The sequence below is a fragment of the Triticum aestivum genome, chromosome 3D (assembly GCF_018294505.1).
Source record: "Triticum aestivum cultivar Chinese Spring chromosome 3D, IWGSC CS RefSeq v2.1, whole genome shotgun sequence".
NCBI classification, from domain to species: Eukaryota; Viridiplantae; Streptophyta; class Magnoliopsida; order Poales; family Poaceae; genus Triticum; species Triticum aestivum.
Window position 1 is genome coordinate 122,523,117 of NC_057802.1, and position 72,089 is coordinate 122,595,205.

At 41.2% G+C, this 72,089-nt stretch overlaps 2 protein-coding genes and 1 pseudogene across 2 annotated transcripts in view; all 3 read right to left on the reverse strand.

Moving 5' to 3' along the window:
- Positions 1–1,763, reverse strand: part of LOC123077803 (uncharacterized) — a 6,344-nt gene extending 4,581 nt beyond the window's left edge. Inside the window, exons 1-2 of the mRNA XM_044500131.1 lie at positions 1,516–1,763; positions 1–132 (exon numbers count right to left, since the gene is read on the reverse strand). The exon at positions 1–132 is cut by the window's left edge and continues 24 nt beyond it. The gene's annotated coding sequence lies outside the window, so the exon portion shown is untranslated. The remainder of the gene's footprint in view (positions 133–1,515) is intronic.
- Positions 1,764–13,241: 11,478 nt separating this feature from the next.
- On the reverse strand, positions 13,242–18,954 carry LOC123076190 (uncharacterized; annotated as a pseudogene).
- A 12,163-nt stretch (positions 18,955–31,117) lies between these two features.
- On the reverse strand, positions 31,118–42,539 carry LOC123077804 (uncharacterized). The gene is made up of 6 exons (XM_044500132.1): positions 42,199–42,539; positions 37,752–38,093; positions 35,655–35,810; positions 32,778–33,082; positions 32,140–32,686; positions 31,118–31,814 (listed from the first exon to the last, which is right to left on the reverse strand). Exons 2-6 carry the CDS (start codon positions 38,008–38,010, stop codon positions 31,303–31,305), a joined length of 1,779 nt encoding a protein of 592 aa, XP_044356067.1. The 5' UTR covers positions 38,011–38,093; positions 42,199–42,539; the 3' UTR covers positions 31,118–31,302.
- Positions 42,540–72,089: the final 29,550 nt, after the last annotated feature.

Consider the following 72,089-nt stretch of genomic DNA (forward strand, 5'->3'; position numbering starts at 1 on the left):
TGGAATCATGATTTCCTAAACCAGACTTTAATGTGAAACAATCATATTTAGATCTGACACCAGACCTAGCATTCTTCTTGTCAATTCTCTTCGCATCAGAAATGCGCCTCTGCTTTAGCAACCCAGATTTTTCTGCATAACATTAAGGTAAGGGCAAAAGCAATTGCTGTTAGAATATCAAACTAGATAGAAGCATTGACGCTAACTAGAGCAAACAAACGACTGCGCGCACAAGGTAGAGCTATATCAGATGTTGTATGAAAGCAGAGAATGGCACATTGTACAGCAACTTGTCATCCATAATGAATCATCAGACAGAGAAAAACCATTAACCGCATGTATATGTATACGGCAGCGCTAAAGCGAGCATGAGCGTAAAATGCTAATCCTGCACTCCAGCCAGGTCGCAAGTGCTGCTCAGCTAAAAAATCAACTTTCCTCCCCCCTACTAGTACTAGTAAAACATACTCCAGAAATGGTAACAGAATTAAAAGCATTACACACTGCACGCACTGATCCCCGCGCTACCTAGTAAAACAGTGGCAAAAAACTAACATAAATAAAATGGTTACGCTGGACGCACCGGTCCCTGCCCCACCAAATCAGGCCACCCTTTGGAGGACACCGACATGGTAATCAACCATTGTAAGAGAACAAAAGGGTTATCAATCCATGGACTAGTTTTTTTACAGTGGGCCTGTGGACTAGTCAGGCTAATTAAACATAGGCGTAACTAGATAACCAACAGGGGTCGCGCGCTCGTGGTACCGCATCTCCACAATCACTGTCCTACGGCTGCCCCTCCTCCCAGTCTCCAGCATCATAACTTTTAAATTTCAAAATACGGTCATGGCTCCGCACTTCAAATCTTGCATTGGTGCACACATGCCCAGTTACGGAGGTGCAGTATTGCCTGTTTACTTAAGTTTTCTCTCTGCAGTGCTGCGAGTGCAGTTGTTGTTGTATACTATATGCTAATCCAATACAACTGCAATCATTTTTTTGGTTCCATGGCAGATTAAAAGGTATTATTACCTGAATCAGGAACTGTAAAAGGCTGAGAAATAACCACCGCTGAGTCGCTGACAATATTTATCATGGGGAAAGACTAAACCAAGAAAATAAACAACTCCCAAAAATTAGCAGAAGAATGAAAACATCCATTACAGCACAAGTATCATTCCAGAAGTAATTTGTGCAACACGTTCCTTTTTATTCTTTATTTTTTTGCTCAGTCAAAAACTGAAATTTAAGGGTCGGCCTTCAGGTTTATATATACCTGCTAATATAACGTGAATAGGAAGACCACTAAAATTACTACTTTGCGGTCAGTTGGTCGTTATGGGGCTATCCCTGACTTTGCAGTCAGCTGGTCGTTAGGGCGAGGGTCCTTATTCCCGCTACTCTGTACCTTTCCTTCAACAATAACAACAGCAACAAAGCCTTTCAGTCCCAAAGAGGTTGGGGTAGGCTAGAGTTGAAACCCAAAAGATCTCAAAACCAAGTTCCACACACCTCTGCGGCTAGTTATTTGTGATATTCCAGTCCTTCAGGTCTCTCTTTACGGACTCCTTCCAGTGTCAAGTTTGGTCTACTCCGACCTCTCGACATTATCACGCTTTAACCGTCCGCTATGCACTGCCGCTTCTGGAGGCCTGTGTTGTATATGCCCGAACAATCCCAGGCGATGTTGGACAAGCTTCTCTTCAATCAGCACTACCCCAACTCTTATCACGTATATCATCTTAACGAAATGATACACAGCTCTCCTCTGTACCTTTCCTTCATCTTAGTGAAATGATATGCAGCTCTCCTGCGTGTTCTACGAAAACTACTTTGCGGTCATGTACAGAGGTCCGAAGAACATAAAAACTGTAATAGAGAAATAAGTGCAATGGAAGCATGGTATTGATTCAAATGATGGTAACAAACATTTAGCCAAAAGATAAGATATGAAGCTCTGACAGGAAGGTCCATAATGAATCCATTAACATATGCAGAGTCATTTGGTGAGTAGTTCTGTTATGTAAAATTAGACACCCAAATAGCGGAAGTAACAAGGTTGTGGATTCCCATCAACACCAACGGCAAAGTTGAGTGTAGAAATCGTAACCCTAACGTAACACTTACTCGTCGTAAGAATCCTGCAACATGAAACGTTGCAGCCCGAAAATGGGTCAGCACATGGAATATGCTGGCAATGTAACACATAGAGAATAATGAACAATAATAATGGTATACTACATGCATATATGGCTGGTGAAAAGCTCTACGGTTAAGTTTTTGCGAAAAGCCAATTTTTCCCTACTTCAAAGGAATAAATTTTATTTAACTATCATGGTGGTTGTGAAACATTGAGATGGTTGACAGCATCTCAATCCCAATTAAGAACGTGATTAAACCCAAATCAAATTTAAATTAAGTAACATGATGAGATCAACGGGATAATCCAAGAACTAGATACTCAAGATGTCCATAACCGGGGACACGGCTAATCATGATTAGTTTGTACACTCTGCAGAGGTTTGCGCACTTTTCCCCACAAGACTCGATCGCCTCCGCTTGATTCTCGCACTGCATGATGTTTGAGAAATGGATGACCGAGACACGGTCTTTCAGAAACAATCACTCTTTACTCCGGGTGGACCGGTACACCTACTTTCCCCTACATCTGCTAGCCCACCTCTTCAAGAGATCATGTAACCTACTCAACTATGCTAGAGCCCATAATAGCTTGTGGCTGCACACGGAAGTTTCTAGCATGAATGATCTTATGATCCCTTTGAGCCTGGGTGGCGGTCCTTATACAAACAGACAACACTGGATTCTCCAGGTGCCTCAATCCACCCAGATGTGAGTTTTAGTTGCCACCTTAGATAAACCATTATTAACAATCTCACATCTGTCATGAATATCTCTCAAACCCAATCCACGTCTACGAGCATAGCATGGCAATATAATAGCAACGTAGAAGTAACTCCCAAGGGTTTGATTGTAAACAGGGCAATAGGTACTACCTCATCAACTACTTCCCAATACCCACATGTTAATCAGATCCTAATCATGCAATTGTTCGAGGGTTGAATCTAATGCATAAAAAAACTGGGTATGAAAGGGGTATGATCAAAGTGTGAACTTGCCTGCAATGTTGATGAAGATGATTCGCACTCAAAACTCTTGATAGATCTACTCGTCACACTCCGGTCAATCTATCGTAAGCAAGCAATAGTAACCACACATAAGCAATCACTCAAAAGATCGAGAAGAACGAAGAAAACGATTCGGGAAACATCAAAACCAAGCAAATAACTCTTGCAACATAAAACAATTTCTAAAAGTACCAAAATTATATGAATTTGGCCTTATCAGAAAGTTTAGGTCAAGAGCTTCGATTTGCAAAAAGAATCAACTAAATCGGAGCTACGAAACTTAAGTTATGAACAAAAGAAGTTTGAATATGAATTTGAACAAATTTCAAAATTTGAAAATTTCAAAAAGTTGACGTGACAGGTTAACTGGATAGGTGACAACAAGACGAAACTATAGGCACTGGTTTCATCTAATTTGGATGAACGAGTAAAAAGTTATGGCTATTTGAAAAATCAAGGCCAAACTGTTTTGCAGAAGAAAAATAGCTACGGCTAAAAAAAATAGGTCTAACGCATAATTACAGAGAACGAATAAATATACCTAAAAGACGACTTCGGAGTGGGGAGACAACTTCCAAAGTCCCGCCGGAGAGGAGAAATATATTTTTAGCTAGTCAAACCAAAATATTGATTTAACCCGCAATGGATAATTTCTGGAGGCTCTATGGGTCTATATTTATAGGTGAAAAAGAGGTTTAGGGTTAAAGGCTAGGCAATGTGAGACTAAACGTAGACGAAAAGACAAAAAGGGAGCGCCTCGCATGGGCCTAAAGGCCTTAGCGGTTCGGCCGGCCGCGCGGCAGTTTCTTTTTTTAGCAATTGAAAAGAAAGAAAAAAAAACTATAGAAAAGAAATATGGGGAGGAATATGACCGGCTGGGCCTGGCCTATTTAACAGAAAAAACAATGGGGCGCCAAAAGCTACTATACTATACTGCGCATGAGGGCGACATATAGTCACAGAGTATGCGCATGTAGTTTTTTTTATAAATAGAGACAGGAAAGGGAAAACTGAATAAATAAAATAAAAATAAAACTTTATATAGGCATATTATATATCAGAATTTTTAGAAAAAGATTTCCTACAGCGTGAACATTTTTGTGAAGTCAAATAAAATCCACACAAATTTTAATAAATCAAACAGTGCTACTGCCTTAATAAAATCCAATAAAAATCATTTTAAAAATACCAAAATGATTTCAAATTCATTTTTCTCCAATTTTCTGATGTAGGGAATCATGTTACCCTATTTTCTGTATATTTTTATTTTGGAGGAAAATAATTTGAATAAAACTCGAATAAGTCCAATATTGGAAAATAATTTCAATGGGACTTTGAATTTAATCCTTTGAAACTCACAACTCCTATTTCATATGTTTTGAAGAAGTCATTTTATCTTCGCTCGTGAAAATCATTGAGTTGCATAAAGTTTCAAAATTGGAAATATTCTCAAATGAAATTCAAATATTTTCAACACCCCTTTTCATTTAAATAAATGGAAGAAGTCATGTCATCTTCTCTCCAGGGTTTTGTGGTGAAAAGAATTTGAATTCATGGAGATCATAAAAGTAAAATGAAAGTTTGGGAAAGTCCTTTTATTCCCTCTCATTTAACTTTCAAAAGATTTCGAAATCCACTCACTTTCAGTCAATCAATCAAACAATCAATCAAATCTATCTGTTTATTATAACATTCCAAAATTTAGAATTTTGGGATGTTACAAACCTACCACCCTTAAAATGAATCTCGTCCTCGAGATTCGGAGAGGCTAGAAAGAAATAGGTTAGGGTTTGGGGGTCTCCTCAAAATCCATCGATCATCTCAGGGGTCTGGGGTGCTACCACCCTTAGAAACATTGTTACGGTTCTACCAAAACTCGTATACTCCATCCTTGTTGTTGACAGTATCAGTCTTCTCAGATTCTCGGAAAAATTCCTTCTCTGGCTCTTTGGGTAGCGGCATAAGCTTTTCCTCAATTCTTCTGTCTTTCATCTTGGTAAGGTTATTCCGAGACTAGGTCTTCTTAGCTGACGGGTCAGGCGCCAATACTAAACAACTATCGATATCTCATGGTGGTCAACGATTTATGGTTTCTCCTGCAGGAAATGGGTCTGGGTTGATCCTCACCGTATAACCTACGATTGGCAACAACTGCCGTGTACAAGGGAAACATTCTTATACCATTCTAAGGTTCAAACAAGGTTTTGATCGTCGTCTCTCTACTATAGGTAAGTCACTCAGATTTACCATCCCATATAGCAAAGCGAACAATAAGAGTAAGTCGGTATAGTGATCAATCCATCCCGCACCCACAACTTGTATATGGTTTAGCGAATCTCGCATTCTAACACTCGGTCAACCTCGCAAGCATTGCAGAATTTCTCTTGTCAACGAACTAGGTTCGGATAAATCCATGGATTCTGCAAGCCAAACAAACATCTATCGTTCCTTCACAACTCTCAGGTTTTTGCGTTACTCCTATAAAATCGTCTGTCGATAAAATCGTAACTTCTTCCAGGGTTTTCATTCAACAAGAGTGTACTTGTTTCTTGGCAGGTCCTGGGGCCTGTGGGTTATGGCCCATCTCATCACTTGTAGTTCTTGAACTTATCATCGGGCAACTGATCCTTAATCCAACATCCAACTTCCTGGTATTCTTAAATCCATCCAATTGTATTGTCTTTCTTCCTTCTATTGGCACCAAACTAGGACATGATTACTCAGACTCATCATGGAATTTCCATTGACCCATATTTCCAACATCATACCTCCTTTATATCCAATAGTAATTTATCTCTTCATCCTCGGGGGATATCCCACATACCGAGATAAAAAAAACTTATACTATGAAGTCCATACTCCACTTCGTGGAACATCATTATCCCTTCCAGGGTCAAGCGTCCTTACAGGGGAATATTGGCCATCTCTGCATGGCACTTCTTCAACTGGGAAACATGAAACACATCATGAACTCCTGACAGTCCTTCGGGTGACTCCAGCTTGTTGGCCACTTCTCCCATACGCTCCAAAACTCGGTATGGCCCTACAAATCTCGGGGCTAACTTTCCCTTAACACCAAATAGTTTAACTCCTCGCAGAGGGAACACACGAGGACATGCTCTGTCTCCAATTTCATAGACTACCTCCTTTACATCCAATAATGCTCCATACCCTCATATTTTCTTGGGGTATACGACATATCGAGATAAAACTCATACTTATCTTGTTCGAAATCCACTTCGTGGAATATCATTACCTTTTTCCAAGGGTCAAGTTTTCCTCACAAGGTACTACCACCTTTAAAATGCACAATCTTACATAGACCGTATTTCTCATATCCTCGAAAATGGTCAAAATCTTTCTTCATAGAGTAACACTCATAGAATCCAAATCAATACCAATGATGCTAACTTTATTGATTCTCAAATTATTACAATCTCCTGCATTCCATTACATGCCTCAATCCGACACCTCACTAATAAAATAAATGTCCACACTACTACTACTATTTTTCTCGTTGCACTCAACTATTTATCACAAGTCTCCGTCTCCTTGGGGCATTCTCTGGCAAAGTGCCCTGCTTCATCACAACGGAAACATATTACTTCTGACATATCTCGGGGTTTCCTTGTGATTATATAGCCTCCTGGGGTCCTCACCTTCCCTTTTGGGCAATCATTGAAGTAGTGTCCTGAATTTTTGCACCTGAAACATGTGATATGACTCAGGTCTCTCTTTGTAGAAATTGGGTTGTTCCTGGGATCCAATCTACTTTTCTTCCTGGACTTTTCCGTTCCAATCAGGGCTTCTATTTCCTGTGGGTCATACTCTACTTCCTCTGTCGGAAATTCTACTAAATCCCCATTCAGACAATTTTGGGAGATGTGTCCTTCTTCTCCACATGAATAGCATGACTTGGTGCAGGGTTTATTTGGTTCTTCTTTGGGTGTGTCCTCCACCTCTTCCTTCATCACAGATTCCTCTAAACTTTCCATGAGGGCTCTTTTCGTTGCTTCTTTCTTCTGCTGGACGGTCCTTTGTACCATGGGGTAGATGTGACACTGAGCAGGGTAGTGGGTAGTCCCTTCACACAAGAAACAAGTGATCTGCCTAGTTGGGAATTCTTTAACTGGGTGACTTCCTTCACAATTTGGGCATTCATCCTTGTGTTCCTTATGGTTGTGTCCTATTTCTCCACAAGGCTTGTATGCACAAGGTTTCTTCATATCCTTTCCATAAGGCTTCAATTTCTGGGACACAAGACGAGATCTTTGTAGAGTCCACTTAAATTATTTCCAAGTGGTTACTCCTTGCCATCCATTGGTGGTTTGGTACATCCTCCACCAAGTGGCAGCACCTCTTTCAAAACATTGAAGAGCATGCCGGGTCATATCCTTTCCGACTATAGGGTTATTCTTCATGTGATCCTCCATGTTCTGAATCCATCGGTCCGTCTCCAATTGACTCATCGGTCCAGAAAATACAAGCTCATCTCCATTCATCCTCTATTGGTCCATGGGTTTGGGGTGAGATAAGAGAGGTCGAGAGGGATGCACACAATACAAACAATAGTTTTGAAGAGACAGGTTTTTATTGTGGCTGTCGAAAAAACAACAAACAAATGACAGCTCACAAACGTCGCATCTAACGTAGGTATAACAGGGGTTTGGTCTTCTAAAGGTCAATAAGTCTTCAACGTCGCCAAACTCTTCAAGTCTTGTTAATGTCTCCGATGGCTTCTTCCAATCATGCTTGTCCTTCTCAAGTTCTTTTGCCAGATCATCTCGGTTGACGCGAAGTCTCTCATGACATCCTTTAATATTTCTGGAGTTGCGCTCCAACTTCTGGGTCTCAACATCCTTGACATGAACCATGATCCTACTGTCCTTCAGTTCCTAACGAGTCTCTGTTATCTCGAGGTTTTGCTTTCCCAGCTTGGCTACTTTCAGTTTCTGGGTTCTGAGTCCTTCACGAAATGCTTCTTTGTCAAAAACTGCTTCCTGAAGGTTCATCTTTAAACTTCCTGATGTAATGTTCCAGATCCTGGTGATACATCGGTCTAAAGTTAAAACTTCATCTTGCTGATAGGCGCTCCATCAGCCTTCTACCATCCAATCCTTCCATGCATATGCATGCTTAACTCGGCACGGTGACAATAGCATAAGCGGACGATAACATCATGGATAGCCGTGTTTATGCCCATGTTACTGCCATGAGCTTTCATTCCATAACTGATATCTCCTGCCTTAGGGTTTTCTTTGACAAAAATTTTGAGTTTCTAACTCTCCATGTTTCGGTCTTTCTCCGATACACCTTGCTCTCGAGTATTGACAGCTTCCATAGTCTGCCAAGTTCCATAAGGGTAACCTTCCTAGGTCATACACATCTGGCAATTCTTCAGAGCCTTCAAATTCTCCCAGTCTTCGGAATCTTCAACCGTTGTAGTTTCCATTATCATAATGCACGGTAAAATCCTCTTCATTCCGAATGGTCTTAGTTGTCCGATATCCTGTACTTCTTGGAGTGGTCTCATCAGTCGAATCTTCGAGTGGTCAAAAGGGGAAAGGGGTATGGTCTCACTAAAAGGGAATATTTGAATAAGACTCAGAAAAGGAGAGAGGTAAAAGATCTTTTTGAAAAGGAAAGTTGTAGAGAAAAAAATTTCCTATGGGCTTGCCAGTTTCTAGGGTCACGTCCTACAGTCAACATGTGCTCTGATACCATCTTGTAGTGACCCGACCCGAATGGATCAAGTCTCTGTGCTTAAGTGTCATCCCTGGATCGGTATGCTGACACACACAGTACTCGAGGATTTATAACAGAGGTAAATCACATATATAAAATAACGTAAATACTATTACCTCAATCCAAATAGCGGAAGTAACAAGGTTGTGGATTCCCATCAACACCAACGGCAAAGTTGAGTGTAGAAATCATAACCTTAACGTAACACTTACTCGTCGTAAGAATCCTGCAACATGAAACGTTGCAGCCCGAAAACGGGTCAGCACATGGAATATGCTGGCAATGTAACACATAGAGAATAATGAACAATAATAATGCTATACTACATGCATATATGGCTGGTGGAAAGCTCTACGGTTAAGTTTTTGCGAAAAGCCAATTTTTCCCTACTTCAAAGGAATAAATTTTATTTAACTATCATGGTGGTTGTGAAACATCGAGATGGTTGACAGCATCTCAATCCCAATTAAGAACGTGATTAAACCCAAATCAAATTTAAATTAAGTAACATGATGAGATCAACGGGATAATCCAAGAACTAGATACTCAAGATGTCCATAACCGGGGACACGGCTAATCATGATTAGTTTGTACACTCTGCAGAGGTTTGCGCACTTTTCCCCACAAGACTCGATCGCCTCCGCTTGATTCTCGCACTGCATGATGTTTGAGAAACGGATGACCGAGACACAGTCTTTCAGGAACAATCACTCTTTACTCCGGGTGGACCGGTACACCTACTTTCCCCTACATCTGCTAGCCCACCTCTTCAAGAGATCATGTAACCTACTCAACTATGCTAGAGCCCATAATAGCTTGTGGCTGCACACGGAAGTTTCTAGCATGAATGATCTTATGATCCCTTTGAGCCTGGGTGGCGGTCCTTATACAAACAGACAACACTGGATTCTCCAGGTGCCTCAATCCACCCAGATGTGAGTTTTAGTTGCCACCTTAGATAAACCATTATTAACAATCTCACATCTGTCATGAATATCTCTCAAACCCAATCCACGTCTACGAGCATAGCATGGCAATATAATAGCAACGTAGAAGTAACTCCCAAGGGTTTGATTGTAAACAGGGCAATAGGTACTACCTCATCAACTACTTCCCAATACCCACATGTTAATCAGATCCTAATCATGCAATTGTTCGAGGGTTGAATCTAATGCATAAAAAAACTGGGTATGAAAGGGGTATGATCAAAGTGTGAACTTGCCTGCAATGTTGATGAAGATGATTCGCACTCAAAACTCTTGATAGATCTACTCGTCACACTCCGGTCAATCTATCGTAAGCAAGCAATAGTAACCACACATAAGCAATCACTCAAAAAGATCGAGAAGAACGAAGAAGACGATTCGGGAAACATCAAAACCAAGCAAATAACTCTTGCAACATAAAACAATTTCTAACAGTACCAAAATTATATGAATTTGGCCTTATCAGAAAGTTTAGGTCAAGAGCTTCGATTTGCAAAAAGAATCAACTAAATCGGAGCTACGAAACTTAAGTTATGAACAAAAGAAGTTTGAATATGAATTTGAACAAATTTCGAAATTTGAAAATTTCAAAAAGTTGACGTGACAGGTTAACTGGATAGGTGACAACAAGACGAAACTATAGGCACTAGTTTCATCTAATTTGGATGAACGAGTAAAAAGTTATGGCTATTTAAAAAATCAGGGCCAAGCTATTTTGCAGAAGAAAAATAGCTACGGCTAAAAAATAGGTCTAACGCATAATTACAGAGAACGAATAAATATACCTAAAAAACGACTTCGGAGTGAGGAGACAATTTCCAAAGTCCCGCCGGAGTGGAGAAAAATATTTTTAGCTAGTCAAACTAAAATATTGATTTAACCCGCAATGGATAATTTCTGGAGGCTCTATGGGTCTATATTTATAGGTGGAAAAGAGGTTTAGGGATTAAAGGCTAGGCAATATGGGACTAAATGTAGACGAAAAGACAAAAAGGGAGCGCCTCGCATGGGCCTAAAGGCCTTAGCGGTTCGGCCGGCCGCCGTGGCAGTTTTTTTTTTCTGTTAGCAATTGTAAAGAAAGAAAAGAAAAAAAAAACTATAGAAAAGAAATATTGGGAGGGAATATGGCCGGCTGGGCCTGGCCTATTTAACAGAATAAAACAATGGGGCGCCAAAAGCTACTATACTATACTGCGCATGAGGGCGACATATAGTCACAGAGTACGCGCATGTAGTTTTTTTATAAATAGAGACAGGAAAAGAAAAAACTGAATAAAGAAAATATAAATAAAACTTTATATAGGCATATTATATATCAAAACTTTCAGAAAAAGATTTCCTACAGCGTGAACATTTTTGTGAAGTCAAATAAAATCCGCACAAATTTTAATAAATCAAACAGTGCTACTGCCTTAATAAAATCCAATAAAAATCATTTTAAAAATACCAAAATGATTTCAAATTCATTTTTCTCCAATTTTCTGATGTAGGGAATCATGTTACCCTATTTTCTGTATATTTTTATTTTGGAGAAAAATAATTTGAATAAAACTCAAATAAGTCCAATATTGGAAAATAATTTCAATGGGACTTTGAATTTAATCCTTTGAAACTCCCAACTCCTATTTCATATGTTTTGAAGAAGTCATTTTATCTTCGCTCGGTGAAAATCATTGAGTTGCATAAAGTTTCAAAATTGGAAATATTCTCAAATGAAATTCAAATATTTTCAACACCCCTTTTCATTTAAATAAATGGAAGAAGTCATGTCATCTTCTCTCCAGGGGTTTTGTGGTGAAAAGAATTTGAATTCATGGAGATCATAAAAGTAAAATGAAAGTTTGGGAAAGTCCTTTTATTCCCTCTCATTTAACTTTCAAAAGATTTCGAAAATCCACTCACTTTCAGTCAATCAATTCAAACAATCAATCCAATCTATCTGTTTATTATAACATTCCAAAATTTAGAATTTTGGGATGTTACAGATGAGTACTTGGTGCATGACGCATTCCGGGGATCTTCATGATGGGAAGGTACCGACTCATCATCAGTATGTGTCCGCTTCGAAGATGGGGGTCTCTCTCGCCATCTTATAACTAAAAGATAATTGATTGTATAAGTAATTGACCATGTAATTGATTAAACAAACAATAAAGTCATAAAACAATTTGGAAGACCTTTCTAAAAATGGGATATATGAGCGCTAGAAATTCAACGAAACGGAAATAAATAAACATTTTGTTAAAATGTTGACACTCATTTGTATCCATGAAAAAGAAGGCGATAAAGCGCGAGCAACCAAATATTTGCATCGGCTCGATGGCCGGCACCATCGCGAGCAATCAATTTGTATCAATGCTAATAATTTGTATCAATGCTGCTACTTTTTCCTATAAAGTTGGTCAAAGTTTTAAAACTTTGACTTAAGACAAAAATTAGATGTAAACTTATTCGCGGACGGAGGGAGTATGCAGGAGGAGTTCACCGAGATGGTTTGTAGGCAAGGACCCGTCCTCGGGAAGGGGAGCCAACGGCCAAGGATGCTCAAGGTCAGGTGGAGCTCGGGGCGTCTGTGCCCGGTGAGGTCGGGCTCGATGGAGGCAGGGGTCGAGCATGCTCGGGTCAGTGGAGCTCAGGATGGCCGCGGCCAATGAAGGGTTGGACTCCAACCACTGACCTCGAGCATCCTCGGCCAATGAGGTGGAGCTCGATGAAGGCCAGGGGGCGAGCATGCTCGGGGTGGCCGCGGCCGATGATGGGTTGGACTGCAACCACCAGAGCTCAAGCGTGCGGCCACCGCCAACGAAGGGAAACGACGCCATGGTAGGGGAGTGGAACGTGGCCAAAGCAGCCAAAGGCGGGGAGGTCATCGGAGCAGAGCAAGGCTAGTTCAGCTTGAAGTGCCGACAGGTAGGAGCAAAGCAAGGCTAGTCCAGCTTCACAAGTGCAAAATGACCGGTGGGTTGAGCGACTTCGCCGGCATCTGTTTCCAGCGAGGGGTCACGAAACCAGTTCTGGTGAGCCAGCCCGTATAAATGCATAGGGGTGGGAAGAATCTTGCGCACAGATCACATAGAACTCCCTCCGATTTTTTTACTCTGCATATAAGATTTGTCTGAAGTCACACTTCATAAAGTTTTACCATATTTATATGAAAAACTTGATATCATATTGTGAATGTTAATTCGTTTTCTATGTAGTTGTTCAAATTTTACGAAGTTTGACTTCAGACAAATCTTATATGCAGAATAAAAAGGATTGGAGGGAGAGAAGCGGGAGCACATGCGCAGGCCCACCGCTCCCGCTGTAAACTAAATCTAAATTACCAGCAAACAACAGAAGATACCAAGACAGTGAGAGAGATGCGATAAGATGGCAAATAGTAAAAAGAAGACAGGCTACACTTGTTACACCAATTCCACCAACAAATGCCCAATAAATACATCCGCCACCTGAATGAACGCATCTCCCAATGTTCTGTTGTTACCTCTTATGAAACAGTTGCCTGGTTTACGCCAATCCCCAGACAAATATATCGCCTCTATGATGTCAACATGAATAATGTACAATTCACAATCTCCTGTTCCTCTCCTTATTCCAGTCTCCCGATCCTAGAGACGAGGCCAATGTTGCTTTCCTCAGCTTCTGCTGGTTTTCGTATTCCTTCTCAAGCCGTGCCTGGGACGATACATGAATCGGATGCCTTGCGGCATTGCTGTGGTTTGTCTCATATCAAGCATAAGGCCCTTCTCGGGTTTGACAGGAGATACAGCATCTTCAATAGGAAACAGGCCACCTAATAAGCCCTTTCCCTGGGTTGCTCATGCACGCAGCAGAATCGTTCTTCCTATCGACCACTTTCTTGGTAGAATGGTTTCCGCTGCGAGCTGGATCACTATTCCGAGAGCCCGAGGAGCTCTCAGCTGTACCAAACGGTGATGACGGGCTTACGGGCTTTCAGCTTATCAGGAGGTGACTTTGGCAAATTTATTGTCCCATTGCTATATACTTGGGGACTCCACCCTTCCGTGCTTCTTCTCATATCACATAGGGTCTCAGCTGCGCACAATATCTTCCGTGATGCTGATCATGGAGCTCATATCAGCAAATTTTAAGAATTGAAAATGGATAATACAAAATATGCAATCCAAATGAAACAGTAATCACGGTTCACTAAAAACCCGCAGATAGCTAGATCTAATGACACAGAATGCAAAGGGGCTTTATACTACATATCATTCATTGCATTGTCTTAGGTTATAGCATGGAGGCGGACCAAGAAGTGATATAGCATGAAAAATAGTTTTGTAATCACTATAATATTTTTTTGGTCAACAAAGCTTTTTTACGTCCATAATACGATTTAAAGCAACTTTGAGTTCCCTAATAAACTGTGTCATACCTTGACGTGCTTTCAGAAGAGAACGTTCACTGTCATTCCTCTGGAAGCTATCTGAGGAGCCCACATGGTCTAGTGGATGCAGTTGCTGCGGACCATGCTCGCTTTCAGTTTTTCTTGAGTAAATAGTTTGTCCGAGGGATCCGGAAGTTGATTCCGTGCAGCATAAATTAGATTGTCTGCTACATGAATCAATGATAGACGACTTTGCCATATCCATTTCCTGAAGAAGATCATCAATTTGATGGACAGGTAAATCTTCATAATCCTGAGCGGTTGGATATGATCCAACTCTCAACCACTGCCAATGGGAGTTACTCCTACTTGACCCATGTTTACCAGAGTCAACGCTCGGTCGGTAAACCCCAGCTTGTGGAGTTGTGACCAAGTAAATGGTGGCAAACTAGGTCCATGAGTTGTCATGGAAGGCCCTGTAGCTGAGCTCTCGCTTCCAGCTGATAAAAGAGAATCGAGATCATGTCCTTGGGGAAGTGTTAAACGGCTTAGGATGTCCTTTGGGCAAACACTGCAGACCTCAGTTTGTAAAGGATCCTGGGTAGCGGTAGTATTACAGTAAGCATAAATGGTATTGTGAGGTGCTTCAAGACATGTAATGATTTAAACACAATTGATTCCACTTACCTTAATCAAAGAGGACGGTTTTGTCACTACACTGATCTTTGATATCAGAGCTTGAGGTGGTTGCTGAATGCAGCTAGGACTAGGAGTCAAATTACCATCTTTTCCAGGACTACTGTCCATGTCAGATAGCATAAAAAAAGCTTTTCTGACAGAGACTAGGAGTTCATCTTTTGTGTGCAATACCTTCTTTCCTTTTTCTCTTCCTAAGCTGGAATATTTGTAAGTGCCATCGAGAAGTTCACTCAATGTCAGGTTCTCAATGTGATTCGTGATGTCACGGATATCAGATTTAAGGCCATGTGCCCTGAATGAACAGATAAACACTGTAAGGTGACATGCAAGAATACGTGATCAATGATTAAGAGGGCCTAAAAATTAATCAATAGCAGTGTTTTCTCCATTACAATACCATATTAGTCATCCTAGGGTATTCATAAATATATGTTGAAATTGAACAACGAGATCTCTTGTGGATGCATATGGCATACTTTCTAAAGTAAAAAGATGTACACTGAAGAACCACCCACATAGTAAAAATACCATACTAGTCATGGCTGTAGGTTATGCATATCAGATGAATTGAAAAGGCCTAATGATGCAAAAAGTCCACTGGCGGCCATGAATTATAATAAACGGATGATGCAGATTGCAGAATCCTACATACTTTAGTAAGGAAAATCATGTACCACTGAAGAAACGAACAAAAAAAGGTCAGCTGTGCCATTAGTATTGTTTTTCATATTAGTATTACAATTAGAGAGATGCAAAGCAACAAAAATGGAACAACTGGCACTAAAATGAAACTGGAAACAGAAAGGCAAGTTGGAACATGTTAATAAATAACGGTCACCAAATAGACAAATACGGTATAAAAACCAAGAAATTCAAGAAAGGAAAAAAGAAATTAAAACACCAATATGTAAAAGATTCTAGCATTCATCCCCATTAGTGTTTATATTTGTGTGAGGCAAACACTAATTTGCATCGTGAATGAGTTGGTACAGCCATAACGAAACTCGGCACTACATCTGTTCTAAAATAGATGATGCATTCTACAAAGCATACAGTCAAACTTCTATATCTTTGTAAATTCCGCCTATGTTGTCTCAACATAGCGGTCACAAGCCCGGGTAAAGGAGGAGGGTTGTGATAGGCTTGGCGAGCCAACGTAAAAACTCAGCCACTCTTATGGAGATGAAACCCAAAAGATGGATGAGGTCACAAGGGATATACAAGAGATATCCCATGATGTATGCTCTTTGCGGATGATGTGGTGCTAGTTGACGATAGTCGGACGGGGGTAAATAGTAAGTTAGAGTTATGGAGACAAACCTTGGAATCGAAAGGGTTTAGGCTTAGTAGAACTAAAACCGAGTACATGATGTGCGGTTTCAGTACTACTAGGTGCGAGGAGGAGGTTAACCTTGATGGCCAGGTGGTACCTCAGAAGGACACCTTTCGGTATTTGGGGTCAATGCTGCAGGAGGATGGGGTATTGATGAAGATGTGAACCATCGAACCAAAGCCGGATGGATGAAGTGGCGCCAAGCTTCTGGCATTCTCTGTGACAAGAGAGTGCCACAAAAGCTAAAAGGCAAGTTCTACAGGACGGCGGTTCGACCCGCAATGTTGTATGGCGCTGAGTGTTGGCCGACTAAAAGGCGACATGTTCAACAGTTAGGTGTGGCGGAGATGCGTATGTTGAGATGGATGTGTGGCCACACGAGGAAGGATCGAGTCCGGAATGATGATATACGAGATAGAGTTGGGGTAGCACCAATTGAAGAGAAGCTTGTCCAACATCGTCTAAGATGGTTTGTGCATATTCAGCGCAGGCCTCCAGAAGCTCCAGTGCATAGCGGACGGCTAAAGCGTGCGGAGAATGTTAAGAGAGGGCGGGGTAGACCGAATTTGACATGGAGGAGTCCGTTAAGAGAGATCTGAAGGATTGGAGTATCACCAAAGAGCTAGCTATGGACAGGGGTGTGTGGAAGCTTGCTATCCATGTGCCAGAAGCCATGAGTTGATTGCGAGATCTTATGGGTTTTCACCTCTAGCCTACCCCAACTAGTTTGGGACTAAAGGCTTTGTTATTGTTGTTGTTGTTGTTGTTTTGGTTAAGTGGAAATAAAAATAACGCCATAGGTTTGTCATAAAAAAACATTCCACGATATAATTTTGTATAATCTCATACTTAGATATTCATAATACCGTGATGGCCAAAGATGCATTTAGGACACCATTGCAAAGTCGAATATCATCTCTATTAGAACTGAGGGGGTATCATTTTAACAAGTAATAAGAGGGAAGATGAAACCAAAAACAAAAGTGGGTTGCTTAAAAGGAAAAGCAATTCCATGTCAAAATGAGATTTTATTTTATTGAGATCATATGATTAAAATGTTGAGAAGACCAAGAATTGCCCTTTGCAGCGTTAAAAATGAAGTTAATAAAACAATCAAACAATGAAACAAACAGAAATCTTAGAAACTAAACAAGTAACAAAATTAAAAGGATCTATACAACTAGATTTCATTGCCCAACATCATCTAGGATCAATTTACTGAGAAGAATCAGTTATGGATGTGAACGCCCATAGAATAATAACTATCTTATAAATCTACATCCATGATCTGGCATATCATGTTCTTTATCCAGGGACAGCTCATGAAAGGTCAAATGAACTAACAGATCTACATTTCTCAAGCCATACCAAACATAGCGAGTTGCATCATGTACAGGCCATATGCTGACAAATCAAGAGCTAACATGCATACCCTAGTATGTCTAAATGTGGAACTTTGTGAGGAAAGTTTGCACTATGATAAGAAAGACATGAGAAGGATAATAACTAGTATAACACATCGATAAACAAAATCATAGTTGCAACCAGTTAATACATACCAAGCATGCCATTTCCCATGAAACTGGAATCATGATTTCCTTAAACCAGACTTTAATGGTGAAACAATCATATTTAGATCTGACACCAGACCTAGCATTCTTCTTGTCAATTCTCTTCGCATCAGAAATGCGCCTCTGCTTTAGCAACCCAGATTTTTCTGCATAACATTAAGGTAAGGGCAAAAGCAATTGCTGTTAGAATATCAAACTAGATAGAAGCATTGACGCTAACTAGAGCAAACAAACGACTGCGCGCACAAGGTAGAGCTATATCAGATGTTGTATGGAAAGCAGAGAATGGCACATTGTACAGCAACTTGTCATCCATAATGAATCATCAGACAGAGAAAAACCATTAACCGCATGTATATGTATACGGCAGCGCTAAAGCGAGCATGAGCGTAAATGCTAATCCTGCACTCCAGCCAGGTCGCAAGTGCTGCTCAGCTAAAAAATCAACTTTCCTCCCCCCTACTAGTACTAGTAAAACATACTCCAGAAATGGTAACAGAATTAAAAGCATTACACACTGCACGCACTGATCCCCGCGCTACCTAGTAAAACAGTGGCAAAAAACTAACATAAATAAAATGGTTACGCTGGGACGCACCGGTCCCTGCCCCCACCAAATCAGGCCACCCTTTGGAGGACACCGACATGGTAATCAACCATTGTAAGAGAACAAAAGGGTTATCAATCCATGGACTAGTTTTTTTTACAGTGGGCCTGTGGGACTAGTCAGGCTAATTAAACATAGGCGTAACTAGATAACCAACAGGGGTCGCGCGCTCGTGGTACCGCATCTCCACAATCACTGTCCTACGGCTGCCCCTCCTCCCAGTCTCCAGCATCATAACTTTTAAATTTCAAAATACGGTCATGGCTCCGCACTTCAAATCTTGCATTGGTGCACACATGCCCAGTTACGGAGGTGCAGTATTGCCTGTTTACTTAAGTTTTCTCTCTGCAGTGCTGCGAGTGCAGTTGTTGTTGTATACTATATGCTAATCCAATACAACTGCAATCATTTTTTTGGTTCCATGGCAGATTAAAAGGTATTATTACCTGAATCAGGAACTGTAAAAGGCTGAGAAATAACCACCGCTGAGTCGCTGACAATATTTATCATGGGGAAAGACTAAACCAAGAAAATAAACAACTCCCAAAAATTAGCCAGAAGAATGAAAAACATCCATTACAGCACAAGTATCATTCCAGAAGTAATTTGTTGCAACACGTTCCTTTTTATTCTTTATTTTTTTGCTCAGTCAAAAACTGAATTTAAGGGTTCGGCCTTCAGGTTATATATACCTGCTAATATAACGTGAATAGGAAGACCACTAAAATTACTACTTTGCGGTCAGTTGGTCGTTATGGGGCTATCCCTGACTTTGCAGTCAGCTGGTCGTTAGGGCGAGGGTCCTTATTCCCGCTACTCTGTACCTTTCCTCAACAATAACAACAGCAACAAAGCCTTTCAGTCCCAAAGAGGTTGGGGTAGGGCTAGAGTTGAAACCCAAAAGATCTCAAAACCAAGTTCCACACACCTCTGCGGCTAGTTATTTGTGATATTCCAGTCCTTCAGGTCTCTCTTTACGGACTCCTTGCCAGTGTCAAGTTTGGTCTACTCCGACCTCTCGACATTATCACGCTTTAACCGTCCGCTATGCACTGCCGCTTCTGGAGGCCTGTGTGTATATGCCGAACACAATCCCAGGCGATGTTGGAACAAGCTTCTCTTCAATCAGCACTACCCCCAACTCTTATCACGTATATCATCTTAACAGAAATGATACACAGCTCTCCTCTGTACCTTTCCTTCATCTTAAGTGAAATGATATGCAAGGCTCTCCTGCGTGTTCTACGAAAACTACTTTCGCGGTCATGTACAGAGTCCGAAGAACATAAAAACTGTAATAGAGAAATAAGTGCAATGGAAGCATGGTATTGATTCAAATGATGGTAACAAACATTTAGCCAAAAGATAAGATCATGAAGCTCTGACAGGAAGGTCCATAATGAATCCATTAACATATGCAGAGTCATTTGGTGAGTAGTTCTGTTATGTAAAATTAGACACCCAAATAGCGGAAGTAACAAGGTTGTGGATTCCCATCAACACCAACGGCAAAGTTGAGTGTAGAAATCGTAACCCTAACGTAACACTTACTCGTCGTAGAATCCTGCAACATGAAACGTTGCAGCCCGGAAAATGGGTCAGGCACATGGAATATGCTGGCAATGTAACACATAGAGAATAATGAACAATAATAATGGTATACTACATGCATATATGGCTGGTGAAAAGCTCTACGGTTAAGTTTTGCGAAAGCCAATTTTTCCCCTACTTCAAAGGAATAAATTTTATTTAACTATCATGGTGGTTGGTGAAACATTGAGATTGGTTGACAGCATCTCAATCCCAAATTAAGAACGTGATTAAACCCAAATCAAATTTAAATTAAGTAACATGATGAGATCAACGGGGATAATCCAAGAACTAGATACTCAAGATGTCCATAACCGGGGACACGGCTAATCATGATTAGTTTGTACACTCTGCAGAGGTTTGCGCACTTTTCCCCACAAGACTCGATCGCCTCCGCTTGATTCTCGCACTGCATGATGTTTGAGAAATGGATGACGAGACACGGTCTTTCAGAAACAATCACTCTTACTCCGGGTGGACCGGTACACCTACTTTCCCCTACATCTGCTAGCCCACCTCTTCAAGGAGATCATGTAACCTACTCAACTATGCTAGAGCCATAATAGCTTGTGGCTGCACACGGAAGTTTCTAGCATGAATGATCTTATGATCCCTTTGAGCCTGGGTGGCGGTCCTTATACAAACAGACAACACTGGATTCTCCAGGTGCCTCAATCCACCCAGATGTGAGTTTTAGTTGCCACCTTAGATAAACCATTATTAACAATCTCACATCTGTCATGAATATCTCTCAAACCCAATCCACGTCTACGAGCATAGCATGGCAATATAATAGCAAACGTAAGAAGTAACTCCCAAGGGTTTGATTGTAAACAGGGCAATAGGTACTACCTCATCAACTACTTCCCAATACCCACATGTTAATCAGATCCTAATCATGCAATTGTTCGAGGGTGAATCTAATGCATAAAAAAACTGGGTATGAAAAGGGGTATGATCAAAGTGTGAAACTTGCCTGCAATGTTGATGAAGATGATTCGCACTCAAAACTCTTGATAGATCTACTCGTCACACTCGGTCAATCCTATCGTAAAGCAAGCAATAGTAACCACACATAAGCAATCACTCAAAAGATCGAGGAAGAACGAAGAAAACGATTCGGGAAACATCAAAACCAAAGCAAATAACTCTTGCAACATAAAACCAATTTCTAAAAGTACCAAATTATATGAATTTGGCCTTATCAGAAAGTTTAGGTCAAGAGCTTCGATTTGCAAAAAAGAATCAACTAAATCGGAGCTACGAAACTTAAGTTATGAACAAAAGAAGTTTGAATATGAATTTGAACAAATTTCAAAATTTGAAAATTTCAAAAAGTTGACGTGACAGGTTAACTGGATAGGTGGACAACAAGACGAAACTATAGCACTGGTTTCATCTAATTGGAATGAACGAGTAAAAAGTTATGGCTATTTGAAAAATCAAGGCCAAACTGTTTGCAGAAGAAAAATAGCTACGGCTAAAAAAAATAGGTCTAACGCGATAATTACAGAGAACGAATAAATATACCTAAAAGACGACTTCGGAGTGGGGAGACAACTTCCAAAGTCCCGCCGGAGAGGAGAAATATATTTTTAGCTAGTCAAACCAAAATATTGATTTAACCCGCAATGGATAATTTCTGGAGGCTCTATGGGTCTATATTTATAGGTGAAAAAGAGGTTTAGGGTTAAAGGCTAGCAATGTGAGACTAAACGTAGACGAAAAGACAAAAAGGGAGCGCCTCGCATGGGCCTTAAAGCCTTAGCGGTTCGGCCGCGCGCGCGCAGTTTCTTTTTTTAGCAATTGAAAAGAAAGAAAAAAAAAAACTATAGAAAAGAAATATGGGGAGGAATATGACCGGCTGGCCTGGCCTATTTAACCAGAAAAAACAATGGGGCGCCAAAAAGCTACTATACTATACTGCGCAGAGGGCGACATATAGTCACAGAGTATGCGCATGTAGTTTTTTTTATAAATAGAGACAGGAAAGGGAAAACTGAATAAATAAAATAAAAATAAAACTTTATATAGGCATATTATATATCAGAATTTTTAAGAAAAAAGATTTCCTACGCGTGAAACATTTTGTGAAGTCAAATAAAATCCACACAAATTTTAATAAATCAAACAGTGCTACTGCCTTAATAAAATCCAATAAAAATCATTTTAAAAATACCAAATGATTTCAAATTCATTTTTTCTCCAATTTTCTGATGTAGGGAATCATGTTACCCTATTTTCTGTATATTTTATTTTGGAGGAAAATAATTTGAATAAAACTCGAATAAGTTCCAATATTGGAAAATAATTTCATGGGACTTTGAATTTAATCCTTTTGAAACTCACAAACTCCTATTTCATATGTTTTTGAAGAAGAAGTCATTTATCTTCGCTCGGTGAAAATCATTGAGTTGCATAAAGTTTCAGAAATTGGAAATATTCTCAAATGAAATTCAAATATTTTCAACACCCCTTTTCATTTAAATAAATGGAAGAAGTCATGTCATCTTCTCTCCAGGGTTTTGTGGTGAAAAGAATTTGAATTCATGGAGATCATAAAAGTAAAATGAAAGTTTGGGAAAGTCCTTTTATTCCCTCTCATTTAACTTTCAAAAGATTTCGAAATCCACTCACTTTCAGTCAATCAATCAAACAATCAATCAATCTATCTGTTTATTATAACATTCCAAAATTTAGAATTTTGGGATGTTACAAACCTACCACCCTTAAAATGAATCTCGTCCTCGAGATTCGGAGAGGCTAGAAAGAAATAGGTTAGGGTTTGGGGGTCTCCTCAAAATCCATCGATCATCTCAGGGGTCTGGGGTGCTACCACCCTTAGAAACATTGTTACGGTTCTACCAAAACTCGTATACTCCATCCTTGTTGTTGACAGTGTCAGTCTTCTCAGATTCTCGGAAAAATTCCTTCTCTGGCTCTTTGGGTAGCGGCATAAGCTTTTCCTCAATTCTTCTGTCTTTCATCTTGGTAAGGTTATTCCGATGACTGGGTCTTCTTAGCTGACGGGTCAGGCGCCAATACTAAACAACTATCGATATCTCATGGTGGTCAACGATTTATGGTTTCTCCTGCAGGAAATGGGTCTGGGTTGATCCTCACCGTATAACCTACGATTGGCAACAACTGCCGTGTACAAGGGAAACATTCTTATACCATTCTAAGGTTCAAACAAGGTTTGATCGTCGTCTCTCTACTATAGGTAAGTCACTCAGATTTACCATCCCATATAGCAAAGCGAACAATAAGAGTAAGTCGGTATGGTGATCAATCCATCCCGCACCCAAATCATTACCTTGTATATGGTTTAGCGAATCTCGCATTCTAACACTCGGTCAACCTCGCAAGCATTGCAGAATTTCTCTTGTCGACGAACCAAGGTTCGGATAAATCCATGGATTCTGCAAGCCAAACAAACATCTATCGTTCCTTCACAACTCTCAGGTTTTTGCGTTACTCCTATAAAATCGTCTGTCGATAAAATCGTAACTTCTTCCAGGGTTTTCATTCAACAAGAGTGTACTTGCTTCTTGGCAGGTCCTGGGGCCTGTGGGTTATGGCCCATCTCATCACTTGTAGTTCCTTGAACTTATCATCGGGCAACTGATCCTTAATCCAACATCCAACTTCCTGGTATTCTTAAATCCATCCAATTGTACTGTCTTCCTTCCTTCTATTGGCACCAAACTAGGACATGATTACTCAGACTCATCATGGAATTTCCATTGATCCATATTTCCAACATCATACCTCCTTTATATCCAATAGTAATTTATCTCTTCATCCTCGGGGATATCCCACATACCGAGATAAAAAAACTTATACTTATGAAGTCCATACTCCACTTCGTGGAACATCATTATCCTTCCAGGGTCAAGCGTCCTTACAGGGGAATATTGGCCATCTCTGCATGGCACTTCTTCAACTGGGAAACGTGAAACACATCATGAACTCCTGACAGTCCTTCGGGTGACTCCAACTTGTTGGCCACTTCTCCCATACGCTCCAAAACTCGGTATGGTCCTACAAATCTCGGGGCTAACTTTCCCTTAACTCCAAATAGTTTAACTCCTCGCAGAGGGAACACACGAAGACATGCTCTGTCTCCAATTTCATAGACTACCTCCTTTACATCCAATAATACTCCATACCCTCATATTCTTGGGGTATCCAACATATCGAGATAAAACTCATACTTATTTGTTCGAAATCCACTTCGTGGAATATCATTACCTTTTTCCAAGGGTCAAGTTTCCTCACAGGGTACTACCACCTTTAAAATGCACAATCTTCCATAGACCATATTTCTCATATCCTCGAAAATGGTCAAAATCTTTCTTCATAGAGTAACAACTCATAAAATCCAAATCAATACCAATGATGCTAACTTTATTGATTCTCAAATTATTACAATCTCCTGCATTCCATTACATGCCTCAATCCGACACCTCACTAATAAAAGAAATGTCCACACTACTACTACTATTTTCTCGTTGCACTCAACTATTTGTCACAAGTCTCCGTCTCCTTGGGGCATTCTCTGGCAAAGTGCCCTGCTTCATCACAACGGAAACATATTACTTCTGACATATCTCGGGGTTTCCTTGTGATTATATAGCCTCCTGGGGTCCTCATCTTCCCTTTTGGGCAATCATTGTGGTAGTGTCCTGAATTTTTGCACCTGAAACATGTGATATGACTCAGGTCTCTCTTTGTAGAAATTGGGTTGTTCCTGGGATCCAATCTACTTCTCTTCCTGGACTTTTCCGTTCCAATCAGGGCTTCTATTTCCTGTGGGTCATACTCTACTTCCTCTGTCGGGAATTCTACTAAATCCCCATTCAGACAATTTTGGGAGATGTGTCCTTCTTCTCCACATGAATAGCATGACTTGGTGCAGGGTTTAATTGGTTCTTCTTTGGGTGTGTCCTCCACCTCTTCCTTCATCACAGATTCCTCTAAAATTTCCATGAGGGCTCTTTTCATTGCTTCTTTCTTCTGCTGGACGGTCCTTTGTACCATGGGGTAGATGTGACACTGAGCAGGGTAGTGGGTAGTCCCTTCACACAAGAAACAAGTGATCTGCCTAGTTGGGCATTCTTCAGCTGGGTGACTTCCTTCACAATTAGGGCATTCATCCTTGTGTTCCTTATGGTTGTGTCCTATTTCTCCACAAGGCTTGTATGCACAAGGTTTCTTCATATCCTTTCCATAAGGCTTCAATTTCTGGGACACAAGACGAGATCTTTGTAGAGTCCACTTAAATTCTTTCCAAGTGGTTACTCCTTGCCATCCATTGATGGTTTGGTACATCCTCCACCAAGTAGCAGCACCTCTTTCAAAACATTGAAGAGCATGCCGGGTCATATCCTTTCCGACTATAGGGTTATTCTTCATGTGATCCTCCATGTTCTGAATCCATCGGTCCGTCTCCAATTGACTCATCGGTCCAGAAAATACAAGCTCATCTCCATTCATCCTCTATTGGGTCCATGGGTTTGGGGTGAGATAAGAGAGGTCGAGAGGGATGCACACAATACAAACAATAGTTTTGAAAAGACAGATTTTTATTGTGGCTGTCGGAAAAACAACAAACAAATGACAGCTCACAAACGTCGCATCTAACGTAGGTATAACAGGGGTTTGGTCTTCTAAAGGTCAATAAGTCTTCAACGTCGCCAAACTCTTCAAGTCTTGTTAATGTCTCCGATGGCTTCTTCCAATCATGCTTGTCCTTCTCAAGTTCTTTTGCCAAATCATCTCTGTTGACGCGAAGTCTCTCGTGACGTCCTTTAATATTTCTGGAGTTGCGCTCCAACTTCTGGGTCTCAACATCCTTGACATGAACCATGATCCTACTGTCCTTCAGTTCCTGACGAGTCTCCGTTATCTCGAGGTTTTGCTTTCCCAGCTTGGCTACTTTCAGTTTCTGGGTTCTGAGTTCTTCACGAAACACTTCTTTGTCAAAAACAGCTTCCTGCAGGTCCATCCTAAACTTCTTGATGTAATACTCCAGATCCTGGTGATACACCGGTCTAAAGTTAAAACTTCATCTTGCTGATAGGCGCTCCATCAGCCTTCTACCATCCAATCCTTCCATGCATATGCATGCTTAACTCGGCACGGTGACAATAGCATAAGCGGACGATAACATCATGGATAGCCGTGTTTATGCCCATGTTACTGCCATGAGCTTTCATTCCATAACTGATATCTCCTGTCTTTGGGTTTTCTTAACAAAAACTTTGAGTTTCTAACTCTCCATGTTTCGGTCTTTCTCCGATACACCTTGCTCTCGGGTATTGACAGGCTTCCATAGTCTGCCAAGTTCCATAAGGGTAACCTTCCTAGGTCATACACATCTGGCAATTCTTCAGAGCCTTCAAATTCTCCCAGTCTTCGGAGTCTTCAACCGTTGTAGTTTCCATTATCATAATGCACGGTAAAATCCTCTTCATTCCGAATGGTCTTAGTTGTCCGATATCTTGTACTTCTTGAAGTGGTCTCATCAGTCGAATCTTCGAGTGGTCAAAAGGGAAAAGGGTATGGTCTCACTAAAAGGGAATATTTGAATAACTCAGAAAAGAAGAGAGGTAAAAGATCTTTTTGAAAAGGAAAGTTTTAGAGAAAATCCTTCCTATGGGCTTGCCAGTTTCTAGGGTCACGTCCTACAGTCAACATGTGCTCTGATACCATCTTGTAGCGACCCGACCCGAATGGATCAAGTCTCTGTGCTTAAGTGTCATCCCTGGATCGGTATGCTGACACACACAGTACTCGAGGATTTATAACAGAGGTAAATCACATGTATAAAGTAACGTAAATACTATTACCTCAATCCAAATAGCGGAAGTAACAAGGTTGTGGATTCCCATCAACACCAACGGCAAAGTTGAGTGTAGAAATCGTAACCCTAACGTATCACTTACTCGTCGTAAGAATCCTGCAACATGAAACGTTGCAGCCCGAAAACGGGTCAGCACATGGAATATGCTGGCAATTAACACCATAGAGAATAATGAACAATAAATGCTATCACTACATGCATATATGGCTGGTGGAAAAGCTCTATGGTTATAATGTTTTGCGAAAAGCCAATTTTTCCCTACTTCAAAGGAATAAATTTTATTTAACTATCATGGTGGTTGTGAAACATTGAGATGGTTGACAGCATCTCAATCCCAATTAAGAACATGATTAAACCCAAATCAATTTAAATTAAGTAACATGATGAGATCAACGGGATAATCCAAGAACTAGATACTCAAGATGTCCATAACCGGGGACACGGCTAATCATGATTAGTTTGTACACTCTGCAGAGGTTTGCGCACTTTTCCCCACAAGACTCGATCGCCTCCGCTTGATTCTCGCACTGCATGATGTTTGAGAAACGGATGACCGAGACACAGTCTTTCAGGAACAATCACTCTTTACTCCGGGTGGACCGGTACACCTACTTTCCCCTACATCTGCTAGCCCACCTCTTCAAGAGATCATGTAACCTACTCAACTATGCTAGAGCCCATAATAGCTTGTGGCTGCACACGGAAGTTTCTAGCATGAATAATCTTATGATCCCTTTGAGCCTGGGTGGCGGTCCTTATACAAACAGACAACACTGGATTCTCCAGGTGCCTCAATCCACCCAGATGTGAGTTTTAGTTGCCACCTTAAGTAAACCATTATTAACAATCTCACATCTGTCATGAATATCTCTCAAACCCAATCCACGTCTACGAGCATAGCATGGCAATATAATAGCAACGTAGAAGTAACTCCCAAGGGTTTGATTGTAAACAGGGCAATAGGTACTACCTCATCAACTACTTCCCAATACCCACATGTTAATCAGATCCTAATCATGCAATGTTGAGGGTTGAATCTAATGCATAAAAAACTGGGTATGAAAGGGGTATGATCAAAGTGTGAACTTGCCTGCAATGTTGATGAAGATGATTCGCACTCAAAACTCTTGATAGATCTACTCGTCACACTCCGGTCAATCTATCGTAAGCAAGCAATAGTAACCACACATAAGCAATCACTCAAAAGATCGAGAAGAACGAAGAAGACGATTCGGGAAACATCAAAACCAAGCAAATAACTCTTGCAACATAAAACAATTTCTAACAGTACCAAAATTATATGAATTTGGCCTTATCAGAAAGTTTAGGTCAAGAGCTTCGATTTGCAAAAAGAATCAACTAAATCGGAGCTACGAAACTTAAGTTATGAACAAAAGAAGTTTGAATATGAATTTGAACAAATTTCGAAATTTGAAAATTTCAAAAAGTTGACGTGACAGGTTAACTGGATAGGTGAAAACAAGACGAAACTATAGGCGCTGGTTTCATCTAATTTGGATGAACGAGTAAAAAGTTATGGCTATTTGAAAAATCAGGGCCAAGCTGTTTTGCAGAAGAAAAATAGCTACGGCTAAAAAATAGGTCTAACGCATAATTACAGAGAACGAATAAATATACCTAAAAAACGACTTCGGAGTGAGGAGACAATTTCCAAAGTCCCGCCGGAGTGGAGAAAAATATTTTTAGCTAGTCAAACTAAAATATTGATTTAACCCGCAATGGATAATTTCTGGAGGGCTCTATGGGTCTATATTATAGGTGGAAAAGAGGTTTAGGGATTAAAGGCTAGGCAATATGGGACTAAATGTAGACGAAAAGACAAAAAGGGAGCGCCTCGCATGGGCCTAAAGGCCTTAGCGGTTCGGCCGGCCGCGTGGCAGTTTTTTTTTCTGTTAGCAATTGTAAAGAAAGAAAAGAAAAAAAAACTATAGAAAAGAAATATTGGGAGGAATATGGCCGGCTGGGCCTGGCCTATTTAACAGAATAAAACAATGGGGCGCCAAAAGCTACTATACTATACTGCGCATGAGGGCGACATATAGTCACAGAGTACGCGCATGTAGTTTTTTTTATAAATAGAGACAGGAAAGAAAAACTGAATAAAGAAAATAAAATAAAACTTTATATAGGCATATTATATATCAAAATTTCAGAAAAAGATTTCCTACAGCATGAACATTTTTGTAAGTCAAATAAAATCCACACAAATTTTAATAAATCAAACAGTGCTACTGCCTTAATAAAATCCAATAAAAATCATTTTAAAAATACCAAAATGATTTCAAATTTATTTTTCTCCAATTTTCTGATGTAGGGAATCATGTTACCCTATTTTCTGTATATTTTTATTTTGGAGAAAAATAATTTGAATAAGACTCAAATAACTCCAATATTGAAAATAATTTCAATGGGACTTTGAATTTAATCCTTTGAAACTCCCAACTCATATTTCATATGTTTTGAAGAAGTCATTTTATCTTCTCTCGTGAAAATCATTGAGTTGCATAAAGTTTCAGAAATTGGAAATATTCTCAAATGAAATTCAAATATTTTCAACACCCCTTGTCATTTAAATAAATGGAAGAAGTCATGTCATCTTCTCTCCAGGGTTTTGTGGTGAAAAGAATTTGAATTCATGGAGATCATAAAAGCAAAATGAAAGTTTGGGAAAGTCCTTTTATTCCCTCTCATTTAACTTTCAAAAGATTTCGAATTCCACTCACTTTCAGTCAATCAATCAAACAATCAATCCAATCTATCTGTTTATTATAACATTCCAAAATTTAGAATTTTGGGATGTTACAGATGAGTACTTGGTGCATGACGCATTCCGGGGATCTTCATGATGGGAAGGTACCGACTCATCATCAGTATGTGTCCGCTTCGAAGATGGGGGGTCTCTCTCGCCATCTTATAACTAAAAGATAATTGATTGTATAAGTAATTGACCATGTAATTGATTAAACAAACAATAAAGTTCGTAAAACAATTTGAAAGACCTTTCTAAAAATGGGATATATTGAGCGCTAGAAATTCAACGAAACGGAAATAAATAAACATTTTGTTAAAATGTTGACACTCATTTGTATCCATGAAAAGAAGGCGATAAAGCGCGAGCAACCAAATATTGCATCGGCTCGATGGCCGGGCACCATCGCGAGCAATCAATTTGTATCAATGCTAATAATTTGTATCAATGCTGCTACTTTTTCCTATAAAGTTGGTCAAGTTTTAAAACTTTGACTTAAGACAAAAATTAGATGTAAACTATTCGCGGGACGGAGGGAGTATGCAGGAGGAGTTCACCGAGATGGTTGTAGCAAGGACCCGTCCTCGGGAAGGGGAGCCAACGGCCAAGATGCTCAAGGTCAGTGGAGCTCGGGGCGTCTGTGCCGGTGAGGTCGGGCTCGATGGAGGCAGGGTCGAGCATGCTCGGGTCAGTGGAGCTCAGGATGGCCGCGGCCAATGAAGGGTTGGACTCCAACCACTGACCTCGAGCATCCTCGGCCAATGAGGTGGAGCTCGATGAAGGCCAGGGGGCGAGCATGCTCGGGTGGCCGCGGCCGATGATGGTTGGACTGCAACCACCAGAGCTCAAGCGTGCGGCCACCGCCAACGAAGGGAAACGACGCCATGGGTAGGGAGTGGAACGTGGCCAAAGCAGCCAAAGGCGGGGAGGTCATCGGAGCAGAGCAAGGCTAGTTCAGCTTGAAGTGCCGACAGGTAGGAGCAAAGCAAGGCTAGTCCAGCTTCACAAGTGCAAAATGACCGGGTGGGTTGAGCGACTTCGCCGGCATCTGTTCCAGCGAGGGGTCACGAAACCAGTTCTGGTGAGCCAGCCCGTATAAATGCATAGGGGTGGGAAGAATCTTGCGCACAGATCACATAGAACTCCCTCCGATTTTTTACTCTGCATATAAGATTTGTCTGAAGTCACACTTCATAAAGTTTTACCATATTTATATGAAAACTTGATATCATATTGTGAATGTTAATTCGTTTTCTATGTAGTTGTTCAAATTTTACGAAGTTTGACTTCAGACAAATCTTATATGCAGAATAAAAAGGATGGAGGAGAGAAGCGGGAGCACGTGCGCAGGCCACCGCTCCCGCTGACATAACTAAATCTAAATTACCAGCAAACAACAGAAGATACCAAGACAGTGAGAGACATGCGATAAGATGGCAAATAGTAAAAGAAGACAGGCTACACTTGTTACACCAATTCCACCAACAAATGCCCAATAAATACATCCGCCACCTGAATGAACGCATCTCCCAATGTTCTGTTGTTACCTCTTATGAAACAGTTGCCTGGTTTACGCCAATCCCCAGACAAATATATCGCCTCTATGATGTCAACATGAATAATGTACAATTCACAATCTCCTGTTCCTCTCCTTATTCCAGTCTCCCGATCCTAGAGACGAGGCCAATGTTGCTTTCCTCAGTTTCTGCTGGTTTTCGTATTCCTTCTCAAGCCGTGCCTGAGACGATACATGAATCGGATGCCTTGCGGCATTGCTGTGGTTTTGTCTCATATCAAGCATAAGGCCCTTCTCGGGTTTGACAGGAGATACAGCATCTTCAATAGGAACAGGCCACCTAATAAGCCCTTTCCCTGGGTTGCTCATGCACGCAGCAGAATCGTTCTTCCTATCGACCACTTTCTTGGTAGAATGGTTTCCGCTGCGAGCTGGATCACTATTCCGAGAGCCCGAGGAGCTCTCAGCTGTACCAAACGGTGATGACGGCTTACGGGCTTTCACCTTATCAGGAGGTGACTTTGGCAAATTTATTGTCCCATTGCTATATACTTGGGGACTCCACCCTTCCGTGCTTCTTCTCATATCACATAGGGTCTCAGCTGCGCACAATATCTTCCGTGATGCTGATCATGGAGCTCATATCAGCAATCAGCAAATTTTAAGAATTGAAAATGGATAATACAAAATATGCAACCCAAATGAAATAGTAATCACGGTTCACTAAAAACCCGCAGATAGCTAGATCTAATGACACAGAATGCAAAGGGGCTTTATACTACATATCATTCATTGCATTATCTTAGGTTATAGCATGGAGGGACCAAGAAGTGATATAGCATGAAAAATAGTTTTGCATAATCACTATAATATTCTTTTGGTCAACAAAGCTTTTTTACGTCCATAATACGATTAAAGCAACTTTGAGTTCCCTAATAAACTGTGTCATACCTTGACGTGCTTTCAGAAGAGAACGTTCACCGTCATTCCTCTGGAAGCTATCTGAGGAGCCCACATGGTCTAGTGGATGCAGTTGCTGCGGACCATGCTCGCTTTCAGTTTTTCTCGAGTAAATAGTTTGTCCGAGGGATCCAGAAGTTGATTCCGTGCAGCATAAATTAGATTGTCTGCTACATGAATCAATGATAGACGACTTTGCCATATCCATTTCCTGAAGAAGATCATCAATTTGATGGACAGGTAAATCTTCGTAATCCTGAGAGGTTGGATATGATCCAACTCTCAACCACTGCCAATGGGAGTTACTCCTACTTGACCCATGTTTACCAGAGTCGACGCTCGGTCGGTAAACCCCAGCTTGTGAGTGTGACCAAGTAAATGGTGGCAAACTAGCTCCATGAGTTGTCATGGAAGGCCCTGTAGCTGAGCTCTCGCTTCCAGCTGATAAAAGAGAATCAAGATCATGTCCTTGGGGAAGTGTTAAACGGCTTAGGATGTCCTTTGGGCAAACATTGCAGACCTCAGTTTGTAAAGGATCCTGGGTAGCAGTAGTATTACAATAAGCATAAATGGTATTGTGAGGTGCTTCAAGACATGTTAATGATTTAAACACAATTGATTCCACTTACCTTAATCAAAGAGGACGGTTTGTCACTACACTGATCTTTGATATCAGAGCTTGAGGTGGTTGCTGAATGCAGCCTAGGACTAGGAGTCAAATTACCATCTTTTCCAGGACTACTGTCCATGTCAGATAGCATAAAAAAAGCTTTTCTGACAGAGACTAGGAGTTCATCTTTTGTGTGCAATACCTTCTTTCCTTTTTCTCTTCCTAAGCTGGAATATTTGTAAGTGCCATCGAGAAGTTCACTCAATGTCAGGTTCTCAATGTGATTCGTGATGTCACGGATATCAGATTTAAGGCCATGTGCCCCTGAATGAACAGATAAACACTGTAAGGTGACATGCAAGAATACGTGATCAATGATAAGAGGCCTAAAAATTAATCAATAGCATGTTTTCTCCATTACAATACCATATTAGTCATCCTAGGGTATTCATAAATATATGTTGAAATTGAACAACGAGATCTCTTGTGGATGCATATGGCATACTTTCTAAGTAAAAAGATGTACACTGAAGAACCACCCACATAGTAAAATACCATACTAGTCATGCTGTAGGTTATGCATATCAGATGAATTGAAAAGGCCTAATGATGCAAAAGTCACTGTCGGCCATGAATTATAATAAATGATGATGCAGATTGCAGAATCCTACATACTTTAGTAAGAAAATCATGTACCACTGAAGAACGAACAAAAAAAGGTCAGATGTGCCATTAGTACTGTTTTTCATATTAGTATTACAATTAGAGAGATGCAAAGCAACAAAAATGGAACAACTGGCACTAAATGAAACTGGAAACAGAAAGGCAAGTTGGAACATGTTTAATAAATAACGGTCACCAAATAGACAAATACGGTATAAAACCAAGAAATTCAAGAAAGGAAAAAAGAAATTAAACACCAATATGTAAAAGATTCTAGCATTCATCCCATTAGTGTTTATATTTGTGTGAGCAAACACTAATTTGCATCGTGAATGAGTTGTGTACAGCCATAACGAAACTCGGCACTACATCTGTTCTAAAATAGATGATGCATTCTACAAAGCATACAGTCAAACTTCTATATCTTTGTAAATTCCGCCTATGTTGTCTCAACATAGCCGGTCACAAGCCCGGGTAAAGGAGGAGGGTTGTGATAGGCTTGGCGAGCCAACGTAAAAACTCAGCCACTCTTATGGAGATGAAACCCAAAAGATGGATGAGGTCACAAGGGATATACAAGGAGATATCCCATGATGTATGCTCTTTGCGGATGATGTGGTGCTAGTTTGACGATAGTCGGGACGGGGGTAAATAGTAAGTTAGAGTTATGGAGACAAACCTTGGAATCGAAAGGGTTTAGGCTTAGTAGAACTAAAACCGAGTACATGATGTGCGGTTTCAGTACTACTAGGTGCGAGGAGGAGGTTAACCTTGATGGCCAGGTGGTACCTCAGAAGGACACCTTTCGGTATTTGGGGTCAATGCTGCAGGAGGATGGGGGTATTGATGAAGATGTGAACCATCGAACCAAAGCCGATGGATGAAGTGGCGCCAAGCTTCTGGCATTCTCTGTGACAAGAGAGTGCCACAAAAGCTAAAAGGCAAGTTCTACAGGACGGCGGTTCGACCCGCAATGTTGTATGGCGCTGAGTGTTGGCCGACTAAAAGGCGACATGTTCAACAGTTAGGTGTGGCGGAGATGCGTATGTTGAGATGGATGTGTGGCCACACGAGGAAGGATCGAGTCCGGAATGATGATATACGAGATAGAGTTGGGGTAGCACCAATTGAAGAGAAGCTTGTCCAACATCGTCTAAGATGGTTTGTGCATATTCAGCGCAGGCCTCCAGAAGCTCCAGTGCATAGCGGACGGCTAAAGCGTGCGGAGAATGTTAAGAGAGGGCGGGGTAGACCGAATTTGACATGGGAGGAGTCCGTTAAGAGAGATCTGAAGGATTGGAGTATCACCAAAGAGCTAGCTATGGACAGGGGTGTGTGGAAGCTTGCTATCCATGTGCCAGAGCCATGAGTTGATTGCGAGATCTTATGGGTTTCACCTCTAGCCTACCCCAACTAGTTTGGGACTAAAGGCTTTGTTATTGTTGTTGTTGTTGTTGTTTTGGTTAAGTGGAAATAAAAATAACGCCATAGGTTTGTCATAAAAAAACATTCCACGATATAATTTTGTATAATCTCATACTTAGATATTCATAATACCGTGATGGCCAAAGATGCATTTAGACACCATTGCAAAGTCGAATATCATCTCTATTAGAACTGAGGGGGTATCATTTTAACAAGTAATAGAGGGAAGATGAAACCAAAACAAAAGTGGGTGCTTAAAAGGAAAAGCAATTCCATGTCAAATGAGATTTTATTTTATTGAGATCATATGATTAAAATGTGAGAAGACCAAGAATTGCCCTTTGCAGGTTAAAAATGAAGTTAATAAAACAATCAACAATGAAACAAACAGAAATCTTAGAACTAAACAAGTAACAAAATTAAAAGGATCTATACAACTAGATTTCATTGCCCACATCATCTAGGATCAATTTACTGAGAAAATCAGTTATGGATGTGAACGCCATAGAATAATAACTATCTTATAAATCTACATCCATGATCTGGCATATCATGTTCTTTATCCAGGGACAGCTCATGAAAGGTCAAATGAACTAACAGATCTACATTTCTCAAGCATACCAAACATAGCGAGTGCATCATGTACAGGCCATATGCTGACAAATCAAGAGCTAACATGCATACCTAGTATGTCTAAATGTGGAACTTTGTGAGAAAGTTTGCACTATGATAAGAAGACATGAGAAGGATAATAACTAGTATAACACATCGATAAACAAAATCATAGTTGCAACCAGTTAATACATACCAAGCATGCCATTTCCCATGAAACTGGAATCATGATTTCCTAAACCAGACTTTAATGTGAAACAATCATATTTAGATCTGACACCAGACCTAGCATTCTTCTTGTCAATTCTCTTCGCATCAGAAATGCGCCTCTGCTTTAGCAACCCAGATTTTTCTGCATAACATTAAGGTAAGGGCAAAAGCAATTGCTGTTAGAATATCAAACTAGATAGAAGCATTGACGCTAACTAGAGCAAACAAACGACTGCGCGCACAAGGTAGAGCTATATCAGATGTTGTATGAAAGCAGAGAATGGCACATTGTACAGCAACTTGTCATCCATAATGAATCATCAGACAGAGAAAAACCATTAACCGCATGTATATGTATACGGCAGCGCTAAAGCGAGCATGAGCGTAAAATGCTAATCCTGCACTCCAGCCAGGTCGCAAGTGCTGCTCAGCTAAAAAATCAACTTTCCTCCCCCCTACTAGTACTAGTAAAACATACTCCAGAAATGGTAACAGAATTAAAAGCATTACACACTGCACGCACTGATCCCCGCGCTACCTAGTAAAACAGTGGCAAAAAACTAACATAAATAAAATGGTTACGCTGGACGCACCGGTCCCTGCCCCACCAAATCAGGCCACCCTTTGGAGGACACCGACATGGTAATCAACCATTGTAAGAGAACAAAAGGGTTATCAATCCATGGACTAGTTTTTTTACAGTGGGCCTGTGGACTAGTCAGGCTAATTAAACATAGGCGTAACTAGATAACCAACAGGGGTCGCGCGCTCGTGGTACCGCATCTCCACAATCACTGTCCTACGGCTGCCCCTCCTCCCAGTCTCCAGCATCATAACTTTTAAATTTCAAAATACGGTCATGGCTCCGCACTTCAAATCTTGCATTGGTGCACACATGCCCAGTTACGGAGGTGCAGTATTGCCTGTTTACTTAAGTTTTCTCTCTGCAGTGCTGCGAGTGCAGTTGTTGTTGTATACTATATGCTAATCCAATACAACTGCAATCATTTTTTTGGTTCCATGGCAGATTAAAAGGTATTATTACCTGAATCAGGAACTGTAAAAGGCTGAGAAATAACCACCGCTGAGTCGCTGACAATATTTATCATGGGGAAAGACTAAACCAAGAAAATAAACAACTCCCAAAAATTAGCAGAAGAATGAAAACATCCATTACAGCACAAGTATCATTCCAGAAGTAATTTGTGCAACACGTTCCTTTTTATTCTTTATTTTTTTGCTCAGTCAAAAACTGAAATTTAAGGGTCGGCCTTCAGGTTTATATATACCTGCTAATATAACGTGAATAGGAAGACCACTAAAATTACTACTTTGCGGTCAGTTGGTCGTTATGGGGCTATCCCTGACTTTGCAGTCAGCTGGTCGTTAGGGCGAGGGTCCTTATTCCCGCTACTCTGTACCTTTCCTTCAACAATAACAACAGCAACAAAGCCTTTCAGTCCCAAAGAGGTTGGGGTAGGCTAGAGTTGAAACCCAAAAGATCTCAAAACCAAGTTCCACACACCTCTGCGGCTAGTTATTTGTGATATTCCAGTCCTTCAGGTCTCTCTTTACGGACTCCTTCCAGTGTCAAGTTTGGTCTACTCCGACCTCTCGACATTATCACGCTTTAACCGTCCGCTATGCACTGCCGCTTCTGGAGGCCTGTGTTGTATATGCCCGAACAATCCCAGGCGATGTTGGACAAGCTTCTCTTCAATCAGCACTACCCCAACTCTTATCACGTATATCATCTTAACGAAATGATACACAGCTCTCCTCTGTACCTTTCCTTCATCTTAGTGAAATGATATGCAGCTCTCCTGCGTGTTCTACGAAAACTACTTTGCGGTCATGTACAGAGGTCCGAAGAACATAAAAACTGTAATAGAGAAATAAGTGCAATGGAAGCATGGTATTGATTCAAATGATGGTAACAAACATTTAGCCAAAAGATAAGATATGAAGCTCTGACAGGAAGGTCCATAATGAATCCATTAACATATGCAGAGTCATTTGGTGAGTAGTTCTGTTATGTAAAATTAGACACCCATAGATGAAGAAATGAGACTTCATAACTTACCAGATGTTGTGCATCGTACCATTTCAGGAACAATCTTATGTGGCAGCGATTCATGGCCCTTAGCTTCAGCACCTCTAGTGGTTTGAGTTGGCTCTAGCTTTGGCCTTTTTGGACAAGGTGGTGCATCCAACAACTTTATGGTCTTTTTGGTCAGTATCTTGCTATCTTGCTTATGCAAGGATGGAACAGTACCAGTTCCAGTGTAATCCCGCTTGCCATTGTTCTCAGACTTAATGCCAACAGCGAGAGATCTCTGCATAGAAACCTCCAAAGAAGTCCTTTTACGTTTTATAAGATGAACTGCTTTCTGTGTTCTGGTGGTGCTGCTTCACATCTGCTGATCTGCCCATACACAAGTTCGATGGATTAGTAAATTAGTCATCAAAAGTGAAACACATTAAAGACAAAACCTTTTGGCAGATGAAACACATGGCAAAAATAATTTGCATATAATAGCGGAACAACTGGGAAAAAACAAATTCCATGACACTAGAAAGGAAGGATATCAATAAATACTAAGGTTACAAGGCACCATTTATTTCGCCGTGAAAGAGGGAAACTTCAATGCAACATTCAGGCCCCAAAGAGACAAGGAGAGTCACACATCTATGGAAACTAACAAGTATGTATATGTTTTGCAAGCTTTGGTTTCATGGACGCATGGGCACATGCTGATGGTGCTTTTGCATCTACTCCCTCCGTCCCATAATATAAGAGCGTTTTTAACACTACACTAGTGTCAAAAACGCTCTTATATTATGGGACAGAGGGAGTAGTATCTTAAAGCCCTTCCAACGAGATTCAGCGTATTTGTCTCACGGGTATAAGCACTGAACAAGTGAGAGCATCTTATCATCACTAATACAAAGCTTCACATAAATAAAAATATGCACAATAAAACCCATGGTAGATCGGCAGGATTGTTACATCTGCCATTGGGCAGAAGCGAGAAAGTTCAAATCAGAAAAGGGGAAACAAAATCAAAAAGTTAAAACAAAAGTAAACACCAGATTTTTAAGTTCATGTGTCACTTTCTTCAACCAACTGATCAACACTCACAAGAAATAAAACAGCCCAATTTGAGTAATTTCCACATCCCATAAGGAAAATAGTAGTATCAAGTTTCACAGTCATGAAACCTGAAACGGTCTACAGGGTAAAAAGGAATAAAAATTAATTGCCAGAGACAAGGCAAAAACTGGTGTGATTGCTGCATTCCAGTACACGGCCAAGTAAAATATGCTCTACTCAATCAAATGAAACTTTTACATGTTTAGATTATACGGATCACAAACCTGTAAGTACTTAACAACTCCCTAAAATCAGCAGAAGAACGAAAACATCCATTGCAGCACAAGTAAATAAGCACAGTTGCATTTAAAAGAACTCGATTTTCAAGAAGAGGTTACCCGGACAAGGGCGCCTCCCTCTATCAATAAGCATCTACAGGCACTTAGTTGCAGCACCTCCTGCTCTAAGGACGGGGTTGCACCCTGTCAGGCTGCTGTACCTAGTGTATTTTGAAGGGTTGGCCCGGGGCATTGCCTAGCCCTGGCTACGCAACTGTCAGAAACCCCTGTGTGCAGCTCCTCAATCAAAATCAAACAAGGTGGACCGCCTCCGCGTGCAATCAAGTCCTCACAGTTCCAAAGGTCAGTTTCTACTCGCTTTGGGGACATCGAGCACCCAAAAGTGGCGTTGATGGTCTTCTTGCTCCACAGGCACCCATGCCACATGAACATCAACACATTGTCATCCTTGGATGATATCCTCCGATGCCTCTGTTTTTGCTGTTTGTGAGCAACAAGTTGCCATCACGAAGAGGGAAAAGGCAGTTTCTTACACAAGTGATTCTGCCACAACTTGGGCAGAGCATTACAGCACCCTTCAGAGTCTCAAACTCCCATGTTTCTCCACACTACCTCTTGCGCATGGTGTCCTAGGCAACCTGTCCGTGCTCATGGAACAGAGGGGCCTAGAGTGGGGTTAGCACGTGGCATGCAACCTTGACCAAGCATAAGACAATGCCCGAATTACTGATGGTGCAAAAAGCATCGTCATTGTCATGTGATGAAATGTCTCTTTAAAAACATAGTGATATAGACATCTCATATCTATTCTCTTTATGCAACAATAATGTACAAATAAAACCAAGTAGAGAGTAACATAACAACTAGTTCTGTATATGTATTCTTTGTCAGGGGCCTTCACATATATACAACACTTCCCAAATGGCAAGGGAAAGCTTATCTTTGACAAAGTGGCACCCTCAAATTAACAGATCATATCCTCGTTGTGATGCCACAGTCAATCATGAGGTGTGACTTCAATCCCCTCATCATCGAAATCCAAATATCATTTCCATAAAACAATAGAAGTTGCTGGCATCAAGTGTCTGTACTAAGTTCTGAAGGCATCTACAAAGCCAACAGACCTCACAGCACAAGGTGTCGCCATTTTTCAAGTCAACCGTCTGATATCCAATTTTGAAGGATTAAAAAACAGTACTATTATAAAACAAAAACCAAAAAAGGCTTCCTTTAAAGCTAGATTGTTGCCGACAGCCCAACACGAGAATACCAAAGAACACAATCATCAAGAAATAGCAGTAAGCTGATCGGCTATCATAACATAAAGCAGTTGATGCTATCACCAAATAAAGCAGTTGATTCTACCTCCCCTTTCCCTTCCCTTCCTCACCCAGACCTACCTTCCCAAGCCCTAGACGTCCCCCTCCCCTACCGCCCGTGCGGCCGCCTCTTCACCCTGCGAGCACCGCTCCAGCGAATGTGTGCCCCAGGCGCCTACCGCGCTCCAATTGGGCACTGGTGTGGCCAGAATCGGCGTCAATTTGGGGTAGTTTTTGTGGTAAGTTGTTTGTTTCTAGAGGTGTTTAAAGGGCGCATTTCGGGGTGGTGGATGGATGATGTGGAGATTCTACTGCCAGCAAAGGTGGATTTTGGAAAGATTCTGATTTCGTCGGCGACTAAGGTAGTGGGCAGAGGAGGTGCTGGTGGTGGTGGAGGTGGGGAGGTTTTAAGGCGCTGTGCAAATGCGTATCGCCGGAACGGCGGTAATAATCTCTTCATTGTGCCCTTTTTTGTCTAGGTCGTGCAGTGTGCTGGTTGGATTTTGTTAATATGATGGGAAATTTGGTATTTTTTAAGTTACTAGAACTGGAGTTTTGGGAATCATTTTGAGTTCTCCTTGATCTGTTTTTGGCACATTTTTGTGTGAATATTCATTGCTGTTGTGATGTTGGAGTGGCGTTGTTGTAGTGGTTTGTTGGGTTAGTAGGTAATAATTTTCATCTTTCTTAGCCTTCCAGAGCAGATAATGATTAGCACTCATGATTTTGCCGCTAGAATGGTTGACTTGTTATGGAATACTTTTCCTATACCTTTCTTTTGGTTCAGATGATCTTAATTGGCTTGAGTGTGAGCTTTCTCCTCAAAGAAACCTTATGCTTGAGATTTTTTGTTGCTAGATCTTAATTGGCTTGTGTGTGCTAGTATTAAAAATTCATATGCCTCAAAGATCAGAGCAAATCACCAACTTCTGCGTATATAATTTTTTGATATTAAAAAATGTAAGCAATTTTTATTCTTTAGATTGTGAATTGTGGCAGCAGTTATATTGTATGCTTCGTAAAGTAATGGTTTTTTTTACCTCTGCTATCATACTTCGCATTATAGGTTGATTGATTTAGTTTCGTGGACTTCCTTGTTGGGCAGTGAACTGAATCAACTGTTTTGGTGATAGCATCAACTGCTTTATGTTATGATCTACAAAAATTTGTTGCAACAACCCTATTCCAATGGTTATGCCCAATAGTATGCAAAAAAAAAAAACGTCAACTGTTACTCCCCTCTGAGATGTGGACTGTTTTCTAGCAACTTGTGATCCCGCAATATGTCACACAACCGAAATAACACATTTCTTTCGAACCTTAACATGTTTTACCACATCACATCGCATTGCCATATTTTTTGGTTTAGATAATCAAATCTGATCCGCGATCTCTTTCATTCATTGGTCCATAGGTAATACATGGTCCCCTCTTCCTTATTGTAGCCCGGACAATGACTGCCATTGCAGCAAGTGCAACAAAAACAGCTGCTCCCCTAATCATCATTTTTCTTTTGTTCATCTTCTTGACCATCTACGATTCATGTATGCTATCAAAAATATTTCTACCAATGACTTGGGACAGCAGAATATATTGCAAAGATATATTGGAAAACAGCACTTTGAGCATAAAATAGGAAAATCGCCCACTAGTTTGAACAGCATAGAGCAAGGAACTCGAATCAAACAAACGCCATGAGTGTCGTCTCAATATCCTCTCCATCTCCCTCTCGGCTGGGTAAGGCAGATGAGACAAGTTCCAAGATCTAGAGAGGCGCAAGCCCGCAAGATACAAGGGGGGAGGAGGGGACGTTCTTACCTTCAGGGCCGCCGCCGGAGTAGCCCCTCGCTCGCCGCCCAGCTTCAAGACCGCCGCCGCGCAGCCGATTGAGGAGGAGAGGAGGGAGAGGAGCATCCGGCGGCGTGGATGGGAGGAGAGGAGCAGCCGGCGGCGAGGATGAAGGGGAGGAGCAGCCGGCGGCGATGATGAAGGAGAGGAGCAGCCGGGGGCGCGGATCCAGGGAGAGGAGCAGCCGCCACCGATAGGGTTTGTGCGAGGGAGGGAGACGCGAGAGGGTTCGTGCGAGAGGGAGGGGGTGAGCGCCAGGCAGCGTTCCCCGTCGTTCACCGATTTGGAGGAAGAGAGAATAGCACTAGTCAAAACCGGGGAGTGCCAAAATACCGCTAGTAGAAACCGAAAAGCCAAAATGGCACTACAATCTCTATTTTGTTGTCAGAACAATACCACTCCCGTCGAATGTCAGATGTAGTTCAAAATTATGTGACTCCGATATTTTTGATTTGGCAGCGTTGGGGAACGTGTTTAGAGAAATCAAGTCCAAGCTTCATACTCAGTTTATACATGTAGAAGTTCTTTATGTCTTCCGGATGTGTAAAACAAGTCGGCACATGAGTTGGCGGCTTTGGGTACAGGGTTAGATCATGATGGTCATTGTGTTTGGTATGCTGACTACCCTGTTGATGTAACACGTGCTGTAACCGGTGATATTGTTGTGTCTTAAATGGAATATATGTGTTCCATATAAAAAAAATTATGTGATGTTTTCTAGATTCTTGTGAACTCATAAATTACCTTTTTTTCAGTTTTAAATCTTATCCCTATTACTTCTACTGTACTAGCTTTATCCCCTTCACCTAAAAGCGCTACCATAGCGACGCATCAAACCAGCCCCCGCCGGTGCCTGATCCTCTCAGTCGCTCCCTCTGTATCTAAATGTTTCTTCGTCGCTTGCCGGTTGCTCTGCGCTCACCCACCTCTCATAGCCCCCCGTCATGGCCGCCCTCCCCTACATCTCCCGTCACGGTAGCCTCCAGTGTTCGGGCCGGCGACGCCCTAGCTCTGCCGCTCGCCGCACTTCCCTAGTCCCCTCGCGATGGTAACCTGCCCTAGCTCCCCGCCACTGGCTCCGTTGCTCGCCATCCTCCCCTGTCTCCACTGCTCGTGTGCGTTCCTGACTAGGATGCCCTTTGTGTTTGGATTTGGACCTCGGCCTTTAATCCCGTGCAACCCTAGCTAGCACTGCCTCTGCATGTGTGTTGATTGTGTTGCCTACTTGTGTTGAAAATGATTTCTTTTTTGTTGGTAAAATGATGTTAATTTGCTGTTGAATGAGCAGCGTGACGTGTGGAGGTAAGGGCACATATGTCTTTTTTCAACTATGCTATTCTCAGTTTAGCCACTAGTGGTATTTTCACATGAACATATTGAAATGAGCTATTGCAGCTCTTTGGTTTTTACTAGTGTATTTTGGCATTTTGGTTTTGACTAGTGGTATTTTGGCTATTGCCTCTTGACGGAACGACTACATTACGGATCTCGGTGGAATACTCCCAAAGGTGTAACAAGTGGGTTCGGGTTTTAGTTGTATCAAACACGAGAAGGGCGAATTACGGGTCGGACACATGCCATTCCACTTGGTGACTCATACCAAACACACCCTTAATGCGACTGAGATAGTCAATTTTTAGGATGGTTGCCACTTGTTTATTTCCAGAATAAGTGGATGAATAAATCAACCATTTTTTGGAATATTCCTTGAAACAGGCGAGCTGACAAGATCTGTGGAATAAACCAAGAAATGTTTTCCCCTAATATTTGTACACAAGCATGTTATTGCGTGTGTAACACCTCAGCCACAGCCACTGATTCCCGTGTGTTACGCTTGGCAGGATCTAGACTGGCCCTACAAACCAACAATAGTCTTTCCTGCGTACTTTGTGACGGAGCTAAATCTGGCTCGGGTTAAGGGGTCCCGAGCTAAGATTCTAAGTAAGATGGTAACAAGGACATGAGTTTTTACCCAGGTTCGGGCTCTTCAAGGAGATAACACCCTATATCATGCTTTTGCATATTGCGTTAGATTGAGTACAAAGTACATATATTCTATCATGAGATTGTAAATGTGTATAATGCAAGATGTCTCTATCACCTAGCCAGCCTCGATTTATATAAGATACTGGAGGCCAAGAGTCCTAGTCGGCTACGTCAGTGGAGAGGAGTCCTCCTAGGATACAGAGTCCTTGTCTTGAACGGTAGGATTTCTTGATTTTCCTTGTAGATCGCCATGGGCCGCCCAAAAGTGGTCCAAGACGGACTGTCAAGGGCAGTGGCGGAGGGCAGTGGCGGAGCTTGATCAAAATTATATGAGAGGTTAACCCATGTAGGGGGGGCCATTCAGTCAAATATTGGGCAAAAACTCCACCAGTTTTGTCTAATTAAGTGCTAATGATATAACAAAACAACACTAGTTGGGGTCCATGGTCCAGGTTGGCCCTAAGAAAGCACTACAAAAAACACACATCTCTGTCATTATGGTCCGAATGAAAACTTTCTCGGTGATAGAAGTGACACTTACATAACGATAATTGTGACAAAAGCACGTATCATCATAGATGTGTTGGACTCCTACTTCTATGATAAAAAATTATGACATAAAATAAGTTTTTCGTCCTGGGCGGATTGGAGGCGCACCTGCATGACATTCTTTGGGTCATCCATGACGTGAAAATCGTGGTAGAAGTGAGGGCGAGACTTTTTTGGGAATTTCCCGGTATACGGTGGGTGGTCGGGCCCAAGCGATGTAGTGTGGTTTGCGCGTTTCTCTCATACACTCGCGTGTGCGAGCCCTTCGCTAACTGACCCCGAGTGAGCCCTTCGGTTAGTGAACCTGGTCGATCAATCCCTCGCCTTACTGAACACGAGCGATCGATCCCTCGCACTACTGAACCCGAGCCATCGATCCCTCGCACTACGTACTGAACCCGAGCGATCACTTCGTTGCTTACTGAACTCGAGTGATGGATGCAAGACTCGTGTTGGCCTGATCGGTAAATTTGATGCATCGAGCCCCGGGCAAGACGTGAGTTGACCTAGCTAGCAGCCGTTGGTTGCCTCTCAATGACAGTCCCCGTTGCCGCCGCGCGCGATACGTGTGGGATCAACAAAAGCTGCATAAATTGGCTTGTATATATCTTCCTTGTATGTTGACCTATTTAAACAATAACAAGAACATAGACATTTAGCTACAACAGATACACATATTTCATGGAGAGATCCACGAGGTTTTGATATTTGTATCAATTTGAGTGCATATAACAGATATAGTACTAGATGCACATGAATTCTACATCACAAATTGCCAAATATATGTAATTATGTATGTAAAATTGTCCTATTCACTGCTTGGACCTCTATTTTTTCTCTCGGTTAATGTTTATTTATTACCCGCTCTAACAACAATATTATGTTGAAAATTTTGCTAGCTGCAAAACCGCAAATAACTATATATGGAAGGGTAATATGGCGGAAGGACTAATAATTCAACAAAGATACAAACCTCACGGGATTAACACACATAAGGACGACATGCTTGGTGGCATTGTGGGTTTTGAACATAGCAAAGAATACGGATGCCGTCTCCCTCAGATCACCAGAGGCCAACGCCCATAACCCAAATGGGCCGACCCCCCCCCCCTCAACATCAGTGTCGTGTTTTGCCACTGTTGGTCTAAATGTCCTGCTTTTCCCAGGTCCTTGATAGCAGTGGCAGAGCTTGATGAGACTTCCTGGGGGTGAAATACAAAATTTGCATGTTTGAGGGAGCAAAACACTAGATTTTTTCAATCTAAGGCCCCTATCATTTTTTCCTTCACAATTTTGGCTAAAGCGGAGGGGGCAACGCCCCCCCCCCCCAACTCAACTCAGCTCTGCATGGATTCATGTGTTTTCATGATTAATTATTACATAAGTCCTCATACATTTTAACTATGAACCAACCTGCACTTGCTTCTATTGTAGTGTCTCCAACTCATTTATCGTCTACAACAACAATTACTTTCCGCTCTGGGATAGCCGTATTTTTCGGGGACAACATGTGAAGATTATAATACAAGCAGCATTCAAAGGTGCATTTGTGGATGGCACATACTCTATATATTGTACGATTTAAATTCAACAGACCTAAATGCCAGCCCATCCCTTCTTAACGTCATCGATGCTAGTGTCGACGTCATTGGCCCAGGCTCAGAGGACATTGTGGCCCTTTGCTGGGTCAAAGAAAGACTTAGATGCATAGAAACTACGAGAGAAATCAGTTAGGGGGGAATACAACATTTGGATGTTTGAGGGAGCAAAACACTAGATTTTTCAATCTAAGGCCCCTATTATTTTTCCTTCACAATTTTGCCTAAGGCGAAGGGGGGCAGTGCCCCCCTAACTCAACTCAATTCTGCATGGATTCATGTGTTTTCAAGATTAATAACTCGTACATTTTAACTTTGGACCAACCTATACCTGCTTCTGTCGTAGTGTCTCCAACTCCTTTACTGGCCACAACAACAATTGCTTTCCACTCCAGGAGGGCCGGGATTTTCTTGGGACAGTCTGTGAAGATTACAATACAAGCAGCATTCAACGGTGCATTCGTGGATGACATATACTCTATATAGTGTATGATTTAAATTTTATATACTATTTAAAGTTAACAGACCTGAATACCAGCCTATACCTACTTTTGTCGTGATGTCTCCAACTCCTTTACTGGCCACAGCCACAATTGCTTTCACCACGATTCGTCGACTTACATTCATTGCCTTGATAAGTTGTTATGTGGATAGACCAAAGCTAAGATGGTGTTCTTACTTGAACAAACAACCTACTTATGATTACACCCTTCATGCAAGCATCCACGAATACAAGAGAAGTAATTAAGATAATCTAACCATGGCATGAAACATACGGATCCAAAACACCCCTTACGGGACAATTCATAAACTAGGGTTTAGGCTTTAGTCACCCCCGCAATGCATCATCTACAAACTAAATCCACAATGCCTTCCCGCTAGGCCCAAAAATGGTGAAGTGTCATGTAGTCGACGTTCACACGACACCACCAGAGGAAGAACAACATAACATATCATCGAAACATTGAACGGTAATCAAGTTCACATGATTACTCACAAATCATAATTGTGTTCATGATCACAGGATATAAATATGTGTTTAACAATCTGAACATATAATCTTCCACCAAGTAAACCAATTAGTATCAACTATAGTACGTAATCAACACTGTTATCACCCCCAGGTACCAATCTGAGGTTGGATACAAAGATTGAGCACAAGAGATGAACTAAGGTTTGGAGATTAGATGGTGCTGGTGAGGATGTTAATGGAGATGGGGCCTCCCACGATAGAGGAGTTTTGGTGATGATGATGGCTTCAATTTCCCCCTCCCGGAGGGAAGTATCCCTGGCGGAAAAGCCCCGCCGGAGAGCAAAAGTGCTCATGCCCTGGTTCCGCCTCAAGACGGCGGTGACTCGTCATGAAAGTATTCTCTTGATTTTTTTCTAGGCAAAAGGCTTTATATAGGAGAAGATCATCGTCAATGAACCTCCATGGGCCCCACAAGCCCCGGTGGCGTGCCCTAGGGGCGCCCTGGGCTTGTGGGCCCACTATGGCTCTTCTCTGGTACTTTTCTTTTCAGTATTTTTTATATATCCCAAAATAAATCTCCAAAAAATTTCACATCATTTTGAGCTCCGAAGAATTGATATCTCTGCAGTAGCTCCAGCTGTCGTTAATCTCTCTTCTTTTGATATCGCATTTTAAGAGATAAAAGGCTTCAAAATTGCATCATAATATGGAACAGAACTTTAAAACAGCATAAATAACATTAGGAAAACATGATGCAAAATGGATGTATCAACTCCTTCAAGCTTAGACTCCGCTTACCCTCAAGCAAATGCCGAACTCAATAAACATGAGCACAAGTTTAGATAGAGAGGTGTCGATAAAGGAAAAGACGAAAATGGCGGCATCATGCTTATAAGCATCATTATAATAGCAATTAAAATTCATAAAACTTCTCATGACCAAGTAATGATCTATCCACATGTAAAGATATAAACAATAAACTCTCTTGAAAAATAACAAACTATGTTCCTAGTCATTCAAGCAATTACAATTCATTATACTTTCCGGGGGAGTCTATGTAAGAGCTTTAATTTAGCAAACTCACATGCTCAACTATCATATAATCATCTTCTAATGACTGTTGGTACTCAAAACATATTTTAAGAGCAAGTTGTTTCCATTGAACACAAACGAAGATGGGGGTTTAATATGTCACCACCCAACTTACTACAAGGATATTTCATAATTGTAAACAATAATAACTCATGATTATATATATTCAACTGGATATATGTGGTTGGATCTTTCCCCGCCGCATGTTGCCTACCAAGTGGAGAATAATCAAGGTTGGAATAGAACAAGATATTTTGACTCTTCAATAAAAGTAAAACTTAATGAATATAAGGTAGGCCCTTCGTAGAGGGAAGCAAAGGTTGTCATGCACCTTTTTTCTATTGTTAGATGTGCAAACTCTTAATGCAAAGGAACATCACTTTATATTGCCCCTTATGATAGTGACCTTTATTGAGCAGTTTCTCGCTTTTATTACTTCACCATCATAAGATCGTACAAAGCTTATTTCCCTTCCAGTAAAATATCATACATATTTAAGAGCAATTTTTATTGCTTGCATCGATGACAACTTACTTGAAGGATATTATTCAATATGTAAGCAGATATAGTGGACTCTCATGGCAAGAAACTAGGTTTAAGGGTGCTTGGATGCACAAGTAGTATCTCTACTTAGTACAGAAATTTTGGCTAGCAAAAGATTATAAACAAGCACATGTTGGAGGATCCATGACAATATAACTTCTATGCAACTATGCATAAACATAACTCATTATCTTGTCTTCCTTGTCCAATATAAATTGTTTGGTCAAGTTTGGAAATAATTAATCAGGGTTCACAATCATAAAAGGTCTCCAAGATAGTGTATTTGCATGTGAAATCTCTCTTCCTTATTTATTGTTTCATGAGTTGTTTGAATGGCCAATGCTATGTTTGTTAACTTTCAATAAATTTTATTCTCTATACCCCTCATCTGAAGTCATTACTTCCCATGGGATAAGCATATGAAATTTATTTTTCAAAGATGAGATGCAAAGCAATGAAAAGCAAAATGTACTCATACTCATACTAATCTTTATTATAGGAACTCTCATGCACGGCTGCATTAATAGCTTGGGGACGAAACGAACACTCAAAAACTACTTCATACTAATACTTTTCCTAGATCAAGGAATACTAAAGATCAAACTACGATAGATAATAATGGTAAAAGGTGACGGTGATACGATGCCGGGGCACCTCCCCCAAGCTTGGAACCAGACAAGGGTGGTACCCATATCTGAGTACTCAAGTTTCCTTCTTCGGTGATGGTGGTGGTGAAGTGGTGGGCTTGTCCTCCTTCTTCCAGGGCATAGGTTCTCCATCAAAGAAACAAGAAACAGTCTTTGTTATCCTGAAATCCGTAGCTAAACTCATCCTTTTAAACATGGTTTCATACTCACAGTTTTGGTTTTGCATGCCATAAACTTGTGCTTGGAGATCTTCAATCCTGACGTGAAGACTATCAATAGCCTACCAGATCTTGTTGTTGTCCCACTTCTTCTCACGAATGAAATCCTTGATCATAGAGAGGTTGGCATCAAGTCCACGCTCCACCATCCTCTGTCACTTGAAGAGTTCCTGCTTCACATCTTCAAGCCTGGCCTTCCCATCTCCTTCCTTCATGGGTCCTTGAAGATCCCCGATACGAAGCACCCCATCCCAGAAACTCCATGGTTTGGGGATGCTTCATTACTCCAGGGAGGTAGGGGTTGATGACCTTCTCAAATAACTGATACTTGTAGGAGCTTGACAATGACATAGCGATCTAGAACCTGGCGGAAAACAACTCGAAACAAAAAATAGGAGGAAAACTTGTGATACGGAGTTCAAAACATCGAGGAGTATATATAATGAATTTTTATCTTGTAGGACAAGTATTCGGGAAGAAAACGGAGTCGGGAAAGTGCACATGGGCCCACAAGCCTGGGTGGCGCGCTCTAGGGGGTGAACAAGTATGAAACTATTTTGTAGGTGTAAGGATAAGTTTGCAAGAATAAAACTAGATGTACTTAGGAAGAATAAAACTACGAGTAATTTGCAAGATAATATAAGTTAGTTGTTTAGTAGAAAGCTTTTTGTAACACAAGAGAAGGGTTTGTCCATAGGCAATCGATAACTAGACCGGTAATCATTATTGCAATTTTATATGAGGGAGAGGCATGAGCTGACATACTTTCCGTACTTGGATCATATGCACTTATGATTGGAACTCTAGCAAACATCCGCAACTACCAAAGATCACTAAGGTAAAACCCAACCATAGCATTAAGTATCAAGTCCTCTATACTCCAATACGCAACAACCCCCTTACTCGGGTATAAGCTTCTGTCACTCTCGCCACCCACTATAAGCGAATTATGGACGTATTGCAACACCCTACAACAGGAATCCCACACGCTTACGCGACACGGAGGGCACCATAGGACAACACCAAAATAAAACATACAACTTAAACTGATCACGGTCATCAATCAACCCATATGACAAAATGAATCTACTCGACATCATAGGATGGCCATCATTGGATAATAATATATAGCATTAAGCGTCACGTTTAAGTAGATATTACAGCGGAGAGAAGAGGTGTTACACCGCTGCATAGAGGGGGACAGAGTTGGTGTTGACAGCGGTGAAGTTGTTGGTGTAGATCGCCGTCATGATGATTGCCCCGGCAGCGTTTCGATGTGACCGGGAGAGGGGTAGAGAGCCCCCCTCCTTCTTCTTCCTTGGCCTCCCCCCTAGATGGGAGGAGGGTTTCCCCTCTGTTCCATGGTCTCCATGTCTTCCGGAGGGCAGGAGCCCCTCCAAGATTGGATCTCTCTCTGTATTCTCTTCTGTTTCGTGTTCCTGTTTTCTGACCGAAAACCCGTTTCTTAAATTCCCAGAGATCGTAACTCCGGATGGGCTGAAATTTTAAATGATTTTTTCCGGATATTATCTTTCTTGCGGCTAAAGAAGGGGGTTAACCGACTTACGAGGTGCTCACCAGCCACCAGGGCGCGGCCACCCCCTGGGCGCGCCCTGGTGCCTCGTGGCCACCTCGGGCACCATCTTGTGTTGATTCTTCTTCCCAAAAATTACATATATTCCAAAATAAATCTCCGTAAATTTTTATCTCGTTTGGACTTTGTCTGATTTGGATATTCTATGAAACAAAAACATGCAACAAATAGGAACTGACACTAGGCACTGGATCAATATGTTAGTCCCAAAAATAATATAAAATGTTGCCAAAAGTATATGCAAGTTGTAGAATATTGGCATGAAACAATAAAAAAATTATAGATACGACGGAGACATATCAGCATCCCCAAGCTTAATTCCTGCTCGTGCTCCAGTAGGTAATTGATAAAAAATATAATATTTGATGTGGAATGCTAACTAACACAATCTTGATCATATAATCTAATCATGGCATGAATATTAAGACACGGGTGATTCAAAGCAATAGTCTATAATTTGATATAAAGACATCAATACTCAGGCATCCCAACAAATAATCACACCTGTCGGAATAAAAATGCTAAAGAACGCTATACCTACAATATCATGTAGTCTTATCATGCTCCATCTTCTTAACACAAAGTATTTATCATGCACAACCCCGATGACAAGCTGAGCAATTGGTTCATACTTTTTAACGTGCTTCAGCTTTTCCAACCCCCATGCAATACATGAGCGCAAGCCATGGACATATCACTATGGGTGGAATAGAATACAGTGGTATAGATTAATATGGAGAAGACAAAAAGGAAGAAAGTCTCACATCGATGCAGCTAATCAACGGGCTATGGATATGCCCATCAATTGATGTCAATGCGAGGAGTATGGATTGCCATGGAACGGATGCACCAAGAGCTATAAGTGTATGAAAGCTCAAGCTGAAAACTAAGTGGGTGTGCATCCAACTTGCTTGCTCATGAAGACCTCAAACATTTGAGGAAGCCCATCATCGGAATATACAAGCCAAGTTCTATAATGAAAAATTCCCACTAGTATATGAAAGTGACAACATAGGAGACTCTCTATATGAAAAACATGGTGCTACTCTAAAGCACAAGTGTGGAAGAGGATAGTAACATTGCCCCTTCTCTCTTTTTCTCTCATTTAATTTTTTATATTATTTTTTTCCTTTTTTCGTTTCTTTTCTTTTATTTTTAGGGCTCTTTTTGGCCTCTCTTTTTTTAAATTTCGTTCGTAGTTTCATCTCGACTTGTGGGGTAATCATAGTCTTCATCATCCTTTCCTCACAGGGACAATGCTCTAATAATGAATAGTGATGATCATCACACTTCTATTTACTTACAACTCAAAAAATTAAAACTCGATACTAGAACAAAGTATGACTCTATATGAATGCCTCTCGCGGTGTACCAGGATGTACAATGATCTAGCGTAGTAAAGATATCAAAAAACGGACAAGCCATGGAAATATCATGCTAGCTATCCTAGATCATGCAAAGCAATATGACAATGAGTGCTCAAGTCGTGTATATGATGAAGATGGGAGTTGCATGGTAATATATCTCGGAATGGCTATGGGAATGCCATAATAGGTAGGTATGGTGGTTGTTTTGAGGAAGATATAAGTGAAAGCACAAGTGCTCCCTGGGTGATTTTGGTAATTAATGTCAACATATCTCTTCTTGAACTAATACCTTTACCTAGTGTATTTTAGACCAGTTCAACAATGGCATGGCAAGGACAAGAGGATGTGGAACCCCTTCAAAATGCTAAGGACAAAGATTGGCAAAAGCTCAAGACTCTTCATTATATATTTTAGTGATCCAAGATCACATTGAGTCCATAGGAAAGCCAATACTATTAAATGGGGAGGAGGTGTTGCTTAATGGTCTACTTGCTCAAAGTGCTTAGTGATATTGCTCCAAAACCCTCAACCACATTCCCACTCCAAATATGTCCAAAATCCAAAGTCAAACTCGGCCCACAGATCTACTCTATCTAGCGCCACCGAGTTCAGTTGACATAGCCACTACCAGAAACCCTAACAATTTGGTCACACCGATATGGATCTCGGTCTAACCGAGATGTCCCTGCAAACTCTTTGTTTCCCTTCGTAACATTTCGGTCTCACCGAAATGAGCGACCGGTCCCACTGAGTTTGCTTGACCAACTCTTTGTTTGCTCTTTGCTGAAATCGGTCTCACCTAGTTCAAGCAATCGGTCTCACCGAGATGAGGTTTTGCCCTAGCCCTAGCACATCGGTCACACCGAGTTGATCATGTCGGTCCCACCGAGATTTCTAACGTTCACATTTTGAACTAAATCGGTCTCATTGAGTTCTTCTATTCGGTTTGACCGAGTTGGGTCAAATGTGTGTAACGGTTGGATTTTGTGTGGAGGCTATATATACCCCTCCACCCCCATCTCCATTTGTGAGAGGGCCATCAGAACGTGCCTACACTTCCACTACTCATTTTATGAGAGAGAACCACCTACTCATGTGTTGAGACCAAGACATTCCAATCCAACCACAAGAATCTTGATCTCTAGCCTTCCCCAAGTTGCTTTCCACTCAAATCATCTTTCCACCATAGCCAAATCTGTGACAGAGAGTTGAGTGTCGGGGAGACTATCATTTGAAGCACAAGAGCAATGAGTTCATCATCAACACACCATCTATTACCTTTTGGAGAGCGGTGTCTCCTAGATTGGTTAGGTGTCACTTGGGAGCCTCCGACAAGATTGTGGAGTTGAACCAAGGAGTTTGTAAGGGCAAGGAGATCACCTACTTCATGAAGATCTACCCGAGTGAGGCAAGTCCTTCATGGGCGATGGCCATGGTGGGATAGACAAGGTTGCTTCTTTGTGGACCCTTCGTGGGTGGAGCCCTCCGTGGACTCGCGCAACCGTTACCCTTCGTGGGTTGAAGTCTCCATCAACGCGGATGTACGATAGCACCACCTATCGGAACCACGCCAAAAATCTCTGGGTCTACATTGCGTTTGCACACTCCAATCCCATCCCTTTACTTTCTTGCAACTAGCATGCTTTACCCTTTCCGCTGCTTATATATTTGCCATGCTTGCTTGAAATGTATTGTGAATGCTTAAACTTGTGCTAAAACTCCACCTCAACTTGAAGAACTTAAAAACTGCCACTTTTGCTTGTTGAGGGTCTAATCACCCCCTCTAGAACCCTCTTCTTGATCCTTTCAATTGGTATCAGAGCATTGGTCTCCATTGCTTTGGTTTAATCACCATTGGAGGAAGATGGATGAGTCTACGATTGGGAGTATTAGACGTAGAGTGCCTATGCTTGACGGAGAGTTCTATAGTGATTGGAAAAATGAGATGCTTGAGATTTTCAATGAATATAATTTGAACAAGTACACTACTAGCCCTTGTGTACCTCCTATTGATCCCTTGCACCCTACCCCCGATGAGTATCTTGACATGACCCGCAATCTTAGAACTATTGATCTTATCATGAGAGGATTGCCTAGAAATTTGCTTGCATGCATGCCTACATTTGAATGTGCTTATACTATATGGAGATATCTCGAGGAGGGCTTTCCAAACTATTCCTTAAAAATCTAGATGATATTCTTCAAAAGTCCATTGCTTTTCATAAGATGAAACCTAGTGATCCTAAATTTGATGATTGTCTATTTGAGCTTCATGACCTTATGCGTGCCAAAGGAGACGTTGGAGTCATTAGTAGCATCGTCTCACAAGTCATTAGAATTCATAAAGATGCACATTGTCATGATCATAAATCTAATGAATCACTCTCTATAGGTGATGATCATTCGCAAGATGATGTTGAACATGGATACTATGATGAGGATGGTGATAGTGATTTTGATCTTGATGAGTCGATGAGACACTTTGGTCTTATGGCTAACCTTCGTGGATACATGCCAGGAGGAAAGGAATGGCTTCTTGATAGTGGATGTACTGATCATATGACCGGAGATAAAGATATGTTCCGTGAGCTTGCTGAAAACGACGGTCCCCGAAAGTATGTCACTTTTGGTGACAACTCAAAGGGTAAAGTAGTTAGCCTTGGTTAGGTGGCCATCTCTCATGACAGCTCTATCCAAAATGTTATGCTCATTGAATCTCTTGGCTACAATTTACTTTCTGTATCTAGACTAGCCGATTTCGGTTTCAATGTTCTATTCACTGAAGTAGATTGCCAAGTGTTTCGAAGAGATAATCATAATATGGTCTTTACCGGTATACGTAGAGGTGATCTATACATTGTTGATTTCACTAAGAGAGCTCAACCTCGAACTTGCTTAATTGCTAAATCTTCTAAAGGTTGGTTGTGGCATAGAAGGTTAGGTCATGTGGGCATGCGAAATCTTGATAAGCTTATTAAAGGTGATCACATCCTTGGTGTTAAAGATGTTATATTTGACAAGGATAGACTTTGTAGTGCTTGTTAAGCAGGAAAACAAGTTGTAGGAAGTCATCCTGTGAAAAACATCATGACCACAAGAAGACCACTTGACCTACTCCATATGGATCTTTTTGGTCCAACGCCAACAAGAGCCTCGGTGGTAACTCATTTGGATTGGTCATTGTTGATGATTTTTAAAGATTTACGTGGGTGTTCTTTCTTGATGATAAATCGCAGGTCCAAAAGATCTTCAAGAACTTCGCTAGGAAGGCCCACAACCAATTTGAAGTGAAGATCAAGAAGGTTTGGAGCGACAATGGAACGCAGTTCAAGAACGCCAATGTGGACACCTTTCTTGACAAAGAAGGGATTTCACATGAGTTCTCGGCTACGTACACACCTCGACAAAATGGAGTTGCTGAGAGGAAGAACCAAACACTTATCAATATGGCGAGAACGATGCTTGATGAATACAAGACGCCAAGACACTTTTGGGCGGAAGCGGTTGAGACAGCTTGTCATGCAACAAATCGACTATATCTTCACAAGCTTCTCGACAAGACGGCATATGAGCTTCTCACCGGTAACAAACCCCAAGTTAGATACTTTCGAGTATTTGGCTCAAAGTGTTACATTCTTGATAAGCATCGTCGTTTGAAATTTGCCCCTAAATCTCATGAAGGTTTCCTACTTGGTTATGGCTCAAACTCTCACACTTACCGTGTCTACAACAATTTCACCCGAAAGGTTGAAGAGACAGTAGATGTGAAGTTTGATGAATCTAACAGATCACAAGTAGAGCAATTGCCAATTGATGTAGGAGACAAAGATCCTTCGAAAGCAATTCAAGATTTGTCTATTGGCAACATTCGCCCAACGGAGGTGAAGGAGAGTACCTCGTCCATTCAGGTGGAAGCCTGAACTTCACGACAAGGTGAACCACGAGTTGACTTGGAGGCATCCACAAGTGGAACACGTCAAGATGAAGGAAACGAGGAAGTACAACAAGATGAACCTCATCGATCTCCTTCTCCACCTTCACAAGAGAACAACAACACCAACAACAATGAAGAAGGACAAGAGGAAGAAGAAGACATTCAAGAGGATGTTCCTGAATGAAATATGCCCTAGAGGCAATAATAAAGTTGTTATTTATATTTCCTTATATCATGATAAATGTTTATTATTCATGCTAGAATTGTAGTAACCGGAAACTTAGTACATGTGTGAATACATAGACAAACAGAGTGTCACTAGTTTGCCTCTACTTGACTAGCTCGTTGAATCAAAGATGGTTATGTTTCCTAGCCATAGACATGAGTTGTCATTTGATTAACGGGATCACATCATTAGAGAATGATGTGATTGACTTGACCCATTCCGTTAGCTTAGCACTTGCTCATTTAGTATGTTGCTATTGCTTTCTTCATGACTTATACATGTTCCTATGACTACGAGGTTATGCAACTCCCGAATACCGGAGGAACACTTTGTGTGCTACCAAACGTCACAACGTAAATTGTTGATTATAAAGGTGCTCTACAGGTGTCTCCAGTGGTACTTGTTGAGTTGGCATAGATCGAGATTAGGATTTGTCACTCCGATTGTCGAAGAGGTATCTCTGGGCCCTCTCGGTAATGCACATCACTATAAGCCTTGCAAGCAATGTGACTAATGAGTTAGTTGCGGGATGATGCATTACGGAACGAGTAAAGATACTTGCCGGTAACGAGATTGAACTAGGTATTGAGATACCAACGATCGAATCTCGGGCAAGTAACATACCGATGACAAAGGGAACAACGTATATTGTTATGCGGTTTAACCGATAAAGATCTTCGTAGAATATGTAGGAATCAATAGGAGCATCCAGGTTCTGCTATTGGTTATTGACCGGATATGAGTCTCGGTCATGTCTACATAGTTCTCGAACCCGTAGGGTCCGCACGCTTAACGTTAGGTGACGATCGGTACTATGAGTTTATGTGTTTTGATGTACCAAAGGTAGTTCGGAGTCCCAGATATGATCACGGACATGACGAGGAGTCTCAAAATGGTCGAGACATAAAGATCGATATATTGGACGACTATATTTAGACATCGGAATGGTTCCGGGTGAGATCGGGCATATACCGGAGTATCGGGAGGTAACCCCCCGGGAGGTATATGGGCCTTATTGGGCCATAGTGGGAGAGAGGAGAAGGGAGCAAAGGAGGGGGCCCCCCCCCAAGCCCAATCCGAATTGGGAAGGGGGCCAGCCCCCCTTTCCTTCCTCCTTCCTCCTCCTTCCTTCTCTCCTAATCCAACTAGGGAAGGGGGGATCCTACTCCCGGTGGGAGTAGGACTCCCCTTGGGGCGCTCCTAGGAGGCCGGCCTCCTCCCCCTCCTCCACTCCTTTATATACGGGGGAGGGGGGCACCCCATAGACACACAAGTTGATCATTGATCTCTTAGCCGTGTGTGGTGCCCCCCTCCACCATAATCCACCTCGGTCATATCGTCGTAGTGCTTAGGCAAAGCCCTGCGCCGGTGGCTTCATCATCACTGTCATCACGCCGTCGTGCTGACGAAGCTCTTCCCCGACACTCTACTGGATCGTGAGTTCGTGGGACGTCACCGAGCAGAACATGTGCAGATCGCGGAGGTGTCGTACTTTCGGTTCTAGGATCGGTCGATCGTGAAGACGTACGACTACATCAACCGCATTGTCATAACGCTTCTGCTTACGGTCTACGAGGGTACGTAGACAACACTCTCCCCTCTCGTTGCTATGCATCACCATGATCTTGCGTGTGCGTAGGATTTTTTTTGAAATTACTATGTTCCCCAACAGTTCCACCCCGACTCAAACAAAAGCTCTCACGAGTTAGAGCAAGAGTCTCAAGAGATCATCCCGTCGAACAAATCTTTGATGACATCCAAACCGGGAGAATTACTCGCTCTAAAACTCGTTTAGCTAACTTTTGTGAACATTACTCATTTATTTCTAGTATTGAACCTATGAAGGTTGAAGAAGCTCTTGATGATCCAGATTGGGTGAACGCTATGCATGAAGAACTACATAACTTCGAGAGGAATCAAGTATGGACATTGGTTGAGAAGCCCGACAACAAGCACAATGTCATTGGTACCAAATGGGTGTTTCGAAATAAGCAAGATGAGGATGGACAAGTTGTATGCAACAAGGCCCGTCTCGTCGCCCAAGGCTACACTCAAGTTGAAGGTATGTATTATGGTGAGACATACTCCCCCGTTGCTAGACTTGAGTCCATACGCATCTTACTTGCTTATGCCAATCATCATGATATTACTTTATACCAAATGGACATCAAAAGTGCGTTTCTAAATGGTGAAATTGAGGAGGAATTCTATGTTAAACAACCTCCCGGATTTGTTAATCCCAAGAAACCCGATCATGTTTACAAACTTCACAAAGCTCTTTATGGTCTTAAACAAGCTCCTAGAGCATGGCATAAATGCTTAACCAAGTTTCTTATTGAAAAAGGCTTTGAAATTGGGAAGATTGATTCTACACTTTTTACTAAAAGGGTTAATGGTGAATTATTTGTGTGCCAAATTTATGTGGATGATATCATATTTGGTTCGACTAACCCTCATTTTAGTAAAAAGTTTGGAAGGCTAATGTCGGAGAAGTTTGAGATGTCTATGATGAGTGAACTCAAATTCTTTCTTGGTTTGCAAATCAAGCAAACTAAGGAGGGTACCTTTGTTTCTCAAACAAAGTATACCAAGGACCTATTCAAGAAGTTCAACATGCAAGAAAGCAAAGGTATGAACACACCCATGCCTACTAGTACTTGACTAAGGATGGCAAACCGATTGACCAAAAGGTTTACCGCTCTATGATTGGTTCATTGTTATATCTATGTGCCTCCCGTCCCGATATTATGCTAAGTGTGTGCATGTGTGCACGATATCAAGCGGCCCCTAAAGAATGCCATCTCAAGGCTATGAAAAGGATAGTGAGATACCTAATTCATACACCAAACTTTGGCATTTGGTATCCTAAGAGGTCTTCTTTTGATCTTGTTGGCTACTCCGATTCGGACTATGCCGGTGACAAGGTTGATAGGTAGTCCACTTTGGGTACTTGTCAATTTCTTGATAGATCTCTTGTGTCTTGGTCCTCCAAGAAACAAAACTCGGTATCCTTATCTACCGCCGAAGCGGAATACATTGCCGCCGGATCATGTTGTGCTCAACTACTTTGGATGACCCAAACTCTTAAACATTATGGGATACATGTGAAACATGTTCCATTGCTTTGTGACAATGAAAGTGCTATTAAGATTGCTCATAATCCCGTGCAACACTCTCGAACTTAGCATATTGAAGTTCGTCATCATTTCATTCGAGATCATGTTGCTAAAGGAGACATCAATCTTAAGCATGTTCGTACCGATAAGCAATTGGCGGATTTATTCACCAAACCGCTTGATGAGAAAGTATTTTTCCGTTTGAGAGGTGAATTGAACATCATTGATGCTTCAAACTTGGAGTAGAAACTTCATTTGGATACATGCAAGGCATGAGCCTTTAATGACTAATCCTCGATATTTCTCTTATGATGATCATCATATGTCTTGGATCTATACTTGTACCCTTGCATGTTATCTAATTCTTGTAGGTACTTGGATGAACTCAAATCTATGATATTGTAAGCCACTCACATATTGAGCGATCTCTACATCACCAAGTTCCTATGATATGGTTGTTGATTACAAGGAAGCATGAATCCACTCAACATATCCTTTAACAATTTCTATATATCAAATTTCATTTGGTATCAAGTCTCATGATTGTCATTTTAGATACACAAGTGCTTTTCCTTGCAATACTAACCCATGTAGGAAGAAGAATTCAAACTACAAGTGGTGCTCCAAACTCTTGATGGACTACATCAACCTTGAGCATCCAACACAAGTTCAACTACATGATCAAGATCAACATCACAACCAAGGTATGATATTCCATCTTAGAGAAGCTTTGCTCCGAGTCATGAGTCAAAGCAACTCAACAAGATGAGAATACATCAAAATGCTTAAACGAAAAATGGTAACCCCATTTTGAGCTTAAACGATGAGTATGACCTATGATCAAGTGAACTCACTTGACTCCTAAGTCAATATACTCTTAACATAGGTGACTTTGTCGCCGACCCCTTCTAGATGAAGTTCTCTAGTGTTTCTCTGTTCACTTACTTTGTGTTCTTTGCATATATTTCTTGCTATTTAAAAAAATTCATCTAGATCTTTTTTTCTTTTGTCTGCTTTTCTCCGTAACTTCTGTGTCTAATTCATTGCGAATCTTTTAGATAATTCATTACAAATCCTCTATGAAATTTCATTTGCCAAGTGAGCTGAGTTGACAAAACTTTTCCTCTTCACTAAACTTGGACACACCGATTCTAACCTATCGGCTAGACTGAAGCACAAGGACTCATTGTATATAGTTCATCGGTTCGACTGAAAAGGACTAGCTCGGTCTGACCGATGCGCACTCTCGCTGCTCTGATCACTCGGAGCTACCGATGAAAACCACTTGGTGTCACCGATTTCACTGCTAAGAAACAATTTTTGCCATTGCATTTTGCCTATTTCTTCTCCAGCTCCACTCAATGATTCTTATCCTCTACCCGCATCTCAAGCTACACGCTACTTTGTAGTATCTCTTAAGGACCAAACCTACTTGACTCAAATTCCTAAAGAAACCCTTCTTGGAAATTGATGTCAAAGGGGGGAGAGAGAGAACATCAAAGCTTATCAGAAAGAGAGAGCATCAACGCCTCTTCTAAAAAGATGCACACATACAAAGAGGAGAGAAGTCACATGTCTTTTCGAGGGGAAAGACATGTCAATATTTGGTTAATCTTAGCCATTGCAAACATTCGTGTTGCTTAGCACCATTTCCTGCTTTGAGTTTTCTTGCTCTGATTTTCTCTTACCCTACATTCTCCCATTATCCGGTATCAGATTCAGCGGGAGAAAGAGTCCATTTCTAGGGAAGAAAAATCTTTGGAATTCATTGCATATATTTTAACCTTTGGGGACATGTTTATACCTAAATGAAGTACTCAGTACTCACTCATTACATGTCATCCCAGTCTTGGTACTCTTGTGGTTTCCTGAAATTGCTTTATCTAGAATGTTCTTGTGTTATCTAACCCTATTTTCTCAAGTTCATCTCTTCCAAAGCCAGCTCAAGATCACAAGGTAAGTATATGCATCATACTCATGTGCATGATGATCTCTTACTGATGTACATATTGTTTGCAAGAAGGATTCATGAACATGAAGGTACACTTCCTTTTATCTACATCATTTGCTCTGATGCATATAGCCGAGATACATGTAACTCATTGCTTGCTCTCATTTATTTATTTTATATTATTTTTTTCCTTTTTTCTTTTCTTTTCTTTTATTTTTAGGGCTCTTTTTGGCCTCTTTTTTTAAAATTGCGTCCGTAGTCTCATCTCGACTTGTGGGGGAATCATAGTCTTCATCATCCTTTCCTCACTGGGACAATGCTCTAATAATGAATAGTGATGATCATCACACTTCTATTTACTTACAACTCAAAAAAATAAAACTCGATACTAGAACAAAGTATGACTCTATATGAATGCCTCTCGCGGTGTACCAGGATGTACAATGATCTAGCATAGTAAAGATATCAAAAAACGGACAAGCCATGGAAATATCATGCTAGCTATCCTACGATCATGCAAAGCAATATGACAATGAGTGCTCAAGTCATGTATATGATGATGATGGGAGTTGCATGGTAATATATCTCGGAATGGCTATGGGAATGCCATAATAGGTAGGTATGGTGGCTGTTTTGAGGAAGATATAAGTGAAAGCACAAGTGCTCCCTGGGTGATTTTGGTAATTAATGTCAACATATCTCTTGTTGAACTAATACCTTTACCTAGTGTATTTCAGACCAGTTCAACAATGGCATGGCAAGGACAAGAGGATGTGGAACCCCTTCAAAATGCTAAGGACAAAGATTGGCAAAAGCTCAAGACTCTTCATTATATATTTTAGTGATCCAAGATCACATTGAGTCCATAGGAAAGCCAATACTATTAAAAGGGGATGAGGTGTTGCTTAATGGTCTACTTACTCAAAGTGCTTAGTGATATAGCTCCAAAACCCTCAACCACATTCCCACAACAAATATGTCCAATATCCAAAGTCAAACTCGGCCCACAGATCTACTCTATCCAACGCCACCGAGTTCAGTTGACATAGCCACTGCCAGAAACCCTAACAATTTGGTCACAACGATATGGATCTCGGTCTAACCGAGATGTCCCTGCAAACTCTTTGTTTCCCTTCGTAACATTTCGGTCTCACCGAAATGAGCGATCGGTCCCACTGAGTTTGCTTGACCAACTCTTTGTTTGCTCTTTGCTGAAATCAGTCTCACCGAGTTCAAGCAATCGGTCTCACCGAGATGAGGTTTTGCCCTAGCCCTAGCACATCGGTCACACCGAGTTGATCATGTCGGTCCCACCGAGATTCCTAACGTTCACATTTTGAACTAAATCGCTCTCAGTGAGTTCTTCTATTCGGTCTGACCGAGTTGGGTCAAATGCGTGTAACGCTTGAATTTTGTGTGGAGGCTACATATACCCGTCCATGCCCATCTCCATTTGTGAGAGAGCCATCAGAACATGCCTACACTTCCACTACTCATTTTCTGAGAGAGAACCACCTACTCATGTGTTGAGACCAAGACATTCCAATCCAAACACAAGAATCTTGATCTCTAGCCTTCCCCAAGTTGCTTTCCACTCAAATCATCTTTCTACCATAGCCAAATCTATGACAGAGAGTTGAGTGTCGGGGAGACTATCATTTGAAGCACAAGAGCAATGAGTTCATCATCAACACACCATCTATTACCTTTTGGAGAGCGGTGTCTCCTAGATTGGTTAGGTGTCACTTGGGAGCCTCCGACAAGATTGTGGAGTTGAACCAAGGAGTTTGTAAGGGCAAGGATATCACCTACTTCGTGAAGATATACCCGAGTGAGGCAAGTCCTTCATGGGCGATGGCCATGGTGGGATAGACAAGGTTGCTTCTGCATGGACCCTTCGTGGGTGGAGCCCTCCGTGGACTCGCGCAACCGTTACCCTTCGTGGGTTGAAGTCTCCATCAACATGGATGTACGATAGCACCACCTATCGGAACCATGCCAAAAATCTCCGTGTCTACATTGCGTTTGCACACTCCAATCCCATCCCCTTACTTTCTTGCAACTAGCATGCTTTACTCTTTCCGCTTCTTATACTCTTGCCATGCTTGCTTGAAATGTATTGTGAATGCTTAGACTTGTGCTAAAACTCCACCTCAACTTGTAGAACTTAAAAACTGCCACTTTTGCTTGTTGAGGGTCTAATCACCCCCTCTAGACCCCTCTTCTCGATCCTTTCAATAAGAAGGCTTATTTGTGATAGAGCGTATCATGTCACGGGGTTTGGATGCACTGGTGAAGTTTGCACCAACTCTCGAGGTGAGAAAGGGCAATGCACCGTACCGAAGAGGCTAGCAAATTGCGGGAAGGTTAGAGTGCGTATAATCCATGGACTCACATTAGTCATAAAGAACTCACATACTTATTGCAAAAGTTTATTAGCCTTCAAAGCAAAGTACTACTACGCATGCCCCTAGGGGGATAGATTGGTAGGAAAAGACCATCGCTCATCCCTGACGGCCAGTCATAAGGAAGACAATCAATAATAAATCATGCTCCAATTTATTAGCATAACGAGAGACTATACGTGCATGCTTCGGGAATCACAAACCTTAACACCAATATTCTTACTAAACCACAATCATTCACTAGTACCTCCCACATATGATCATCTCTATATCACAAAACTATTGCAATGAAGCAAACATATCACATTCAATGATCTACACGTTTTATGTAGGATTTTATGACTAACCATGTGAATGACCAATTCCTATTGACTCTCTAAATAGATATAAGTGAAGCAAGAGAGTTTAACTCTTTCTACAAAAGAACATGCTCTAATAAATATAAGTGAAGCTAAAGAGCATTATACAAATAACGGTTTTCTATATGTAGAGAAACAGTCGTCCAAACTTCAAATGATATAAGTGAAGCACATGAAGCATTCTATAAAGCCATACTCAAAAGATATAAGTGAACTGCAAAGAGCATTATATAAATCAACCAAGGATTATCTCATAAGATCATGGTGCATAAAAGAAAAGTGAAAAATAAACACAAAAGACGCTCCAAGAATTTACGCATATCATGTGAAGAAAACAAAAACCGAAACATGTCGATAATTGTTGAAGAAAGATGGGATGCCTTCTAGGGCATCCCCAGGCTTAGACGCTTGAGTATCCTTGAATATTTACTTGGGGTGCCTTGGGCATCCCCAAGCTTGAACCCTCGCCTCTCCTTATTCTCCTCATATCGACACCTCCTCGATCTTCGAACACTTCATCCACACAAAACTTAACCGAACTTTTTATTAGCGGGGTTAGTACATATAACATCAAATCCCATCATGTCCTGCTATAACATTATAGTATAATTATAATAAATCATTACCCACTATATGCTATCACAGTTCTACGGCTCCCAAGTCGGGCTCAACAAGATTTCAAACATAAGCAAATAACGGAACTATAACAGCAATCTGTGAAAACAGGACAGTCTGTAAAGATGCAGATGGTACATATACTTCTGTAACTCAAAACTTCTGAAAAATTAGGACAAAATAAACAATTTGCATAGCAGTATTGTGTAAAAATTCCAGAATTTTTCCATGTTCCAGTAAAAATGTAAATTCACGCACTACAACAAAAGTTTATGTTTTTGCACCGCACACACCAAACAAGCAATTCAAACATCCTAAAGGTAAATCTTGGCACATTATTTTTATAATACAATGGATTTGTACAAAGGGGATAATTATTTTTGTTTAAAAGTTTCTGTAATTAAGATTCACAAAGTTTCCATGGGCATGAACAAAGTTCAAGGCATGCTCCCGCCTCCACGGTGCTTGTCTTTCTCACTTTCACTTTCCTTTTTGTAAAGTTTTAGGTTCCCCTCTATATATTTTTGTTTTTAAACTTTTTAAAGCATACAACAGAATAAAATGACTCTCTAAAACTTTCGGGTTGTCTCCCTGACAATGCTTTCTTTAAAGCCATTTAGCTAGGCATAAAGTGCTCAAGTAATTGATCCACCCGGATCCCAAGGTATATCAAAGCCATTTTTAATTAACAATGATTTGTAATTTAGTAGTGAGAACCAAGCAACATACATCACATAACAACGGAGTCTAACTCTCTTCCTATGCATCGGCATGTCATAAAAGAACAATCCATGCACACATAATAAAGGCCGATACATAGCATACGCAGTTTCTTGCAATTTTATTGTGTTGGAAACATAGAGAGGTGAAGATGTGGTTCCTCTCTCATAGTAGTTGCAAGTAGGAGCAGAAAGCACATGCTTATTATATTCATCAAAATCATCATTTGCAATAGTAAAATGCAACCCATCAATATAATCCTTAATAAGAGTAAACTTCTCCGATATAGTGTGGTTGGGAGAATTCGAAAAGACAATAAGACTATCATGTGTGGGTGCAATAGCAACAATTTCATGTTTAACATAAGGAACTATAGCAAGTTCATCTCCATAAGAATAATTCAAATTGGCATCATGGCCACAAGCATAGCAAGCATCAATCTCATCGAAAAGGGATATTTCAAATGAATCCAAGGGATCGTAGCAATCATCATAGCATTCATCCTTGGTAAGCACGGAGGGAAATTAAATAATGCATGAGTTGAAGATTTACTCTCATTAGAAGGTGGGCACGGGTAGCTAAGCCACTCTTCCTCCTTTTGTTCTTCGCTCTCCTCATCATCTTTTTCATCCAATGAGCTCACAGTTTCATCAATTTATTCTTCCATAGATACCTGCAAAATATTATTCTCTTATTGGACAAGTGGAGACTTTCTCAATAAATTATTTAACATGAGCATTAGAAGCATAGTTTTCATAGCAATATTTAAGTATGGCAAAAATTTCAGATTTGTAAAGAGTAATATCATACTTTTCAATCAAAGAAGCAGTTTCATAGGCACCCTTAAAAGAAACAAATTCTTCAATTTGTTCAATATCATAGTAATTATAAGCACCTTTGGCATAATATAAGATTCCATTATCCTTAAACTCACATTGGAAGGGAAGGTGGCTTTTAGGGTCTTCAGAACAACAAGTAAGATCATGTATTTCGCATAAATTCCAAGCATATCAATGCAAATTATTAATATGATGCCATAATAGTTTCCCTTTTTGAGATAAGTGGTGTCGCACAAAATAAGCATGCTCATCTAATGATTTTCCCTCAACTAAGCTAGTTGGGTTTTCAGCACGAGCACATAGGGATCGAAGATGATCAAGTACAAAGCTTCAGCAGTATGATAGATTTTGGGTGGTTCTTCAACCATTGGTTTAGCAGGTACAACTAATTTTTTTGGTATTTTATGTTTCCTACCCATAACTAAAGATAGAAAACAAGAGCACAAAATAAAATCTACTCAGTGATAAAGCAAACAAGCACACACGAGAATATTCACCCCACGCTATTGTTCCCCGGCAACGGCGCCAGAAAAATGTCTTGATAACCCACAAGTATAGGGGATCAATTATAGCTTTTCGATAAATAAGAGTGTCGAACCCAACGAGGAGCTAAAGGTAGGATATATATTCCCTTCAAGTTCTATCGACCACCGATACAACTCTACACACACTTAACGTTCGCTTTACCTAGAACAAGTATGGAACTATTTTGTAGGTGCATGTAAGGATAAGTTTGCAAGAATAAAACTAGATGTACTTAGCGATAATAAAACTATGAGTAATTTACAAGATAATATAAGTTAGTTGTTTAGTAGAAATCTTTTTGTAACACAAGAGAAGGATTTGTCCATATGCAATCAATAACTAGACATGTAATCATTATTGCAATTTTATATGAGGGAGAGGCATGAGCTAACATACTTTCTCTACTTGGATCACATGCACTTATGATTGGAACTCTAGCAAGCATCCACAACTACCAGAGATCATTAAGGTAAAACCCAACCATAACATTAAGTATCAAGTCCTCCCATACGCAACAGCCTCCTTGCTCGGGTATAAGCTTCACTCACTCTCGCCACCCACTATAAGCGAATTATGAACGTATTGCAACACCCTACAACGGGAGTCCCACACGCTTGCGCGACACGGAGGGCACCATAGGACAACACCAAAACAAAACATACAACTCAAACCGATCATAATCATCAATCAACCCATAGGACAAAACAAATCTACTCAAACATCATAGGATGGCCATACATCATTGGATAATAATATAGAGCATTAAGAACCATGTTTAAGTAGAGATTACAGCGGGGAGAAGAGGTGTTACACCGCTACATAGAGGGGGAGAGAGTTGGTGTTGACTGCGGTGAAGTTGTTGGTGTAGATTGCCATCACGATGATTGCCCCGGTGGCGTTTCGGTGCCACCAGGAGAGAGGGGAAGAGAGCCCCCCTCCTTCTTCTTCTTCCTTGCCCCCCTAGATGGGAGGAGGGTTTCCCCTCTGCTCCATGGTCTCCATGGCTCCCGGAGGGCAGGAGCCCCTCCAAGATTGGATCTCTCTCTCTCTCTCTCTCTCTCTCTCTCTCTCTCTGTGTGTGTGTGTGTATGTGTGTGTGTTCTCTTCTCTTTCGCATTCCTGTTTTCTGGCCGAAAACCGTTTCTTAAATTCCCGGAGATCGGTAACTCCGATTGGACTGAAATTTTATCATGATTTTCCCAGATATTCTCTTTCTTGTGGCGAAAGAAGGGGGCAACCGACTTACGAGGTGCTCACCAACCACCAGGGCGGCCCTGGTGCCTCATGGCCACCTCAGGCACCGTCTTGCGTTGATTCTTCTTGCCAAAAATCACACATATTCCAAAATAAATCTCCGTAAAATTTTATCGCGTTTGGACTTTTTTGATATGGATATTCTGTGAAACAAAAAACATGCAACAAACAAGAACTGACACTAGGCACTGGATCAATATGTTAGTCCCAAAAATAATATAAAATGTTGCCAAAAGTATATGAAAGTTGTAGAATATTGGCATGAGACAATAAAAAATGATACATAGGACGGAGACATGTCACTTCATCATCACCATCATCACCGAAGAAATAAACTTGAGTACACGGTATGGGCACCACCCTAGGCTTGTGCCAAGCTTGGGGGAGGTGCCGCGGTATCGTATCACCATCACTTTGATTATCTGTACCTATCTTAGTTCAATCCTCAGTTATTTCGTGATTTAGAAGAATAAAAGTTTAGTATGATCTATGTTCGTGTGCTTGTTGTTTCATGATCTATCTATCTATGCAATCGAGTTGAGAGTTATATAATAAAGTTTATTTTGAGTTTTGCTTCTTTACTTTTATATTTCAATCTTAACAATGAAAATAATAAAAAGATCATATGCTAATCCCATGGAAAATAATGACCTTACATAAAGAAAAGTATAATTGATAAAAAAAATTGGAAGGTAACAAACATAGTATTGGTCAATGATGCAATTCATGAAAGATTAATAAGGGAAGAGAATATTGACATATAAATATACTATATTGGAAATATTTTATGATTCCGAGCCCCCATAAATATTTTATGTCAATTAGTTGACGTTGGACAAGGAAGACAACGTAATGAGTTATGTTTGCTTATATTCACATGGAAGTTATATTGTCATGGATCCTCCAACATGTGGTGCTTGCTCAATATCTTTGCTAGCCAAAAGTTTGCACCAAGTAGAGAAACTACTTGTGCACCCAAAACCCTTAAATCTAGTTTCATGTCATGAGAGTCCACTATATCTACCTATGGATTGAATAAGATCCTTCAAGTAAGTTGTCATCGGTGCATAAAGCAATAAAAATTGTTCCTCAATATGTATGATCTTTTATTGTAAGGGAAAATGAGCTTTGTACGATCTTGTGATGGTAAAGAAATAAAAGCGACAGGCTGCATAATAAAGGTTGCCATCACAAGGGGCAATATAAAGTGACGTTCCTTTACATTAGGAGCTTGCACATCCAAAAATAAAAAGCGCATGACAACCTTTGCTTCCCTCAGCGAAGGGCCCAACTTTTACTTTTATGTATTTATTTTCCATGCAAGAGTTAATAGTGTTCTTCTCTATTCTTTTTTCATTTTTCTCTTCGCAAGCATCATGTGTGGGGGAAAGATCTAGGCACATATATCCAGTTGGATATGAGTAATCCTGAGTTATTATTGTTGAAATTACCCTTGAGGTAAATAAGTTGGCAGGCGAAACTCTAAGCCCCTATCTTTCTATGTGTCTGACTAAAATTTTTGCTCCATATATATGTCGCGAGTGTCAGCAATCATAGAAGATGAAATGGTAGTTGACTATGTGAAATTGCTAAACAAAAGCTCTTACATGAGACCCTCCCTGAGAGTATGATGAATTGTAATTGTTTTGTTGACTAAGAACATAGTTTTTTAGTTTTCAAGAAAGTTTATGCTTTATACTTTGTTATTGTGATGAATTGTTACTTGATCATGAGAAGTTTTATGATAATATGTTGCTGCTATGATAATGATCATGATGCTACTATGTCCATATTTGGCGGTATTCTACTTCGTCAGGGACATCAACTCCGCCAATGAGGCGCTCGAGCCTGGCCACCACATCGCTGGGATCGAGGATGACACGGCCGCCGGCGGTAATGATAAGGCGGCGGACATGTTGTGTCATAACTAAATCGTGGAGGACCTCTGACCATTCCTGGTGGGGCATCAGGCTCTCGATGAGCACTAGTGATGGTGGCTCTTCGGGTGGGTCATCAATCATGCCGCCTAGCAGCTATGGATCTTTTGCGCGAGGGATGGCAAACTACACTTCCCACTTCCTCTACATTATGTTCCTTATGCACCCAAGGAATGGCACGGTGATATCTCTGCTAATGGGCCATGGTACCTGCACCGGCTGATGAAGCTCTTGCTTTCCGACTACTCCGGCTTGTTCTCCTCGTCGAAGATGTAATCCATAAAGGGACCGACACCAAAGCTTTGGTTGCCTGGCATGCTTGGAATAATTAATGGTAGATGGGTGTCGACTAGATCTGCACACAGTGTCGCTACGGTGCGTTGCCGCCTAGGTCATATAGGGCTAGCCACTCGCTGGTGGTGGGAAACCGATGGGGGAAGACCCGTGAAGCATTGGCGTGGATTGCGGGACACATGTATAACGCCATTAATTTCTGCACTGGGCGTCTGTGTTGGTAGGTACGAGTTAGTACATGCATCCGCCGGCTTGTGGGCGGCCATTCCCTGTGTGTTCAACTACTATATGCATGTGGTTGCTCGCTATTGAGGCGGCCGCAATGCGCTCTGCTCACCATTGAGGTGGTTGCATCGCGCTCTGCTTTCGCATCCCTCTGCGCGCTCTGCTCTCGCGTCCCTCCGTGCGCTCTGATCTCGTGTCCCTCTGCGCGCTATGCTCTCACATCCCTTCGCGCGTGCTCTCCTAGTGGTGGGGGCCGGTGCACGCTCACGTTGGGGGGCCCATATGCATGCAGTTGCACCGTGCACGTCGCCATGATGCATTTACATGCGGCATGATGGAGTTACATGCTGCACAAACTGCCATCTGGACATGCTGATATTCCAGGCCGTCTGGCCTCCCCATTAATTCCCGCTGCCATTATAACCTTACTCTCTTCAACCTTTCGATTGCGCCCCACAACACAACAAGCACTCCCATGATGACACATATAGAGAGGATATCTAGCGGTGCTCCAATGGAGTTCGGCGTGCATCATGTGGACACCCTTGAGGGAGAAGGGCCTCTCGGTGGTGTACACCAATGACCCGGCCATGGTGGAGGACTCCACAACACCATGGAGCAGTTGCTTGCTCAGGATGGCAAGTACAAAGTGGTCGATTGATACGTCTCCAACGTATCTATAATTTTTGATTGTTCCATGATGTTTTATTATCAATCTTGGATGTTTTATAATCATTTTATATCATTTTTTGGTACTAAACTATTGACATAGTGCCAAGTGCCAGTTGCTATTTTTTCCATGTTTTTTACATCGCAGGAAATCAATATCAAACGAAGTCCAAATGCCACGAAACTCCACAACGATTTTTTATGGGCCAGAAGGAAGGCAATGGG

Coding starts and splice junctions, on each gene's coding strand:
- LOC123077804 (XM_044500132.1), bottom strand. CDS start 38,010: ATGCAGAGATCTCTCGCTGTTGGCATTAAGTCTGAGAACAATGGCAAG. Junction 33,083..35,654: donor CATGGGAAATGGCATGCTTG/GTATGTATTAAC, acceptor CTGTTCATTCAG/GGGCACATGGCCTTAAATCT. Junction 31,815..32,139: donor TCTTCTGAAAGCACGTCAAG/GTATGACACAGT, acceptor CTCCATGATCAG/CATCACGGAAGATATTGTGC.